This window comes from Ornithorhynchus anatinus, chromosome 12 (assembly GCF_004115215.2).
Source record: "Ornithorhynchus anatinus isolate Pmale09 chromosome 12, mOrnAna1.pri.v4, whole genome shotgun sequence".
NCBI lineage: Eukaryota > Metazoa > Chordata > Mammalia > Monotremata > Ornithorhynchidae > Ornithorhynchus > Ornithorhynchus anatinus.
Genome location: NC_041739.1, coordinates 32040135 through 32112223, shown reverse-complemented (window position 1 = coordinate 32112223; position 72089 = coordinate 32040135). Strand labels below are relative to the sequence as shown.

Here is a 72089-nt window from a genome sequence, read left to right as displayed (position 1 = left end):
AAATTCCCTGACCACAGCAAGCTTACAGTCTTTCCTCATATCCACTGAGATGCAATGGAAATGAATTGGATGACATCTGAAACTGAAATTTTAATAAATGAAATTGTGGTTACTAAGCATGGCTTCGGTTATGAAGCATATGCCGCGATCTATTCCCATGTCAGAATTAATACAAAAGAATCAAGTGATTAAGAGGGAGAGAATTGAATGGGCGTCATGCTCACCGGGGCATAAATCATTCCTGAAATTAGTTAGGTGATTCAAAGGCACATTAACTCTTTCAAGTCACTATTTAGTGCTTTGATTTGGTTTCTTTCCCTGGAATGAGCTCTTTAGTCTCAAACAATTTTACTCACTGATGACTCTCTCCAGAATTAGATCCAGGATCTTATGATGAATAGTGCTACCTCGAATCGCTACAGTACTTGGTTCAGACTCCTGATCAAAGACATTCATTCACCATTGAAAATGTATCCTTCTCTCAGATCTCTTGTAGGTTGTGTGACTCAGAGATCCTCCTCTTGACCACAGCTGCGTATGAAAAGAAAGAGGCTGGTTTTCAGTAATTAACACATTCTGATGTCTGAAGACTCATTGAATCTGTATCCTGATGACTTCTTCAGAAAAGTCATTTATAGCCGATTTTCAGGCAGCAATGTATCCATTATAGGAGTGGAACAGCACATTTTAAAATTCCTGAAACAAATGAAAAACTCTTAGAGAATTCCTTAATCAAAAAGTGAGAATGTTTGAATGAATTTTTATCACGGACCAATTGTAATTCCTGCATAGTTTGATGTTTCAGAGGAGTTTTGTAAATTTGGAAAATTATCTTTCTTATATTCTTCCAATTTTTGTTCCCTTTATTTCTCTCTACATTTTTCCACCCTGCTTTTCATTGAAAAATTATACCTCCATGCTATGGGAAATTACTTTTCTGTTTGACTTCAGGATTAAGTATAGAGGACTGATAGATGTATTAAAGTGCTCATTCCTTTATTAGAGAAGATATTTTTTGTTCAACTTTAAAACTGCAGATAATAGAGTTGCCAGTTCCAAACTTGGAGACAAAAGCTTAGAGGAGAAAGAGAATTAAGAATGGAAACCTGAAAAATGATTTTTTTGGGTAGTAAAATTAATTGTCAGCTGCCTCTATTTGAGCCCTCTATTGGGTAAGTAATAATGTTGGTATTTGTTAAGCGCTTACTATGTGCCGAGCACTGTTCTAAGCGCTGGGGTAGACATAGGGGAATCAGGTCCTCCCACGTGGGGCTCACAGTCTTAATCCCCATTTTACAGATGAGGGAACTGAGGCACAGAGAAGTTAAGTGACTTGCCCACAGTCACACAGCCGACAAGTGATACATGAACGATGTTGGTCAAGTTAAAATAAAATGCTATTCATTCATTCAGTAGTAATTTTGAGCACTTACCATGTGCAGAGCACTGTACTAAGCCCTTGGAAGGTACAATTCGGCAACATATAGAGACAATCCCTGCCCATTGATGGGCTTACAGTCTAATCAGGGGAGACAGACAAAAACAACAGCAATAAATAGAATCAAGGGGATGTACATCTCATTAACCAAATAAATAGGGTAATAAAAATATATACAAGTGAGAGGAGGAGCACAGTGCTGAGGGGAGGGGAAGGGAGGGGGGAGGAGCAGAAGGAAAGTGGGGGAAAAGGGGCTCAGCTGAGGGGAGGTGAAGGGGGAGGCAGAGAGGGAGCAGAGGGAAAAGGGGAAGCTCAGTCTGGGAAGGCCTCTTGGAGGAGGTGAGCTCTCAGTCGGGCTTTGAAGAGGGGAAGAGAGTTTGGCGGAGGTGAGGAGGGAGGGCATTCCGGGACAGCGGGAGGATGTGGGCCGGGGGTCCACGGCGGTATAGGTGAGAAGGGGGGACGGTGAGAAGGTGGGCGGCAGAGGAGCGGAGCGTGCGGGGTGGGCAGTGGAAAGAGAGAAGGGAGGAGAGGTAGGAGGGGGCAAGGGGATGGACAGCCTCGAAGCCTTGAGTGAGAAGTTTGTGTTTCGTGCGGAGCTTGATAGACAACCCCTGGAGAGTTTTTAAGGAGGGGAGTGACATGCCCAGAGCGTTTCTGCAGGAAGATGAGCCGGGCAGAGGAGTGAAGAATAGACCGGAATGGGGAGAGACGGGAGGAAGGGAGATCAGAGAGAAGGCTGACACGATACTGGTTGCTATCTTGGTGTGGTATAATTGTCTCTGGGCACAGCCATGCCCAGTGAAATGTAATGATAATAATCAATAATTGGGGTACATTTTTAAGCACTTACTATGTGCCAAGCACTGTTCTAACACTGGGTAGATACGCTATCTATCTGTTGTATTTATTGAGCGATTACTGTGTACAGAGCACTGTAGTAAGTTATTGAGCGATTACTGTGTACAGAGCACTGTAGTAAGTGCTTGGGAGAGTACAGTATAATAATAAAGAGACACATTTCCTGCCCACAGTGAACTTACAGTCAAGAGGGGGTGGCAGACATTAATACAAATAAATAAATTACAGATAATAATAATGATAATGGCATTTGTTAAGCACTTACTATGTGCAAAGCACTGTTCTAAGCGCTGGGGGATACAAGGTTGTCCCACATGGGGCTCACAGTCTTAACCCCCATTTTCCAGATGAGGTAACTGAGGCACGGAGAAGTGAAGTGACTTGCCCAGAAGTCACACAATTGACAAGCGGCGGAGCCGGCATCAGAACCCACGACCTCTGACTCCCAAGCCCGGGCTCTTTCCACTGAGCCATACAGGTATGTACGTTAAGTGCCGTGGGGCTGGGAGTGGGGCTGGGAGAGGGTAAATAAAGGGAGTAAATCAGATAGACACAGAAGGGAGTGGGAGAAGAGGAAAGGAGAGCTTGGGCAGGGAAGGCCTCTTGGAGGGGATGGGCTTTCAATAAGGCTCTGAAGTCAGGGAGAGTGATTATGACTGTCTGATAATCGTCGGAGTAATCATCTGATACGAAGAGGTTCCAGGACATAGGCAGATTGTGGGCGAGGGGTCGGCAACAAGATAGGCAAGATGGAGGTACCGTGAGAAGGTTGGTATTAGAGGAGCCATTACCCTATTTATTTTGTTAATGAGATGTACGTCACCTCGATTCTATTTATTTGCTATTGCTTTAATGAGATGCTCTTCCCCTTGATCCTATCTATTGCCGTCGTTCTTGCCTGTCTCCCCCGATTAGACTGTAAGCCCGTCGCTGGGCAGGGACCGTCTCTATCTGTTGCCGATTCGTACATTCCAAGCGCTTAGTACAGTGCTCTGCACGTTTTAAGCGCTCAATAAATACTATTGAGTGAACGAAGGAGCGAAGTGTGCGGGCTGGGTTGTAGTAGGAGACTAGCGAGGTGAGGTAGGAGCGGGCAAGGTGGTGGACTGCTTTAAAGCCAATGGTGAGGAGTTTCTGATGCTGAATTGTTCTCCATCAAATACGTAATACAGCGCTCGGCATATGGTCAGTTTTCGTCGTCATCAGTGGTATTCACTGTGTGCTTACTGAGTGCAGGGCACTGTGTTAAATTATTGGCAGAGGACAGTGCTCCGTAAATACCGTTGATTGATTGAGCCCATCCTTTGGAGCAGATGGGGTCCATTTAGGCCGGGACAGAGATTCTCAATCAATGAATCGATATATTCAGCATCTTCTGTCTACAGGACCTCTGGAGGGACAGGGTCCGTGTCTAATTCCTAATCCCTGTACTCTTTCCCGGCCCCTAGTACAGTGCTCTACGTACAGTAAGCAATTAATAAATGCTATGATCCCACTACTGTTCTGTATTCGAGCACCAGCAGCAGGGTGAGCCCATCGTCGGTTCCCTTAACATCAATCTCCTGGGGCCCAGAGAATATGGCAAAGACGCTTTCTCGCCTTCCACCCAACAACTGTCGGGCCCTGTTCCAACCCAGAAGCGAGGGTGAAGCATTCGCAGTTTTTAGAATGTTGAGAAAGGTGGAACTGTGGCTTTTTTTTTTACGGTATTTGTTAAGGACATATCGTGGGACCAAACACCGTTCTAAGCACGGAGACATGTACAAGTTCATTTGGTAAATTACAGTTCCTATCCCACCTGGGGCTCACAGTCTAAGAAGGAGTATAGCCCCATTTTATAGTTGAGAAAACTGAGGCACAGAGCGGTAAAGTGACTCACCCAAGGCACACAGCGAGTGATTGATGGAGCTGAGATTAGAACCCAGGTCATTCTGACCCTAGGGCCATGTTCTCTCTTTTGCACTAAGTTGCTCCTCTCCCCTAGGCACAAGACACTACTGCTCTTTTAATATTTAATATCACCCTTGTCTTTTGTAATTTGTCTTCAGCTTCCTTTACTGATTTCCTTTCCACCTTAGTCTTAAATTGTGAGTCCCTCGGCGGCCGGGGCAGTGTATAACTCTCATCTGCGCACTCTCTTCCCAGCTCTTAGTCCAGCGTTACCCACAGTAGGCTAGTGATAAATATGATTAATGATAATAATCATTATAATGATAGTATCTGTTAGGCACTTGCTACGTGCCGGGCGCGGTTCTAAGCGCCGGGGGAGATACAAGGTGAGCAGGTTGCCCCGCGTGGTGTTCACAGTCTTAAATCCCCCCGTTACAGATGAAGTAACCGAGGCACAGAGAAGTTACGTGGCTTGCCCGAAGTCACACAGCAGACAAGTGGCAGAGCCGGGATTAGAACCCGCGACCTCTGACTCCCAAGCCCGGGCTCTAGCCACTGAGCCACGCTGCTTCTCTAATTACTACATTAATTTCTACTAATATTCCTACTGCACCTAAGCACTTGGGAGATTTAAACAGAAGCAAAAGTCATCGTCCTAATCCTTATGATCTAATGGGGAGACAGGCAGACAAATTATTTAGAATAAATGGGAGTAAGAAAAAGATCAATACTATTACTACTGATAGCAGGGGTGTGACAGGATAAATCAGTAGCTAAGTGGAAATGAATGGGTCAAACTTCACGGTAATTCTCTAACCTGGGAGGCAGAGCTTTAATTGGGGATTATCTTCTAAAGGAAGTGAGATTTCAAGAAACAGTAAAGATGAAAGCTCTAATTTGGCAGATTTAAAGGAGACTGGGGAAGGAGGAAAGGAGTGAGCAAGGTCTAGCAAGCAGAAGAGTTGAGGTCAAGGCATGATTAGGGGGTCAACTTGGAAAGATAGAAGAGTCTGAACTGGGAAAACGCTGAATACGTAATTGAATATGTAAATTCTTTCAATAGTATTTATTGAGCGCTTACTCCGTGCAGAGCACTGTACTAAGCGCTTGGAATGGTTCTCGTCTGTCCGTCTCCCCCGATTAGACCGTAAGCCCGGCAAAGGGCAGGGACCGTCTCTATCTGTTACCGATTTGTACATTCCAAGCGCTTAGTACGGTGCTCTGCACATAGTAAGCGCTCAATAAATACTATTGAATGAATGAATGAATTTACAATTCGGTAACAGAGACAATCCCTGCCCAGTGACGGGCTCACGGTCTAATTGACTAATTACTAACAGACATTACTAATCTAATTGTAAATGAAGACGCATATATACTTTTTGAAGTTCTGAAGATGGCAACTACGTACTCAAGGGTTAAATATTAATTTTTTATTATTACTCTGGAAGGCATTCTGTTTACATTCTGCTCGGTATTAATTTATTATTACTCTAGAAGGCATCCTGTTTACATTCTGCTCGATATGCAGGGGAGAATTGGGCTCAGCTTTCTTCACTGTTGAAGTGGCTTGTTTTGGGGGGTTTTTTGGTTCTAAACAGAAGCCTAAGTGATTCTATAGTGTTAATTAAATATTTTTCAGTCAGATGAGATGGTTAGAATTCAACTCCGACTACCTAATAATCAGTCACTTTTTTCTAAAACAGATTTTTCTTATCCTAAATTCATATGCTCACGGCTTCCCACAGAGATAAACGGGGGGCCGTTCAAATTTAAACCTGATTGTGGTCGACGGTACTGGTTTATCCCTGAACTAGATCCAAATTGAACGGTGCAGATGGAACACATGGAGAAATGCATAGCATCCCAATTCAATTCTAAATTCATATTCTATTACTGCCATTCTGTTTTATGCTTAACGAGATTGAAATCTGAACTGGAAAGATAATATGCAGGGTGGGAGGGGAATGATAGTTTTTCCAAATTATGATTCTGTTTTCTCTATTCTAAAATAATAAGGCAAGTAGTGTATTTTTTCTTCCTTTGTAACATGAATGTTGTGTTTTGAAACCCCCCCCCAAATCTTTATTTTTAATATTTTCAGGGGGCAAGGATCAGGGCTGACCGGGTTAGGTAAATAGCGTTTTAACCAAGGAGTTAATCGATGCAAAAATTGACTGTCAGTAACGATGATCTATTTGTACCTCCATTCAAGGAAACCGGTACTTTCCTAAGGATGAAACGTGGCTTGATCTCAGGGCAGACCACCTGTAGTGTTAACGTGTGAAAAAAGATCAATCCCTTTCAAAAAAATAAAAAACCAAAAGATCATTTGATCTCAATGACAAGAGTTCAGCGTGTTTTGTCCAAGACATACATTTTAAACCTAGTTGATTGAGGATGAGCATTTATGGCCCCTGGGGAACCCACAATTTACCCACTCATCCCTCCTGGCCCGTGGGTTTGATCTGAGCTTCCAGTTAAACCACTGAAGCGGCTGTGTTTTCAGATTTGGTGTTTCTGCGGCCCCTCTGAGCCGGGAGGAGGGAGTCTACTCTCCTACTACAGCCCATCGTACACTCAATCACCTTGTCTTCTCCTAGCTGACGTTGCTGATATCGTACTAGGACCTACCCGCACACTCTGCTCCGCTAATGCCAACCTACTCACCGTACCTCGATCTCGTCTATCTCGCCGCCGTCGTCTCGCTCGTGTCGTGCCTCTGGCCTGGAATGGCCTCCCTCTCCGTATCTGACAGACAATTACTCTCCATACCTTCAAGATTTATTGAAGGCACATCTCCTCCAAAAGGTCTTTCCTGACTATGCCCTAATTTCCTTTTCTTCCACTCCTTTCTGCATCACCTGGACTTGCTCCCTTTACTCATCCCCTCTCCCAACCCCACAACACTTACGTACGTACTCATGATTTATTTATATTAATGTGTGCCTTTCCCTAGACTCTAAGCTTGGTGGATGCAGGGCGTGTGTCTGTTGTATTGTACTCTCTCAGGTGCACAGTCCGGTGTTCAGCAGTAAGCACTCAGTATACATGATCGATTGATTGATATAGATGATTCATAGGGGATCGATGCGTCCTACGGTCAGCTTAGTTATTTTGGCTTGCCATTTTTGCAGTAGGGATGCTGATGAGCACTGAGCCATAATAGTAATAATAATGTTGGTATTTGTTAAGCTCTTACTTTGCGCAGAGCACTGTTCTAAGCGCTGGGGGAGATACAGGGTCATCGGCTTGTCCCACGTGAGGCTCACAGTCTTAGTTGTCATTTTACAGATGAGGTAACTGAGGCCCAGAGAAGTGACTTGCCCACAGTCCCACAGCTGACAAATGGCAGAGGTGGGATTCAAACCCATGTCCTCTGACTCCCAAGCCCGGGCTCTTTCCGCTGAGACATGCTGCTTCTCCCTGCACCCTTCATCATATAATAACAATAATATCATTTGTTAAGCGCTTACTATGTTGCCAGGCACTCTACTAAGCACAGGGATGCACACAAGCAAATTGAGTAGGACACAGTCTCTGTTCCCGAGTAGGGCTCACAGTCTTAATCCCCACTTTACAGATGAGGTAAATGAGGCACAGAGAAGTGAAGTGACTTGCCCAGGGTCACACAGCAGACAGGTTGCAGAGTCAGGATTCGAACCCAGGTCCTCGCGACTCCCGGGCCCGTGCGACGCTGCTTCTTTTATCGTCTTCTAATATGATAGTCTAATATGCATATTCTACTGAGGATTTTCCTTCTAGGAGTTATTGTTATCTTAAGTATCGGGCACTTTTGTATTGTAAAATTAACCCTTTAAAGAGGTCACAGTTCCATTTGATGAACTCGGAGAAGCGTATGGAATTCTGAGGGGCTGGAAGAGTCAGTAGATTTTCAAAGATTATTAAACCTGGATTAAGAACCAAATTCAAATGTATTAGGCTGTAAGATCATCTCTAGACTCTAAGCTCGTGGTGCGCAAGGGATTGTTGTTAAATTTCACTCCCCCAGGTGCTTAGTACAGTGCTTTGCACACATTAAGCACTCAGTAAATATGAATGAATGAATGAATGAATGAATTAGGGCTGATTAATGATAACTGTGGGATCTGACCCAGCTGGAGCAGTGCGCTTAGCATATGCAGAAGTTGGGTTAGGGTGCCTGGTTCGTTCATTCATTCATTTAATTGTATTTATTGAGCGCTTACTGTGTGCAGAGCACTGTACGAAGTGCTCGGGAAGTCACATTTCCTGCCCACCATGGGCTTACAGTCTAGAATGGGAGAGACAGACATCCATACAAGCGAAAAAAAAAGAAAGATCTGTACATAAGTGCTATGGGGCTGGGAGGGGGGAAGAGCAAAAGGAGCAAGGCAGGGCTACGCGGAAGGGAGTGAGAAATGGGGAAAAGTGGGGCTCTGTCTGGGAAGCCCTCTTGCAGGAGATGTCCCTTCAATAAGGCTTTGAATGCCAGGAGGGTAATTGTCGGTCGTATTAGGATGTTTCGGGCCAGAGGGAGGATGTGGATTATGGGTTGGCAGCAAGACAGGAGAGATGGAGGCACAGTGAGAAGGTTAGCCCTAGAGGAGGAATGAAGTGTGGGGGCTGACAAGGAGAGAGGTGGAGGTGCTGGCTAGAGAAAGTTGGAAAAGGCTGGTTCAAAAGGGAAAAACATCACCTTGCCCCCAGGAGAGTATACGAATCCCAGTCAATCAACCATCCTAAATCGGGAGACCACTTGCCCGCTGTGTGGCTTGGGGAAAGTCACCTACCTTCTCTGGGCCTCATTTCCTCACTTGCAAACTGTGGATTAGGTACCCGCCCTCCTCTGGCCCGCTAGGCTTTGAGTCCCATGTGAGATGGGGTTCGTATCTGATCTGACTGCACTGTAGCATGGCCTAGTGGAAAGAAGATGGCCCTGGCAATCAGAGGACCTGTGTTCTAATCCCAGCTTTGCCAAATGCCTGCTATATAGCATTGGGCAAGTCACTTAACTCCCCTGGGCCTCAGTTTCCTCAAATGTGAAATGGGGATTCCATGCTCGTTCTCCCTCCTACAAAGGCTGTGAGACCCATGTGGGACAGGGACTGTGTTCAACCTGATTCATTTGTTTTTACTCCAGCATTTAGAAGAGAGCTTGACACGTCGTAAGTGGGGAAAGAAGAGAACGCTGTCGGTAAGAACAGTAGCCATAAGGGAAACCAGGTGCGAGAAGCAGAGATCAAGAGCTGAGGAAAGGAAGGAGATGCAGGAGGGTCAGCTGGTGAAAGACCCGACCTCTCGAGCCACCTTGTTCTCTCTAGATATATACACACGGTCCTGGAAGGGTGCCATTGGGCAAATATTGATTATTCAGAACCTGTTTGATGATGCATGTGCAAATTACCAGAAACTAAACAAATCCTTGCTGCGTTAATGGGAGGTGATCGTTTCAGAGAGCAGTTACCCATGTCAGGGCGCAAAAATGAAATACAGACAAGGAATTGAATTAAGGTGAATTGAAATATCATTTTGAAGAAGATGTACTGTACATCTTTATGTAGTTGAGGGTTATTTTTATCTGAGCCTATAACTGTTGAAGTGGGTAAGACTAGTGATTAGTAGTCTCTTATATCAGCATTGTGCTTGATTTTTACTTTGTACCAGCATAGACACATAGAAAGGAAAAGGAAAAGTCTCCCTTCACATCTTCCTTCCTCAAAGAAGGAAGATATAAGCAAAGCAAAATTCAAGTCAGATATAAAGAGGGAAATCAGGGACAAAGATAGATCATGTTTCCATAGACTCAGATATGCCGGTCTAAAGGAGACAATGAAGCATTCGGCCACCCTCCGAAAGAGTTGCGGCTGAAGTGGTTAGTCGTTCTCCCCAGTAGATTTTGGGGTCAGGGGACTCTCCCAGTTAACTCACCCCACCCTACATGGGGAGCAGGAAGCTGGAGGCAAATGTCTTCTGAAACCTTATTTGAACTCTTCCCTGGAAATTTTCATATTGAGCCCTCTTGAGCAGCTGCAGGACAGGACCATCCTCTGAGCCGTGTAGAGCCATTGAAAATAACAACTAGCTGTGTCTCTGGGTCCCCGACTACATTTTGGTCCTACTCACTCTCATTTTCCAGTGATTTTCACCACCTCTTTCCTCCCTGCAAGCTTTCTGTCCATACGCTCCGCGCTCTCATCGTAAAAGTTGGTTCCTTCTACTGTTTCTCGTATTGAACTTTTGTAATTGGATTGGAATATGTTATTTCCGGATACACCCTGTGCGAGGCTTATAGAGTTGGTCTCCACTAGCTACAGCTAATAGTAGGTAAAGCAAACTTGAATCATTTTAAGTCCTCGGAACCATTTTCCTTCTAGAAAACACCTTTTATATTTAAAAGGGGGTAACAAACATCAGTTACCCCCACTCTTCTTTTGAAAGCTGACAGTGATGCGTTCCTTTTAGAGGTGAGAGTTATTTCTAATGGTTATATGTGGCTCAGTTTTGAATAACAATTAGACAGTGTTTAATTAAATGCAAATTTGTTGTCCTTTTGTTACCTAGTGGCAGTTTACATCAATTAACAAGTAAATCTGCTAGGATCATAACGAAAAGCTCTTTGTACTTAGGGGGAAGAAAAGTCGATATGGTTCTCAGAAATACATATCTTCCTTTAATGTTGGAGGCAGCAGAGCTTAATTGAAATGGCATGTGACTGGAAGTCAGGAATCGTGGGATAATTATAATAATTGGTTAAGTACTTACTCTGTTCTATTTATTGCTATTGTTCTTGTCTGTCCGTCTCCCATGATTAGACCGTAAGCCCGTCAAAGGGCAGGGACCGTCTCTATCTGTTAGCGATTTGTACGTTCCAAGCGCTTAGTACAGTACTCCGCACCTGGTAAGCGCTCAATAAATACTATCGAATGAAAAATGAATGAATGTTCCAAGTACTGCACTAAGCACTGGGGTACATGCAAGATAATGGGGTTAGACGCAATCCCTATCTAACATGAGGCTCACAGGCTAAGTAGGAGAGATAACAGGCATTGAAAACACATTTCAGAGATGAGGACACTGAGGCACAGAGAATTGAAATGATGCCAAAGGTCACAGAACAGTCAAATGGATGAACCAGAATTAGAACTCAGATCCTCTGATTCCCAGCCCGGTGCTCTTTCCACTAGACCATGCTGTTTCTTGTCCCAGCTCTATGACTGAGCCGTTGCGTGATCTCTCTGCTTGGATTTTCTCATCTGTAAAATGGGGTTAAGATAACCACTCTATCTCTTATCTTGTGACCCTCGTGTAAGATTGGATCTCCAGTCAGATTATTCTATTCATATTATTTGTATGAAACCTAGTGTTTAAAACAGTGATGCATAGCACATAATTGAGCCCTTAGTAAATGCCGTTATAATTAAGAACATATTTTAATAAGGTAATACACCGCTCTCGCTACCAAATATATCAGTAGGCTATTGTCAAAATTGAGAGACTACAAATATTCAAGTGTTTTAAATAAGACTGTTAGGTTCCTGTGGGTGGGAAACGTGCCTGCCGGCTTTGTTATATTGTACTCTCTCAAGTGCTTAGTATAATGCTCTGCACACAGTAAGTACTCAGTAAATACGCTTGAACGACTGAATCCATCACTACTGGTGATCAAAGGGTAACGCAATCAAACGGCAGGATACGTCCATTTTATAAAATGAAAATTCATGTAAAAGCAATAATTTCAACAAAGTCTACTTTATGGAACAAAGAAGAAGTTGGACTGTATTTTCGGAAGACTGTCCCGAGGAATACCAGCAATATCGTAGAATTTAATCTGATATGGAGTAACGGTGGAGCACCGTAGATCGAATTGGTTATGATAATCCCTCACTTTTCTCAAATACCTTCATTGGAGGGATTGAAAATATCCTTATGGAAAATTCAGTTCAAAATATACACTTTGAGACCCAAAATAATTGGCTTTGTTCCCAGCATAGCCCATGTTGAATCCATGATATTCTCTAAATCGAGTGTAAAGGGCTAGATTAGAAATAACATTAAGAATCATCCATATACAACACTTATTTCATTCTTTGCCTCTTCAGGCAAAGATTGTTTCTGGACTCTTGAAACATTACCACGGATTTTCTATTTAGAAGCTCTGTAGAACGTTTCACTAACCCGCATAACGGCAAGTTGTTGCCGCACAAAGATATTCTTTGTGATAGTCATCTAACCACTTCTAAATACAGTGAAACATTGTCAATTCAAAATTCAGGGTACCAAAAAGGCAACTTCAAATTTAAAGAGGTTTGAATGATCCAATATCTCATTTTAACTGCAATAGAGCAGGGCACTTAGCAAGCTTGCTTCTTCACTTGAAGAACTCGCAAAATGATCCTGATTACTTGTCAACAGGGAAAAGAGGTCATGTAAAGGTCAGTGTGTTTACACCGTCACCCGGTCCCTCTTCTCCTCTTCAAAAATAATCAGAGTGGATTGCAAATTTTGTCTTGAGGCTGATTTCCCATTCTTCAAATTAAGAAACCAATTTAGGAAGACAAAATACTATCGCATTATCATTAAATATTTATTGAGCATCTAAAGTAGGTCAGCACTCCCCTGGGCACAGTGGGACTTGAAGAAGTCAGGAGGAAACTTGGCTTCCCAAAGTTGGCCGGCCAAAAGGCCAGAGAGAATGAACACACTGGGGCAGTCAGAGCCTTCGGACACGTGACAATCCTGGGTGGGCTCACCAGGTTCCGGTGACTGCTCAGACCTTTGCCAGTTGATCCAGGTCACGGAGGGGACAAACTGATGGACCCAAGCCCGATTATATGCCCAGTGGAGAAGGGAAATCTGTCTATCCAACGGGTGGTACTGCCTTACTCCAGAATTAGATGGTGCATTTTTGACCACCACCACCTTTGGGATCGTCCTCTTGAAGTTGTGAAAGATGGGCAGGGAAGGAGGGAAAGACTGGTGCTGCTGTACTAGACTGTAAGCCCGTCAATGGGCAGGCATTGTCTCTATCTGTTGCCGAATTGTACATTCCAAGCGCTTAGTACAGTGCTCTGCACATAGTAAGCGCTCAGTAAGTACTATTGAATGAAAGAGATCTGTACACCACGAGATCTGTAAGGTCCAGTAATAATTAGACCTTTTACAACACTTTTATTTTCCCAAATTTCTTTCATATTGGTTATCTCTTTTCATCTGCATATGAGCCCGGTTAGAGAGGAATTTGCAGGTTCTATTTTCTCCACTGTACGGATGTGGAAACCGTGTGTAAAGCACTGTACTAAGCGTTTGGATCGGGAATGTTTCTACTTGTTGCTGAATTGCACTTTCCAAGCGCTTAGTACAGTGGCTCTGCACACAATAAGCATTCAATAAATGCGATCGAGTGAATGAATGAATGCAATAAGACAGTAAACAGACAGATTCCCTGCCCACAAGGAATTTATAGTCTAGAGAGGAAGGCAGTTATCAATACGAATAAGTAAATAAATTACAGATGTGTGCATAAGTGTTGTGGGTCTGGATTGGGGAATGAATAAAGGGAGCAGGTCAGGATGACATAGAAGGGAAAAGGAGAAGAGGCAAGGAAGGTTTAGTGAGGGAAGGCCTGTCTGGCTCCTCTTGTAGACTCTAAGCTTGTTGTGAGCAGGGACCGTGTTAGCCGTCTCGGTTGTAGTACACTCTCCCAAGAACTTAGTACAGTGCTCTGCGCACAGTTCGCACCCAATATATACCCTTGATTGATTGAATGTGAATTACTCTTCTCCCCATTCCTTCCTTCCTTTCTCACGAGTCAGGGAAAACTCATCCGAAGAATCGTTGCAAATAGAAGATGAAGACGCCGTTTCTGGCTCGGGGAAACCTCACCGGAAAAGGTGGGAGGAAAGGCGAAGGAATCGATAAAACACTACGAAATGGAAATTATGCCCTTTGTCACTGACTTCAAACCATTGAATACTAGGGCTCTATTACTTAAATACCCCCTCGATGTGCAGAGAATGACCCTGGAGAACTGGGAAGGTTTCCGAGCAAAGAAAAGTGAAAAGACACAGTCCTTCAAAGGGCTATTTTTTTCCCATCTCTAAAGCTTTCCTAAAATCCTACCTCATCCCGGAAGCCTTCCTTAGTTTCATAACAACTCGGTCACACAGATCAACACCCAGACTCACGTAGCAATCACTTGTGTAGTTTAATCCTATCCTTAGCATTCATGTACATATTTTTAATTTATCTGTATATTCAATTATTTATTCAGGTGTTCCTGCGTGATGAGTTTGTATTGTTTCCAGGTTTATTACTTGATCTTTCTCTGGCTTTTATTAACTGTAAATAGTTCCATGCCTGCTCTCCCTCCTATTTATAGTATGAGCCCCATGTAGGTCAGGGACTGTGTCCATCCTGATTACTTGCATCTCGGTGTTCTTGGAACAGTGTTTGAAACATAATTAGTGCTTAACAAATACAATAATAATAATCATAATGATATTCCTCAGAGATGTGCCAATTTTTCTGCCCAAATGCTGAGGTAAATCAGGTTGAGGGAAATGAGCTTTGAAAACTTGGAGGTCTTTGATGGTGTTTGTAGGTGTCAATGACACTAAAAACCTTTGCTGTCCCAGAGGTCATCTTGGATCCAGCCAGGAAAACAGTAATAAGTCCTTAAATGGAAAAAAATTAGCATCTAAGTAAGAACAGAACTGGAGTTTTAATTTTGTTATAAAATGGTTAGATTATTGAAGGTGGTGGTCCCAGCAAAATTCTCAGAAACAACCACAGAAGACAACAGTCTCAAACAATTATTTGGAAATTAATCCCACAATTGAACCAGAAGTGTGCTTTTCAATCTAGAAGAAAGATTGGCTATTGGAGGAGAAAGGGATGAACAATTCTTTATTTCTCACTATGGTTGATAATTGTGGAATGGATGAGTGAACTTTGGGGAGTTGGCTTCCCACTGAATGAGTATGTGAACATCTCAAAATTATTTTTCCAATCAATCAGTTGTATTTATTGGGAGTTTACTATGTGCAGAGCACTCTATAAGTGTCTGGGAGAGTACGATATAACTGAGTTGGTAGAAACGTTTTACGCCAAGGAGCTTAGAGTCTAAATTAGAGGAGCAGTCCCTAAGGAATAGGCCTCGAGGGAAGGACTGAGGTAAATCAAATAGCAAAATGAGCCAGATTCCTACAAACGTGCACTCACTGTTGGCCTGGCGGGAATTATTTATTTTTTTTAAAGTATTCTTGCAACTCTGATTTGTCTAACTTGAAAGAAATATTTCCAGTATATTTTTATTCTCTTTATATCAGACAAATATAAGAAAATTCTTTGTTCTTTTGAATTGTTCATACTAGTTTAAATTAATATTTTTTCCGCTACCTTCATAATGATCTACTGGCAAAGATAAAGGGGGTAACAGCCTCATCACTTTGTTTTCTAATCATCTTTCAACTAAAAAGGGAGATAGATACAGCTTGAGGAACTCTTCATGCCTGCCAAAGATGGTGATAGCAGCTTATAGCTACTTATAAACCCCTTATAAACTCAAGGCCCAGGATATAGGCAGAAATAGCACTTTGTGGGAAGGATTTGGAAAATAGAATTCCAGGGACCTATTCCAACATTTTGGTTTTGGTGCATGTACCCTTTTAAATATAAAGAGAATGTATTCAATCAGTAATGCATAGGCAGAAGGACCCTGTATAGTGTGAGAGGGTAATTTTAATGGCATCTGTGATGGTTTAGATATGTGTTTCTTTGTTTTGAATTTTAAATGGTTTTCCAGGTCTCACTCTTCTACCATTTATTTTTTTATTTAAGCATGTCTTGAGACAACAACAATCACAAAATTTATATACACATATGTGACTCTGTATATGCATGAATGAATATGCAAAAAACTGTGTCTCCCTACACGATCAGACTGTGAGCCCGTCGATGGGAAGGGATTGTCTCTATCTGTTGCCGAATTGTACGTTCCAAGTGCTTCGTACAGTGCTCTGCACATAGTAAGTGCTCAATAAACGCGATTGAATGAATAACTAGACAGACCACGGGCATAGTGGAAAGATCATGGGCCTGGGCGTCAGAAGACCTAGATTCTAATCGTGGCTCTGCCCCTTGCCTGCTGTGTGACCTTAAGCAAATCGCTTAACTTCTCTGTGTCTCAATTAACTAATACGTAAAATGGGGAGTCAAAACCTGTTCGCCCTTCCAATTGGACTGTGAAGGCCATATGGGACAGGGACTGTGTCCGACCGAATTGACCTGCACCTACCCTAACAGAACTGTGTTTGACACATAGTAAGCCCTTAGAAGATAAAATATAATTTATAAATAAATTAATTGTGGTATTTGTTAAGTGCTTACTATGTGCAAAGCACTGTTCTAAGCGCTGGAGGGTACAAGCTGATCAGGCTATCCCACATGGGGCTCACAGTTTTAATCCCCATTTTACAGATGAGCTAACTGAGGCACAGAGAAGTTAAATGACTTGCCCAATTGATATCATATATATATATATATATGTATATTACACTTTATAAATTAGGCTGTGGGCAAGAACTGTGCAGATACCTGATTATCCTGTATCTACCCCAGCACTTAGAACAGTTCTTGGTACCTGGTAAATGCTTAATAAGTGGCACAATTATTGTTATCATTAAAGAATCTTTAGAGAATAAGGCCACAGCTGGAGTAGGATGCTTTGAAATCCCATCAGGATGGATCCACCTTACAGTTTAAATTGGGAGCACCTGGAGGGTGACTACTAAATAGTGAATTCTGAGAAGTATCTGAGAAACCTCTATGCCATAGAGTTAAATGTAACGTAGGGCTAATTGTTGGCAATTATATTATTCCTAGTTAGATTATTGGATAGTTGAAGAGTAAAGAGGAAAAACATCCAGAGACCTTGAGACCGGCTGCTGGATGCGTTTGCTATTAAATAATGCAATTGTGATAATGAATCTCTGTGAGCCGTGATTAGCTGTCTAATTACTCGCCCACAATTAGCTGATGCATTCACGTATGTAATGCACTAAACTGTATTTAAAAGCCATTTCCCAAAGGATCTGTTCTCAAATTCCTATAAACTGAGTGGCTGAACCATTAATATTGTCAGGAAAAGTCTCGTTTCTTCTAACCCAAAATAGAGAAAGGATTTGTTTCTTCCTTATTAGGCTCAAGTTTTCTTTGATCTCTGGAAATGGTAATCTTTAATTGCACTTTCACTGACAATCAAGAAGTTAACCACCCTAGGCAGATAGTTTAGTTGGAATAAAGATAACAGATTCTAAATGGTTAGGGATTATTCCAAGTGTTTGGATGATGCTTTCACTATCTCTTTGGTTGTTTTTTTTTAACCTGTTTCTGAGATTTCCCTTATCTCTCCTAATAATTTAGTAGAAAGCAGATTAGCTTTGAATAGATTGGCATTTCATGTTTGGGTAACGGCACGTACCCGTGATCCTTTCGGTGTACTTTAGGGTATTTTTGGCATGCCTGGCTGTGCAAACGTTCAGTTAATCAGAGGTATTCATTCAGTGCTTACTATGTGTATAACACTGTTCTAAATGCTTGAGTGAGTATAATACAAGAAAATTAGAGATGCTTTCCCGGCACATAATGAGGTTACAGTGTACAGGATGAGACAACAGGTAATGTGTCTGTTTTTTGTTATATTGTGCTCTCCCAAGCAGTTAGTACAGTGCTCCCCCAAGAAGCCTTCTCCCCTTCGAGCTGCCTTCCTTGTCTAAGCCCTCCTCTCCTCTTCTCCCACTCTCTTCTGCACGGCTTTTACTCGTTCGTTCCTTCACTCATCCTCCCTCCCATCCCCACAGCATATATGTATATTTCCGTATTCATCTGTAAGTTATTTATATATCCATTTATTTATTTATTTAGATTAATGTCTCTCTCCCTCTCTAGACTGTGAGCTCGTTGTGGGCAGGAATGGTTTGTTGTTATATTGTACTTTCCCAAGCACTTAGAACAGTGCTTTGTGCACAGTAAGCGCTCACTAAATGTAAATGAAGGGGAAGCGGCGTGGCTCGGTGGAAAGAGCCCGGGCTTTGGAGTCGGAGGTCATGGGTTCGACTCCCGGCTCTGCCACTTGTCAGCTGTGTGACTGTGGGCAAGTCACTTAACTTCTCTGTGTCTCAGTTACCTCCTCTGTAAAATGGGGATCAACTGTGAGCCTCACGTGGGACAACCTGATTACCCTGTATCTACCCCAGCGCTTAGAACAGTGCTCGGCACATAGTAAGCGCTTAACAAATACCAACATTACTATTATTATTATTATGAATGCTCTGCCCACACTAAGTGCTTCATAAACACGATTGACTGACTGACATGAATATGAAACTGACATTAATTAAAGGCCCTATTTGAAGGGAAAACTGAATTCCTGGGGCAGAGAAATGGGAAAATTCTTGCAGCACTTAATGCCTTAGAAATATTTACCAGAGAAAAAATAGCCTATATTTTCCAGAATCCTTTGGAAATGGGGCTCAATCCGAACAGCCTTGACTTTTAGAAGAAAGGCCTCTTGTTCTTTTCTGTCCAGTTTGCATGCCTTGTGGATTTCTTGACCCACGTGCTCCATGGATTTAGGAATATTTCCGCTCATGATGTGGTGCCCGAGGGGAATTGGGCTTCAGGCCTATCAAATGGTCTACCAAGTTGCAGGGTTATCCGCCCTTCCCTACAGCTGTGAGACTTTGCCCGGACACCACTGTCAACTTCTTGAGCAGTTCCACCTAGATCGGAAGCTTGCTGTCGTCACGGAACTGGTCTGTGATAGTGTCGTGTTGTATTCTCCCGAGTCCTTAGGACAGTGCCCTGCAAGCAGCAAGCCCTCAGTGAATGTGAGATTGATTGACTGATTTCAACAGCATCACTTAGGGGTTCTACTCAGCAGATGAAAAAAAATATTTTGCAAACAATATCTTTCCTCATTTTGTATCAATCATATTTATATTAATAATTATATTCATATTAATGTCTGTCTTCCCCTCTAGACTCACGGTGGGCAGGGAACATGTCTGCTTTAGTGTTACATAGTACTCTACCAAGTGCTTAGTACAGTGCTTTACACATCATAAACACTCAGTGAACACAATTGACAGAGAAAAAATATGATTTACTGACTGACTACACTAAGACGAGTCGGCAGATGCTTTCCCTGCACCCAGTGAGGTTACAGCCTAGAGATACGCTTACCTTAATAATAGAGTTATTATAGGTGAGACATGTGAGGAGAATGGGTTCCAGTAGGATCCCCAAATGACTGTTGTATGGTGTGCCAAAACTAGGAAGCCAGTTGCAAGGAAAACAGAGGATTCATTTGGAAAATCCAGTACGCTGTTGCATCTCGGCCGAAAACCGGAAATTAACTCATATATACAATGACATTGCAAACAATTAAATAACTGATTGTTTTAGGCAGAAGCTTTGAGAGACAAAGAAACAAAAATACGGTCAGCACCAGGCACTGTAAACAACAAACATGACAGAAAAATAAAGGGCAATCTTGGTGTCAGATCTGTGCAAATGAATTCACCAGTAAATCAATCCATCAAATCAGTAGTGTTGATAGAGTGCTCGAGCATTCTACTAAGGCTTGAGAGAGGATAATTGTATGGTAGGCTGAATCCGTGTCCGCCGAGCTCACAGTTGAGCAGGATTACACTCATGTTCAGAACTTTGGGAATCCGAGGATGTTTGCTTGTTGGCTTAATAATAGTAAAGATGTTGGTATTTGTTAAGTGCTTACTACGTGCAGAACACTGTTTTGCATTCGGGTAATCAGGTTGTCCCACTTGCGGCTCACAGTCTTAATCCTCACTTTACAGATGAGGTAACTGAGGCACAGAGACGTGAAGTGACTCGCCCACAGTCACACAGCTGACAGGGGGCAGAGACGGGATTCGAACCCATGACCTCCGACTCCCAAGCCTGTGCTCTTTCCACGGAGCCACGTTGCTTCTCTAATGGGTTTATGGTAGCTTGTGTGTTTTAAAGTCGGTATGTGTTGTGAGAGGTAAGCTTCCTCTAGACTGTAAGCTCGTCCCTCCAGGAAGCTCACTTGTGGCCAGGGAATATGCCTACCAACTTTCAGATTGCTATATCGTACTCTCCCAAGAACTTAATACAATGCTCCACACACAGTAAACACTAAGTAAACGTGATCGATTGATTGATTGAAAGATTTGGATCCAGATTTTTTCTGGTTCCCCTCCCCTCCCCGTCTAACACTGGTAGGCTAATGTTTCCTAAATGCCACAGGAATAGTAAATGCTCTCCTGTGGCTTGGAATATTCATCTAAGAAATTTTAAAGAATTTGGACTATAACAGGAAGAACAATACTCTTTTAAAAAAACTGTAGATGATTTTTGTTTTCCCACTTGATGCGCTCATGCGGTCTTGGAAGCCCTTTTGTTATCAGCTTGCCAGTAGTCAGCTTCGAGGGAAAGGATGAAGTTTAATAATAATAATAATAATGTTGGTATTTATTAAGCGCTTACTATGTGCCGAGCACTGTTCTAAGCGCTGGGGTAGACACAGGGGAATCGGGTTGTCCCACGTGGGGCTCCCAGTCTTAATCCCCATTTTACAGATGAGGGAAGTTTGTGCATCTGACATTGGGTTGGAGTTTTAAGTCTACTCTAGTGTAACCTGAGGGGGTGAGACAAGTCACAGTCCCTGAGTCTTATCAGTGTAGAAGGTTGTTTCATGGCCACCCTGGAATTCAAATCCCACCTCTGCTTCTTGCCTGCTGTGTGACCTTGGACACATCACTTAACCTCTCTGTGTCTGTTTCCTCATCTATTAAATGAGGATGATGATGCCCTGCACATAGTAAGTGCTGAATAAATACGGTTGATTGATACTTGTCAAGTGCTTACTGTACACTAAGCCCTAAGCATTGGAGTACAGACAAGATAGTAGGATTATTCATTCATTTGGAGTCAGGGCTCATGAGTTCGAATCCCAGCTCTGCCACTTGTCGGCTGTGTGACTGTGGGCGAGTCACTTAACTTCTCTGTGCCTCAGTTCCCTCATCTGTAAAATGGGGATTAAGACTGTGAGCCCCACGTGGGACAACCTGATTCCCCTATGTCTACCCCAGCGCTTAGAACAGTGCTCGGCACATAGTAAGCGCTTAACAAATACCAACATTATTATTATTATTATTCATTGAATCTATAGTTATTGAGCCCTTAATGTGTGCAGAGCACTGTACTAAGAGCTTGGAAAGTACAATTTGTCAACAAATAGAGGCATTCCCTACCCAAACAAAGGGTTTACGGTCCCTGTTCATCATGGGATTTTATGGTCTAAGGAGGATGAATCCAGCCTTTACAGATGAGGAAACTGAGGCTCAGAAAAGTTAAAGGGGTTTCGCCAAGGTCACACAGCAGAAAAGTGGCAGAACTGGGATTGGAACGCAAGTTTTTGAACTCCCAGGTTTGTGGCCTTTCCACTAGGCCCTGCCACTTAATCCAATATCTGTTCTCCTTACTTCAGTCGTGAACCCCATATGAGACAAGGGACTATTCATTCAATAGTATTTATTGAGCGCTTACTACGTGCAGAGCACTGGACTAAGCGCATGCAATGTACAATTCGGCAACGGATAGAGACAATCCCTGCCCATTGACGGGCTTACACCATGCAGGCAGAGTTTGTGTCTACCAACTCTATTGAATCTACTTACCCAACCACTTAGCATGGGGATAAATATGCATTGTTTGACTTTATCTACCTCAGCCCTTAATACAGTGCTTGGCACATATTACAATTCACAATAATTGCAATTACTGGGTAAACTGGGTACCTCACATCCCTCCTCTAGACCTGCAAGAACAGTGTAAGATTTACTACCCACAACTGTTCTCTCCAGAAGCAACACTGGCTTTACATTTTAAGGACTTTCAGCTTGGGATTTTACTTTAAATGATTTTTTTTTCTTTCCCAAAGGAATTTATGACTGTGCTTAGAACACTACAATTGAACTGGATTCTCAATTTGATTTATATCTTTTCTTGGACACACAGACAAATTACACCTTCTGTGGAAAACAATAGAGAGCCATTGGAGGAAAATAGAGTGTCTCCAATTGCAGTGGAATTACTTTTTCAATCAAGTAAATGATTTCTAGCTCTCTTTTCTTTTTCTTTCCAGAGGATTGCCTTAGTGAGCACAATTAGTGTTGCTATCATTTTTTTAAAAAAATATTTAGTACAACCAGATAAGTGGGAAACAGTTGGCCTAGACTTTTGGCAATAAAGTTAACAAGATTAGAGAAACACAAGTATCATTGTTACTTGAGCAGCTCTTATTAATGCTTTAAACATTGAAAACGTATATCTGATTTTTTATAATTGCAGTTTTCACAGAACACTGATATGCAGCCACATACGAAGTACTTAACGGATTTTAAAATAAGGTCAAAGAGCTGAAAGCCAGCACGGACTTCTTAGGGATTTCATAATTCCTTAAAATGACGGAGTTAAGCCAGTCTAGATGGTTAATGAGAAAAAAAGGGCTCTTTCAAAAAAAGAAACATAATGTATTCCTTTTGGACAAAACTGGTATTTTCTAGCAGTCACCTGAATGCACCTTTGGATTTGAAGTGGGAATGAAAACTGTGGTCAAATTCAGATCCAGCTAGTAGTGCTCGCTGTTATGTAAAGTTATGAGAAGCGGCGTGGCTTGGTGGAAATAATACAGGACTCGGAATCGGGACGCTTGGGTCCTGATGTCGGCTCCATCATTTTCTTGTGGTCTGGACAAATCACTTTACTTGGTGGTGCCTCGTCTTAAAATAGCTATCAAATACCTGTTCATCCTCCCCCTTAGATTGGGTCTGATATGATTGTATCTATCCCATTACTTAACACAGTGCTTGGCTTAAGGTAAGTACTCCAAAGATATGGTTATTATTATGGATAAAAATTATTAATCATGATTAATTATCATCCCTTCTAATGTGAGTCACATTTGGGACAGGGATTGGCTCCAACCTGATTAATTTGTATCTACCCCAGAACTTAGAATGATGCTTAACACATAATAAGTGATTAATAACTGTTATTATCATTATTACTATTATCATGTAAAATAACATGATCCTTTCCAGTTGGATGTGTTTGGAATCCATTTATTTCAAATACACTCAAATGTATTTCTTGAGAGCTTTCTGTGCGCAGCACACTATACATAGCATTTGGGAGAGTAGAGTATACCGATTTGCTAGAAATGTTTCCTGCCCACAAGGAGCTTTTAGTCTAGAGGGTCCTTAGGGTCTATAGTCTAGACCACCAATCCTGTAGTGTCCTGAATTCTTGGTTTTTAAAGTATGTTTAGTGATGCGGGCCATCATAAGGCAATTTCCCTAACAAGGGAACTTTAGGAGCTAAATAAACACTCAAAAAAACACACATACATGTATATATATACACACACACATTTATATATATATATATTTGATTTCCCCATACCTTTAGTAGTACATATTTAGACTTCATAGCCAAAAGTATTACATAGAAGTATTATATTTCAGAGACAGAGATGATGTGCAAGTAGTTTTTATTCTCTTGTCACATCACCCGCAGCTTTCTCTTCTAACTGCAGTCCGTGGTCTTTCATTCAATCGTATTTATTGAGTGCACTGTACTAAGAGTACTGGAAGTCTTGAGCACATAGAACACCTATGTGTTCTGCACATAGTAGGTGCTCAATAAATATGATTGATCCCATCAGAAAGCATTCATATTATGGTGAATAATTGTCTAATTAGTAATTCTGACCTTACAAGGTGAAACAATTTTTCTCAACACCCTCACGTATCCTTCTGTAAGATAAAATGATAAATAAATAGAGGGAAAGCACACTGAAAGCACTTTAGTATTCCGATTTTGCCCGGTTCAAACACTAGCCTTCCCTAATAATTTTCAATTTATTCTTGTTTCTTGAAATACAATTTCTTCCTCTCATTCCCATTTGAGGAGGACAGAATGTAACTGACAGATGAGAATGGTTCAGATGTTATCTGCCTAATTTACAGGTCTATGACAAAGTTCCCCCATTAGATTGCATGCTTCTCTAAGGCCGGCCCCGTGCCTTTTGCTTTTAGTCTAAACTCTTCCAAGTTCTAGGGACTGCTTCCCACACAGTAGATGCTCAGTAAATGCTATTGCATTTTTTGTTGCGTTTTGGTTGATAGACAGCGACTTCATACTTCTACCTTGTCATGAGGTTACCTTTAGCGAACACTTACCTGCTACAGTGATATAAGTACATCACTGTATGATATATATGTATATATACACACTTATCTGCTACAGTGATATTAAGTATATCACTGTATGATATATGTGTGTATATATATATATATACTTGTGTCACCTGATCAGGTCAGTTGTAACGTTTCCCCTAAAAACAAAACTGCACAAAGCACTCCGATAGGTTAGCATGCTCCCTAGGAGTTTAAATAGGATTTTTCTGCAGCTATTTCAAAAGATTTGCCTAAGGGGTTGTGAACTCAATCAATAAAATTAATCGAGTGCTTACTGTGAGCCAAATAGTAGGCTAAGCGGTTGGGACAGTTCAGTACAGCAGAGTAGGCAGACAGTCTGTCTGCCCAAAGGAGTTTATAGTTTAGAGGGCAATATATATTTTTTCATTCTCCTTGACTAAGCCCCACTTTTCCTCTTTTGCCTCTCCCATCTGTACCACCTTGATTTGCTCCCTCTGATCTTCCCCCTCTCCCCACCCCACAGCACTGATGTATATCTCTGTAATTCGGTTTCTTTGATGTCTGTTAACTTGTATTGATGTCTTTCTCCCCCCTATCTAGACTTTGAGCTGTTGTGGGTAGGGATTGTCCCTCTTTAGTGCTATATTGTATTTTCCCAAGGCTTAGTGCAGTGCTTTGCAAACAGACAGTACTTAACAGATAGGATTGAATGAATGAATTTTATGTGTCAGAATTCTTATCAGCTGAGCTGACCGGTTTTAAAGAGTCGCCTCACTGTTCTCCCACCCATTTATAATTTATACCAGAAGAATTATTTGTATAGGAGCAATTTTATTCTTTCCCCTTGAAAATTGCCATACACTATAAACCGTTTTCATTTGAGTTATTTATACTTATTTATCTCTTGCTGAGGTTTAACAGCTGTAAATGAATTCCTTGTTATTATTGGTCAACAAAGGTAACATTCGAATGGCTCAAAAACAAATGCAACAGAAGAATATGTGTATTACACTATTTAAGTAATCAAAGGGACCTTTAGGGTGGTGAATGTGCTCATGTTTGGTAATCCTTTCTACCAAAATTTACATTCTCTTGAGAACTTCTACAGATATTTCCATGTTCAGAGCATTTATATCAAGAAAAAACATTACCCCTAGATGATTTCTCTATTTTGCGCATTAGGAAATTGTGCCTAGTGCAATCTAAATAGCAGTCTGTTGATATGTCCTCTCTAAGATCCACGGGGGCGGGGAAAGTATCACCAACTCTGTTGTACTGTACTCTCCCAAATGCTTAGTACAGTGCTCTGCAAACAGTAAGTGCTCCATAAATGCAATTGATCGATTGGCTTGCGGAATCACTTCCCCAGCAGACCACCATAAAATTTTGAGACCAAAGTCGCTTGACCTCTCACAGACCTACCCCCTTCTAGCAGGTTTTGGGATTGAAGGTAGATTCCTAATATGATGATGGAATTCTTTTTCTGCCATTCACCTAAGCCTCGAGGTTTTCTCCCCTTTGTCTTCCCTCTGTTTCCAGGACCTCTGACTATTGCTGATGTGCAAAATTGCACCACTTCTCATTATTTCTCAGATTATTTTTCCCCAAAAGCCCAAATCTTTGTTATCCAACCCACAAGTCATAATTGCAATCCCACAATGTTTCAATATTCCCATTCCATAGTAATTCTAACACTGATGAGACTCCAATCCCTCTTGTTTACATCATGCTCCTTGCATTTATCTACAAGCATTTGAAGCAGGGATATGATGTGTTCTCTGTTTTCCTCTTAAATTTGTCACCTTCATTAAATCTTCACTTTAATCCCTATTCCATTCCCACAGATCAACAGAAGTTTTGCTTCCTCTGGAATAAGTAGATCCATCTCCCCAAATCCTCTTCATTAGACTGGTCAGTCTGCTCTTAAAGATTCTCATCCTAATTCGGGAGACTCTTTGTACCATGAACACACCAGTGATTAATCCCAGATTTAACAGTTGCTCTATGGCATGTGAAATAGTTCAGATGAGTCACAGCAAAAGCTGTTTCATAGACCCAGAGGTTTTTCCTGACAAATCCGAATATCAACTTCTTCCCTCATTTTGCCAAAACTATTTGAATCTTACCTTCTGGATGTACGTCAGTCAGTCAATTGTATTTATGGAGCACGTACTGTGCGCAGAGCACTGTACTAAGCACTTGGGAGAGTGCAATATAATACTATAGCACACTTCCCGGCCCGTAGTGTATCCGCAGAGGGCTTTAGCTGATCATGTCTACCAACTTAATTGTTTCGTAGTCTCTTAAGCGCCCAGTACAGTGCTCTGCAAACAGTAAGCACTCAATAAATATCCTGCATTAATCCTTCCATCCCCCAGGACTAAAACAGAAATGAAAAGTTGCTGTGAGTAAATCACAAGAAATACAATGGCCTATTTCAATTCCCAGAAAGGCTATTGCCTCACAATTCCTTCACGCTCCCAATAATGCCATCATTATGCGTGTCTTTGAAATATGGAGTTGAATGTGTGTGAAATTGCTCTTGACATTTGTGGACTAGGTGAGGCCTTGAAGGACCAAGATTGGGTAAGATTAAAAAAAGGAGGTGTTCAAAAAGACCAGCAAAGAGGATTTGAATATAGTTTTCTAAAACTCAAAATAATAATGTCCGGTCTCTGCCAGCTCTCCACTCAAACGGAGTTCATAAACCAAAGTTCATAATCTAAGCTTAATGGATTTCATCTCCTCCGGCAATGCAGTTATGGAAGTGTTTAAAATAGACTTTTCTGTTTGTAATCAATAAAACTTTCACAGAAAGATTGGTTCAATTCCAAGGATATCTTTAGCGATTTCTCCAGGACTCTCGAAAAAATAAATCTCTTTAGACTCCAGTCTTTATATTATCCCTTAACTATTCTAAACTAAGATTATATTAATGTGATGCCAAGGGCTTTATACAACGATCCCCAGTGGGGAAAAACAAAAACCTAAATACACTTATAGCTAAGATTACCTCTCTACCAGTGGAGTTTATTGAGTGCTTACTAAGTGCAGAGCACTGTACTAAGGGCTTGGTGGAGTAATATGCAACAGAGTTGGTATATATGTTCCCTGATCACAATGAATATACAGTCTGGAGAGCCATTTGATTCCCATTCCTTTCTAGTTCTAGATACGGAATTCCTTGCTCGGAGAGCAGTCTTGCCTAGTGGGAAGAGCACGGTCCTGGGAGTTAGAGGACTTGGTTCCTAATCCTGGATCCACCACTTACTTGCCCGCTAAGTGACCTTGAGGAAGTCACAACTTCTTTGTGCTTTTGCTTCCTCATCTGTAAAATGGAGATTCAGTGCCTCGTCTTCCTCCTGCTAAATTGTGAGCCCCGTGTGAGACGGGGACTGGTTCCGGCCTGCTCTGATATCATCATTAACCCCGGTGCTTAGACCCAGTCCCCGTCTCACATGGGGTTCACGATTTAAGCACCTGGATCTACTCTTGGCTCCACTGCAGGTCTGCTACGTGACCTTGGTGAAGTCACTTAACATCTCTGTGCCTCTGTTATCTCATCTGTAAGACTGTGAACCCCATGTGGGACAAGGACTGTGTCCAACCTATCTCCCTTATCTACCCCGGAGATCAGTACAGTGCCTGGTGCATAGTAAGGCCTGAACAAATAGCATTAAAAAGCAAACAATCAATAAGCAGACCTTGGTTGCAAAGCAATCAATCAATGGTATTTACTGAGTGCTTACAATATGCAAAACACTTTACTGAGCCCTTGGTACATTACAACGGAATTAGCAGACAAGTTCCCTGCTCTTAACCATTTGGCTGTCTAATAATGTTGGTATTTGTTAAGCGCTTACTATGTGCAGAGCACTGTTCTAAGCGCTGGGGTAGATACAGGGTCATCAGGTTGTCCCACGTGGGGCTCACAGTTTTCATCCCCATTTTACAGTTGAGGTAACTGAGGCACAGAGAAGTGAAGTGAGTCGCCCACAGTCACACAGCTGACAAAGGGCAGAGCTGGGATAGGCAGGGAGACAGCTGCTGCAGTGTCCCTAAAGTTCTAGAGTCTCTGGTGTCCTGGATTCCAGGCAGTTGGGTGATAGTGATTCAGGAATACAGGATTGTATCATGAATGGTTGTATTGTGAAGATGTTTCTCCCGCAGACTTTCATGTTATAGATTAGGAGTCTTTGCAGAACTTCTGGAAAGTAATTTAGAATTCCTTTAAATGCTATGTATTGCAGTGTTCTCAACATCATGGAACGATGGTTTAATCTCTATTAAAATGACTCCAAAAAACTGAAAAAAATCCAAGAATGACATCTCATTAGTAAGTAAATGAGGACTTTGTAAAATGACTTTGACCCTTTGAAGAAAGCTTTAATAATAATAATGTTGGTATTTGTTAAGCGCTTACTATGTGCAGAGCCCTGTTCTAGGCGCTGGGGTAGATACAGGGGAATCAGGTTGTCCCACGTGGGGCTCACAGTTTTCATCCCCATTTTACAGGTGAGGTAACTGAGGCACAGAGAAGTTAAGTGACTTGCTCACAGTCAAACAGCTGACAAGTGGCAGGGTCGGCATTCGAACCCATGACCTCTGACTCCCAAGCCCGGGCTCTTTCCACTGAGCCACACTGCTTCTTTAGAAGTATTAGCGGGTTCTGCTTTGTCAACTTTGGTGAAGAGCTTGTTCAGTTTAGGTTGAACCGAAGTATTTCTTTTCTTCTTAAAGAACTCTGCGTCTCGTGAATTCCTTCTGAACACTTTTGAACATTTATAACTCCCTCTCTACTAGGGTCTTCAATCATATTTGTAAATTAATTAACTTTCTTCAATATTAATGTACAATTTGTAAATTCCATGGTACTACCTAGTATGACTGTAACTTTTTCATCTGTTTCAGCATCTTTTTTTATTTTGTAGTATTTGATAAACATTAATTAGCTTGTAGAGAGATGGTCTTCATCCTACAGGGGGCTTAAAGTCTTAATCCCCATTTTACAGATGAGGTAACTGAAACACAGAGAAGTTAAGTGACTTGCCCAAGGTCGTACACAGAAGACAAGTGGTGGAGCGTGGTGGAGCCAAGAGTATTCATCCATTCATTCAGTAGTATTTATTGAGCGCTTACTATATGCAGAGCACTGTACTAAGCGCTTGGAATGTACAAATCGGTAACAGATAGAGACGGTCCCTGCCCTTTGACGGGCTTACGGTCTAATCGGGGGAGACGGACAGACAAGAACAGTGGCGATAAATAGAATCGAGGGGATGAACATCTCATTAAAACAATAGCAAATAAATAGAATCGGGGCGATGTACATACACCTCAATAACAAAATAAGTAGGGTAATGAAAATATATACAGTTGAGCGGATGAGCATAGTGCTGAGGAGAGGGAAAGGGAGAGGGGGAGGAGCAGAGGGAAAGGGGGGAAAAGAGGGCTTAGCTGAGGAGAGGTGAAGGGGGGCGGGTAGAGGGAGCAGAGGGAAAAGGATCCTTAAAGTATCCAAACACTGATCCTTACTATGTGTGCTTTTTAAATCTAATATTTTAAAAATGAGTTGGATTTTTGAAGTTTAGTGAGATTCTCCTCGAGCAAGAATTCTTCTAAAAGGTGCAGTGAACTACATCGATCTACATCTTCCATTTCTATACTAATTTGCCTGCCAATTTAAAAGTTCATTGGTTACCAACTTGGGTTTTTTTTCCAATACTTTGAAACCTTAGTGCTTCTTCCAACGTATTTTCATTGCTGACTGCTTAACCTAGCGTAGATCATTTCACTTCTCTGCCTCAGTTTCCTCAACTTCAAAATGGGGATTGAATACATGTTCTACCTCCTACTTAGACTGTGAGCTTCAAGTGGGATAGGGACTGTGTCTGATCTGATTTAATCATATCTACCCCACTGCTTAGAACAGTGCTTGATACATAGTAAGCACTTGATGAGCTGTTCTTCCCCTTGACTCGATTTATTGCCATTGTTCTCGTCTGCCCGTCTCCCCCGATTAGACCGTAAGCCCGTCAGACGGCAGGGACCGTCTCTATCTGTTGCCGACTTGTTCATTCCAAGCGCTTAGTACAGTGCTCTGCACATAGTAAGCGCTCAATAAATACTATTGAATGAATGAATGAATGAACCCACGTCCTCCAACTTCCTGTCCCTTTCTCTTTTCCTGTAGGCTGCGAGTTTGTAACTTCCTCTATATGTAAAAACTCACAATAGGTCTTGTATGTTCATCCTTAAATCTCAACTGAAATATAGTAATATTTGCCACGTTACTTCATATTTAGCAAGATGCAATCAGATGGTAATTCACAGATGGCTACTCAATTCTGTTATTTTAGGAGCTTAATAATAGGATCTTTCATTAGTAACATCTGAGTGCAATCAAATGTTCAAGTGTACCAAGTATTTTCATGGCCTGATACATTTATACTAAGCCACCTTAATGAGATTAACATTTAGGCTCTTCTAAAACTGGATTTTTTTTTATACTTGGACAATCATGTTTTAGCTTTGGATTTGGATAAGTGCTTAAATTATCTGATGAAAAGAAAATCCCAATTTAGTATCTAATAATTTTCCTTAGCTCAAGTGATTTGAATAATAACGTTTATTTATATAGTATCATTCTTTCTGTAGGTTCTATGCATATTTCTTTATCACCCCCAGGCGATCCACATCATTTGTCACAGTGTATTTTCTCAACATCCCTATAATGAAAGATAAATTTCCTTGCTCTCCATTTCATAAATGAGGAAACTTACTTGCCCAAGGTCATACAGCAGGGAAATCCAGGTCTCCTGACTCCCAATATGCATATGGAAAATGACATTAAGTGATAAAGAAAAATACAACTGTCTTAATGCCAGTATTGCAAATGCTGAAAATGGCATCTGGGACTTCTGGCAAATAAGGTGACTTTGGGGAGCTTAATCTTTCCCTGTCTACATTACAAATTCAATAATTAAATAACTATGAATGTGGCCTAGAGCACAGACCTGGGAGTCAAAGGACCTGGGTTCTAATCCCAGTTCTACCCTTTGCCTGCCGGGAGTCCTTGGGTGAGTCACTTAATTTCTCTGTGCCGTAGTTTCCTCATCTGTCAAATGGAGGCTAAATACCTGTTCTCTTTCCAACTCAGTCTGTGAACCCCCTGTGGGACGTGGGCTATGTCTGACTTGATTATCTTGTACCTACCCCAGTGCTTAAAACAGTATTTGTCAAGAGTAAGCGCTTAACAACTATTAGTATCATCAGTTATCATTATTATCATCGTTATTATTATAGAAGGATTCGTCATAAAGTATGTCACCTACTCATCCTATATAAACGCAGAGGATCTAGGTCCCTTATAAATCGTACGAATGCTTTATCTAGAGAGAAGAAATAAGAAGTGAACGGTGAACTCAAATCTATTCTTTGTGTCCAGTCAGTACTACCAACAAACTCTTTTATCATGAAAAGTGCTAAACTACCAGATTCTCCAACAGTGCTGGGATTAACTCTGGTTGCCAGGAAAATCCTTCGAACCCCTATCAGCCATATTTTTAAGCGATTCCAGATTAAGGATAGACCCTCCATCTTTCCCCATGTTTTCTCTGCTTAGAAATGTGAGCTGGGAAGGAGAGTAATAAAGCAAATGTGTTTGTGCAAATTTGCAATCCACTGTGTTTTGGGACTTCTAGTCCCTCTGCTATCGTGGGATCAATGTGAATGGATAGACAAAGGGCTAAAGAGGAAGAGTCAGCCTCATCATGATCCAACCAATTCTCATGCTAACCTGAGGGAATGAGCATGGAATGATCTGAGGTGGAAATTGGACTGGAATAGGATTGTGCCTTTAGTTTAAAAACAAGGACATCATTTTAACTTTCCTTTGAAGAGAATTATTGACAGATTCAATTTGAAGAATTCAATCTGCAGCTGGTTTGATTTTAAGCCTTCCTTCATCCTCCAGTATAGAAGATGCCCTGAATAATACTAATAATTCTACTACCGCTAATAGTGCTATTTGCTAAGCACTTTCTATGTGCCAAGCACCGTGCTAAGAACTGAGATAGATACAAGATAATCAGGTCAGACAGAATTCCACATGGATTCCACATGGGGCTAACCGTGTAAGAAGGAAGGAGAACAGGCATCGAAGCTTCATTTTACATAGGATGGAAATGACACACGAAGAAGTTAAATGAGATGCCCAAGGTCACCAAGCAGAAAAGTGGTAGAGCTGGGATTGGAACCAGGTTTCCTAACTCCCAGACCTGTGCTCTTTTCACGCTGCTTTCCTTGCCAGACGTGACTAGAGGCAAAATTCCAAAGGAGTTTTTATATTTGATAACGTTGTACACGCTCAGGAAATATATAATGTCTGAAGATGTTTACTGTAACTTTTCAAAGGTTATCCAGATGGCTAAAATGGATTATACAGCATAATCATGAACTGGTTTTCATTTGGGAGACATATCAATTTTTTCAGACCATTGGGATTTAAGACACTTAATATATTCCATTCCAGCTCAATACCTGACACCATGGTTAATCTGGATATTCAGGATAATTGAGCATATTGAAGGAAATGTGGAAAGGTCACAATGTGGCTCTGAAAAAAAAATTCAACACATCATCTTGAAATAATTGTTTCATTTTTTTAAAGTGTTAATTCGGTAAGGAGGGCTTCTGGTTCTTTTCAAAGTGCAGATAATCTAATTATCATTCCATTAAAATTGCATTCAATGCAGTACTGAGCATGCCAGCAGGATATTTTTCATGGATTCGCAACAAAACAAGTTTCATACTTTGTCATAATATCAGTTAATAAAATCACCAGTGGAGTGGTAATTAGAGTTCTTGCTTAAAATAGCCATTCTCTCTTATGTACCACCAAAAATCAGCGTTGAAAGATAGTAAAGTTTCCATTAATGTATAATCAGTGGGTATGTTCCTTGAGTGGGTGGGATTAACATTACATTAAAAGGAAGGAAAAGGGAATTATATTTTGATCTTTATTGTTCCCTTGGTAGATAGAAAAAATTGAACCAAAGAAATTATAATACAGAAAGAGATTCCGTCACTCCATCTTTGTGGCAAATATTGATCCCTTCATATAATTATTCCATTATCAGAGAAAGTAAGGCTATTAGGCTCATTCACCATTCAATTAAACTAATGTCTATTCTTTTTATTTATTGATGCAGGAAATGAAGTCAAGTCTAATCACTCAGGAATAGCCAAAGTAACCAGAGTGCTACAGAGAGTCAGATAATTTACAGTGGTTTTACACAAAAGGTTGACGACAAGTAATAATGACAGCAAGGTAGTTTTTTTTTTAACTGATAATGAATTAATAATAATGATGGTGTTTGTTAAGCACTTGCTACGTGCCAAGCACTGTTCTAAGTTCTGGGATAAAATCAAGGTTAGCAGGTAGTCCTACGTGGGGCTCACAGTCTTAATTCCCATTTTATAGATGAGGGAACTGAAGCACCGAGAAATCAAGTGGCTTGCCCGAGGTCACACAGCAGACAAGTGACAGAGCCGGGATTAGAACCCACGTCCTCTGAAATCCCCAGCCCATGTTCTTGCCACTAGACCATGCTGCTTCTCATTAACCATGTACAAGAGAAATTAGGAATATTTTTTGAGATATTTTAATCTTCTTGCCTTTATTTGTGATCCAAATGATTTATATTCTTCCTGATAGATTCCATCTATCAGTCAATCAATCAATGGTAATTATTGAACGCTTATTGTGTGCAAAACACTGCACTAAGTACTTGGGAGAGTACAATACAGCAATTTAACAGACACAGGCCCTGCCTACAACTCAAAACACATCTGTAGCCTGGAATGTCATGTGCACAAGTACAGAGTTTGCTCAATTATGTCCTCACAGGTAGAAGACTCTGATTACCACAGATAATCAATCAATCAATCAATTAATTGAATACTATGCTAACAATTATGATAATCATTGTGGTATCTGTTAACTGCTTACTATGTGCCAGGCTCTGAGCTAAACTCTGGGGTAGATATAAGCAGATTAGGTTGGACAGAGTCCCTGTCCCACCTGGGACTCACAGTCTTAATCCCCACTTTATAGACTGAGGTAAACGAGGCGCAGATAAGTTAAGTGATTTGCCCAATATCACACAGCAGACAAGTGGCAGAACCCGAATAAGAACCCAGGTCTTCTGACTCCTAGGCCCGTGTTCTCACCAAAATTGCTCTTTCTGCTTCTCTGAACAAAAGAGCAGTGTTGGTGGACAAACTCTCTGCCCACAGTGAGCTTACACTCTAGTGGGGAAAACAGACATTAAGGTAAATGAATAATTTATAGATATGTACATAAGCGTTGTGGGGTTGAGGGTGGGGAAATCCAGTTAGCCGGTGGTATAGAAAGGCACCACAACCCAGTCTGTGCATATAGGAAGACGAAAGGCTGGACACGACAAACGCTTACTTCCTCTGCTAAATATAAACGGCCCAACTGGCCGGCGAATTATTCACCTCCTAGGTATCCGGTGATCAGATTTACCGGGCAATCACTAAATATGAGCTTCAGTTTGTCCAAGGAGGCGTGGCCTTTTCTGCGAAGAATGTCAAGGAAGGAAACCACCTGGTGATTTTTCCACTAAGCTTGGGATTCCACGACAATCTTGCCGGTCGGTCAGGCCGGAAGTCAAAACGGACTCCGATCCAAGTGCGGACGGTGGGAATGGGTGGTGGAGCGTGTCGCGTGTTGGATGACTAGTTGCTGTGCATGTAGAGGTGAAAAGCACGGTATTTTAAACTGTGGCGGCAGGAGTTTTGAAATTCCAACTCTATGCCCACTTTGGACGAGCGGAGCACCGTCGATCCTAGTGGACGGCAATCGTATCTTCCACCTCTATTCTACTGTACTTCCCCAAGGGCTTACCACAGTGCTCTGCACACAGTAAGAGCTTTATCACTTTGCCTGTATCCATCCCAGTGCTTAGTACAGTGTCTGACAATAATAAGCGCTTAACAAATACCCCGATTGTTATCCCTAATAAATATCATCGATTTATTGATAGATACTTCATCCAGGCCGGAGGCCACATTCGGGCTGTCTGGCTTAGTTGGAGCAGGAGGGGTGATGGCTGGTATTAATAGTGCTGGTACTTGTTAAGCGCTTACTATGTGCAGAGCACTGTTCTAAGCGCTGGATAATAATAATTATGGTATTTGTTATGGGCTTACTATGTACAGAGCACTGTTCTAAGCGCTGGGGTAGATACAAGATAATCAGATTGTCCCACGTGGGGCTCATATTTTAAAATCCCCATTTTTGCAGATGAGGTAACTGAGGCACAGCGAAGTGAAGCGAGTTGCCCAAGGTCACAGAGCAGAGAAGTGGCGGCGCCAGGATTAGAACCCACGACCTCTGACTCCCAAACCCGGTCTCCTTCCACTGAGCCAAGCTGCTTCTCTTTCTGTCTCACCCCAGAGTAGCCTCACTCACTAGGCTCTAAGCTGGCTGTGGGCAGGGAACGAGTCTGTTAATCATACTGAACTCTCCCAAGCGCTTAGTATAGTGCTTTGCACGTAGTAAGAGCTCATTCAATACTCTTGATTGATTGATTGATGTCCTTTCTGCCCCACCCAGGGCCGGCAGTGCTGCTGCTAGTCTCTAGATTTCTTAACACTCCACAGTCAGACCCCCACGGCGGAGCCGGTGCCATCTGGGGGCAAAATTTCCCTTTGGCACCCCAACAGTGAGAGGCAACCTAATCCCTGCTCCTCCGCAAGGACATTTAGTAAAAGCATCTGCTCCCAAATAATTCAAGCTGAAGGAGATGCAGAAAAATTAATGCATTATTAGTGCCCTGTTCTCACTTACTTCCACCTGTGCCATCAATATCAGCTGATGGTTTTGGAGAACTTACATTAGCGCTAATAATACTTTTATTAATAATAATGATTATAGTATTTGTGAAGGGCCTACTATGTGCTAAATACTGGACTAAGCACCGAGGTCGTACCACGTAATCAGATCACAGTCCCTCTCTCACATGGGGTTCACAGTCTAAAATCTGTGAATTTTCTGGGTTATTTGTGATTTCGATCAATGATACGGATGTAGTCACGATCGGTAAAGAAAACATGCTGTATATAATTTGGGGGAGGGGAGAGCACTGCTATTATATAGCATTTCAGAGCTTCTGTTCTCACTGCTTAATGCCTCCTTCCCCACACCCTGCCCTTTCCCATCCCTAGATCATATTGAGCAAATGGTGGAGAAATTCACTCAGTCGTATTTATCAGAGCACCGTACTCGTACTGAGCGGTTGGGAAGTACAGTTCAGCAACAAATAGAGACGATCCCTGCCCACAACGGGCTCACAGTCCTAGAAGGGGATAATAATTGTGGTATTTGTTCAGAACTTAGGGTGTGCCGAGCACTGTACTAAATGATGGGGTAGATACAAGCAAATCGTGTTGGACACAGTCCCTGTCCCACATGGGGCTCACAGACTTAATCCCCATTTTACACATGAGGTAACTGAGGCCCAGAGAAGTGAAGTGACTTGTCCAAGGCCACACAGCAGACAAGTGGTGGACCTAGGATTAGAACCCTTGACCTTCTGACACTCAGGCCCGTGTCTATCCACGGTGCCATGCTGCTTCCCATATGTATTGTGTGCTCCATGTGCAGAATTGGCTCCTCTAGACTGGGGTCGGTAGATGCTGCTGAAAATGTATGCAAGATTGTAGCATGCTAAATATTAGTATTAGTGATCAGTGATGGAATGGAATATATTTTTGGTACTCTTTTTAGCAAACTGGGAAGTGGTCAATTTTCATGAGAATGATCTCCAAGTACACCACTCACTTGGTACCGTGACTCACTTTTCTTCTTTTTTTTTTGCCATATTGATTTCCCAATCTATAGAGAAGACATGGACTAAGGATGATCCTATTTGTTTTCCCAGGTTTGTATAAGAGGATCGCTATTAACATCACTTGCGAGGAAATTGAGGACAGAAAAAATAAAAGCCCCCAGTACTCCCTCCTGCATTACTAGGAATGATTAAGCTGGATGGGAGGGGAAAAGACTAAATACAAGATTGTGAGACCATCCTTAATGAAAGCATAAGCCCAAAATGAATACTGGAACTTAACCAGGGCATCGGTTAACGGCCTCTCCAGCGGAGGATTTTTGTGATACCGATACGCTCACAGAATTAATCTTATGTTTTTCCTATACGTATGAATTTCTTTGCATCTATTAAAATTGCATGAAAAAGCCCAGGTAGGTTAGTCCTCCGTGGAAGAATGATAAGAATGTTTTTAATAGACCCTTCCTTCTTCTCTGTCAGCCCCATCCCATTTTAAACCTCTTTAAGATGCTTTAAATCCTCACACCGCAGGGAGATAGCATTAATTAAGAAATATAAGTGTGATTGACCATAGGATAGTTTTTAGCATATCATTTGACATGTCAGAAACTCAGATCATTTGAATGCAGCCTTCTTATCACCTGTTTCCAACTATCCTTAGAAACTCTTTGTTCATTCAACTTCTCTAGAGATTTGAGATGATTACCCATTTCATCGTATGCAGTTTTGCATACATAATAAGCGTGTCTATTAAAATGGGGCTCGACTTAATGATCGGGTGCTTTCCATTCACTATTTGTGCTATGCAGGGATATCTTTAATCCCTCTCTGAAAATCAGTTTAGAATTTTCTTGTATTTTCCTATGACGTGAATGAATACCGTGGCCTCCTTCCCCTATTCTTTATCCCTCCCTATTCCTCTTCTCTCCCCTTCTTTCCTTTGTCTTCTGTTTCCTGTATCATTGCTCTTCTTTCTTTCCTCCCTTTCCTCCCCTCTCTACCCCCTCCTCTCTATTTCCCAATAATCTGTCCTTTTATGTTCCTCTCCTTTTGTACTTGCCCCGTTCAAACCACGCTGTTCACCTCAGACAGACGATTTTCTCTAGAAGCAGAAATGAAATGGGACATTTACAATATGTTTCCTAAAAATGTAATGATTATCAATGGAGAAGTAAAGCCAGAGCTGAAATACTCACTGATAAATATCATCTATAGAATGCCACCGTCAGCAAAGCACCATATTAAGTGTTTGGGAGACTACAATAGAATCAGGAAACGTGATCTCTGCCCTTGACGTGTTTATAATCCCCACTAAAATCACATATTTTAGCTCTTACTCTCTGTCTGGCGCTGAACTACCCACCGGGGTAGATGAAAGATGATCAGATTGGACACAGTCCATTGTCCCACATGGGGCTCACATCCCATTTTACAGATGGCGATACTGAGACAGAGAGTTTAGTGCCTTGCCCAAGGGCAAGTGGTGGAGTTGAAATTAATTAGACCCCAGCTCCTTCCGACTCCCACACCTGTCCGTCCACCTGTCTATTTCTCAGGCCACAGTGCTTATATAGCAGGAAGGAATAGAGAATAAAGATATGTGTATGAGGGCTTTGGTGGCTGTGTGAATGAATCCAAGTCTTTAGGTGGCTTAGAAGTGCTGGGAGAAGAGAAATTCCCTGCTGACCCACCTGGAGGAGATGTAAATGCAGATGTGCTCTGAAAGATCAGATAAGAAACTAGAAGGGATTCCAGGCAGTGAAGATTTGTAGATTATAAGAGAGTCTGTCTTCAGAATTCATCAGCTGTATCTTCTAGTGTATACATGGTATTACTCATGCGTGTAAAATAAAAATAGTTATTTTTAACGTGGGAAATCTGCAAACTTCAAATTATTCATGATTGGCCCTGTTGAAGTTTTAAGCTCGTGTAGAAACTTGAATTTCTTCAAAGACTTTTTTCCGGCATTTGATGTATTTTCTAGCATTTTTTTACCTTGTGTCCTTAATTCATCCACACTTACTCCTACCTCATTGGTAGCTCTTTTCTTCCTTTTTCTAAGAACTCAGAACACCCAAAAAACGTAGAAGGACTCACCCCTTTTGTATTTTTATTTTGACCCTTAATATTCATTGCTCTTCCTTTTCTCTTGTTCTCGTGACGTTCCTTTCTGATCTCTACATTGTCCTCCCTACTCCGACACAGTCACTTCCCTGCTCTCTTCATTCCATTAAGGCCCGGAGCAGCCTAAATATTCCCATAATCCACACTCAGGACAAAGAAGGGCATTAACCAAAGAGTTCACGTGAGCTTCACCTGGAGTCCCGCTAGCAGTGCGGTACATAAGTGTGTAGACTATAATAATATAAAATTAGATAGAAAACAAGAAAAGCAGTTGGGTTTGCTTATTTAAATAAGAACCCAACAAATAGGTAACAGGCTGAAATACTAAATAGCCTATTGTGCTCTTTAGTATTCTAATTTGTTTCAATTTAATTATTTAATGTGTGTAATTCTGTATGCCATTACTTAGAGACCTTCTATCCCTACCATTCACTGTAAGAGACAATTCAGCATTTAGATATTGGATATTCAGCATTGGAAAAGCAGCGTGGCTCAGTGGAAAGAGCACGGACTTTGGAGTCAGAGGTCATGGGTTCCACTCCCGGCTCTGCCACTTGTCAGCTGGGTGACTGTGGGCAAGTCACTTAACTTCTCTGTGCCTCAGTTCCCTCATCTGTAAAATGGGGATGAAGACTGTGAGCCCCACGTGGGACGACCTGATTCCCCTGTGTCTACCCCAGCGCTTAGAACAGTGCTCTGCACGTAGTAAGCGCTTAACAAATACCAACATCATTATTATTATTAGATATATTTTCGACACTAGGCAATTTAGATCAAAGTGGAGGATAGGCTATAGTTGTAATGTAAGCAGATATACAATATAATATATAATATAATCACATATTACGTGCTTATTGTGAAGTAATAAATACGGACAAGATGAGCTTTCTACGTCTTATTTATGTAGGAACCACCAGATGGTGCCATTGCAAAAATATTCATATTTCTGTTGCTATTATCGTGTCGATGAATTTGGGGAAAAGGCCTACGTGTGTGTATACCCGTGATAGGTATCACCTTAAATTGATGTTCAAAAAAGTCTATTCCCTATCTAAGTCATCCTAAATTGATCCCTCTCCCTACCTTCAAAATTCACATCTCTTCTTGAGAGACCTTCCCTGACTAAGTTTCATTTCCTATCTGCCGTCCCTTCTGTGTCGACTAAGTACTTGGCTCTGTACCCCTTGAGCACCTGATAGTACCCTCAGACCGAGAGCACTTAGATACATATCATAGTCTACACTTTGCCTACTTGTAATTTATTTTACTGTCTGCCTTCGCTGCTCTACCACCGAGGTTATATCGTTATAATTAGCACGGTGCATATTACGAGCTTATTATGTGCCAAGGACTGTACTGAGCACCGGGGTAGATTAGAACCTAGGTCCCACGACCCCCAGGATCATGCTCTTTTCACTAGGCTATGACGCATCTTATACTTTCCCATGCACTGAGTACAATTCACCGCGCACAGTAAGCACTCGATAAATACTGCTGACTGTTTGATAGTGACTGCTTTTCGAGACTGACAGAGATTCACATTTCACCGTACATACTAAAGTCAGAATATTGTCATGAAGCAGATCAGGTTGTGCTGACGAGTGGCTGTGAAGCATTTTCAAGATCTACAGTAGTAAATTCCTGATTTTCAATTTTGCGTCACAACTCGAGGCATCAATGAAAAGGCATAACTGAATGAAAGGTGATGAAGTTTTAAAATGGTATATAGAGAGGTGTAAAGCGATCGATCAGATTTATTGAATGAGCACCGTACTAAGTCCTTGGGAGATTACAATATGACGGTCGGTAGACATATTCCCTGCTCACGCGACCGTGATAAGAAACAAGCCGTCATAACGAACAGCAGCCCATCAGGGGTTATATTTGGATGTAGAATGGAGGTGGCTCAAAATGTAATATTCAAAGAAAGCCCTTTTGCTTGCTCCAAGTGTCTTAATTTAGGTTCCTTGTCCAGTTTCACTACATTTTAGTCTTTAAACTGCCAAGTTATCTTTCAATCTTTTTTTTTTTTTAACTTTTAGCTACGTGCGGCACTTGGAAGAGTTCGATAGAGTTGATGCAATTATCGCTCTGGTCAAATGTGAACTTTAAATATGATTTTGATCTACTATCACATAAATGAAGTATCCTTTGCTATTACTAAACCTGGGATCGCGCTGAGTCACGATGGTGAGATAGTAACCATAGAGTTCTATTCTATAATAGAAAAGTACCAGACACAGAGACAAAAATGATTTGGAACCGATACAAGCACCACTGAAGTCAACTCTTTCATGAATTTCGACTAGGACTTTAACTACCACTAACTTTACTGGAAGAGATATTTTTCTAATATTCCAGATGAGTAGGAGTAATAACATTCCTAAATTTTTCATTCATTCAATCGTATTTATTGAGCGCTTACTATGTGCAGAGCACTGTACTAAGCGCTTGGAGTGGACAATTCGGCAACAGATAGAGACAATCCCTGCCCAGTGACGGGCTCACGGTCTAATCGGGGGGAGACAGAACCGGTGCTATACAAGTACGCCGGGATCTGATCCACGATCTAATATGTGCACGTGTGTATCTGTGTATGCATTAGATAACAATCATAATAATAATGTCGGTATTTGTTAAGCGCTTACTATGTGCCAAGCACTGTTCTAAGCACTGATCTTGGTGTACGTACATATAACACTTTATACATTTGTTCATGCAGTTCGGTATCTCTCTTCCCCTCTAGACTGTAAGTTCCCTGTGAGCAGGAATCGTTTCTACCGCACTGGGCTGGAAGGGCAATCAAATCAGTCTCCCTGAGGAAACTTGGTGGGCAGATACACTTCCTCCCCCTCTCCATTTTACAATCCTTTCTCCCTGGTCTTTCCCCTCCCACCCCCCAGGGTTATAGAGGTGGCCAATGAGAATGCTCAGGTCTTCCCATGATAGCCACCCTATTTCTAGACTGTGAGTCCGTTGTTGGGTAGGGATTGTCTCTCTCTTGCCGAATTGTACTTTCCAAGTGCTCAGTACAGTGCTCTGCACACAGGAAGCACTCAATAAATACAAACGAATGAATGAAAATGAATGAAGATAAGGCTTGGGGAGGAACCATGGCTGTGGGTCCCGAGATCCGAGTTCCAATCCTGGCTTCGCCACCAGTCTGCTGTTCGACCTTGAGCAAGCTCAGCTGTAAAATGGGGATGAAATCTTGGCTCTCCCTCCCCCTTGGGCTGCGAGACCTGTGGTTGGGCGGGTACGGTGACTGATCTGATTGCCAGGGAGCATGTCTAGTTATTTATTCACGTTAACGTTTGCCTCGCGACCTAGACCGTAACCTTGTTGGGGGCAGGGAATGTGTCTACCCATTCTGCCGTATTAGACTTTCCCAAGTACTTAATACTTAATAATGTTGGTATTTGTTAAGCGCTTACTATGTGCCAAGCACTGTTCTAAGTGCTAGGGTAGATACAGGGTAATCAGGTCCCACGAGGGGCTCACAGTCTTAATCCCCATTTTCCAGATGAGGTAACTGAGGCACAGAGAAGTTAAGCGACCTGCCCAAAGTCACACAGCTGACAAGCGGTGGAACCGGGATTAAAACCCATGACCTCTGACTCCTAAGCCCATGCACTTTCCACAGAGCCACGCTGCTTAATAGTGTTCTGCACCTAGTAGCCACTTAAGAAATACAGTTGTTTGAGTGATGATGGTGGGGTTGTTATAGACATGCTTATTCAAACATTATTGTATAAAATAGACTTGTCCATTAATTTAAATATTTAGAAATGACATGTGATTCTACTGTCCACCAAACATGAGAATGCCATGCTTGGATCCTTAAAGTGGTTCATTCAGTCCAATACTCTTCATCGGAGGCACCAAAAATGCTGGAATAAAAAAAAATAAAGGTATCAAAGTGACTGTCACTCTTTTTCAAGAGATGATTGAGTCAGCTGTCAGCCGGCTAAAGGAATGGAGCGTTCATAAGACTTTTGAGCTGAAGCTGGGCACTTCATTGACTGTTTTTTCTCCCACTCTGTGACAGTTTCATATCAGGACCTCAGCAGATCTTTTTTATGGATGTTTTAAAGAACTTCATATCTTTAACTGTCATTCTCCAGTCATTCCAGTTGGGCAGATTATTAAGCAAATCTGTAGGTTGTAGCAAGAGAAGATGGTACCCCCTTGGCCTTTACCTTCTGTAAACACCACACTCCCTGTCAGGCACAGCTAAGCTATTCCTCAGGCACACCATCTTTCCCTCCCAATTGGTCAGTAGCGGTACGGCTCCTACTTCCATTCATTCATTCAGTAGTATTTATTGAACGCTTCCTATGTGCAGAGCACCGTACTAAGCGCTTGGAATGGACAGTTCGGCAACAGATAGAGACCATCCCTGCCCACTGACGGGCTTACAGTCTAATCGGGGGAGACGGACGGACAAAAGCAATAGCAGTGAATACAATCAGTAAATACTCTGTGCAGAGCATGATTCGAAGCACCCAATAAAGGCCGTCTAAATCAAGAATACATTCTTCTGCCCTCGGGGGGATTCCCATTTATGGCAGAAAGAACCAGAAAAAATACCAACACATAGTGGAAGCAGGAGAAAGAAAAAAAAATTAGAGCGGGTGCTATACAAGTATGCCAGGATCTAATACATGATCTAATATGTGCACATTTGTGTCTGTGTATGCACTGGATAACAATCATAATAATAATGTTGTTAAGCGCTTACTATCTGCCAAGCACTGTTCTAAGCACTGATCTTGGTGTACGTATATTTAGCACTTTATACATTCGTTAACGACAGCTATGGGAATAAAATACGTAAGTGCTAAGGATGACTGTTAACCTGACTTGCAAGTTTTGAATTAATTGGAAAGGGGTTCCTGAAGGAGAAGGGCTTTTAGGAGAGTGTATCAAGCTTGGGGGAATTATGGACTGGTGAGGTAGGGGGTGGGAACTCTAGGCCAGGGGAACAATAGTAGAAAGGGGTTGGTGGTGGGGGACAAAAGGGAGAGTTAAAGTGTTTTTTGAGGGGGGAACTGGACAATAGTGAGTGAAGAGAGCGATGCGTGAGATGGGGAGAGTTGTTGGAGAGTCTTGTGGGCAGGGATCACGTCTTCCAACTGTTATATTGTATTCTAGCAAGCACTTAGTAGAGTGGTCTGCACACAGTAAGTGCCCAATATATACAACTGATTGATTGAATGATTCATAATAGTAAAGAGATTTCTCTTGGTGCCGAGAAAAAGCCGGTCAGTCACTGTAGAAGTAAAACGTTACCGGAATATTTTGATAATAGAAGAGGTTTGTGACAAGAAAAACAACCTTTCATGTCGTTTCAGATTCTGCTCATCGCTTTTTTCCAATCACTTAAAAATGTAAGGTCAAATATCACCTGCAACTGTTTACCAAAAAAAAAAAAAATCTCAAAAGCAGTCCAATTGTCTTAAGCCATTTTTGATAGTCGAATACAAGTAAATGGAATGAATGAAGTCGCTGAACTGTGTTATTGTTTTCTGATTATGGAAATGACCTTTTGAAACGCTTTAAAAATAATCTCTTCATCAAGAGCTTGACATTTAAATGATTAACTATAAATCCTTTTCCTATTGATGTTTTTCACACCAAAATCTGATAGGAATGCGTCTTGCACTTCTGTTTCATCTCCCGAGCATCGCAACGGTGCTTAGCACTCAAAAGGTGCTCATCCAGTCGAGCGTTTTGAACGCTTACTGTGCCGAGCACTGTACTGAGTGCTTGAACAATAAATACCCTTGCTTCTTACGTCTTCTGGATCCAGTCCTTCCTCTCTACCGAAACTGCTGCCACCTGATACAAGTTCTGGTCTTTCCACAGCTCGATTATTTGCATTAATGTCCTAACCCGTTTCTACTCCGGTCTGTGGTACACGCTGGTCCGTGGATCCTCTGCCCAAAGCATCACTTGGCCCACATCTCTTTTCTCCTCAAAATCCTCCCCTGGTACCCTCTATCTTCTCACACCCAAAGAAAAGTCCTTACAACCTGCTTCAAGATTCTCCACCATCTGGCTTCACCTTGCCTAGTTGCTCTCTTCCCCTGTTATAATAATAATGTTGTTATTTGTTGAGCGCATACTATGTGCAGAGCCCTGTTCTAAGTAATGGGCTAGATACAGGATCATCAGGTTGTCCCACGTGAGGCTCACGGTCTTAATCCCCATTTTACAGATGAGGTAACTGAGGCCCAGAGAAGTGAAGTGACTTGCCCACAGTCACACAGCTGCCGACTCACTGGCTTTGTTCCTCCCAAGCCCACCGTACACACCCTTTTCTCTATTCTCCTGCCTCGGTTTTTCCTCACTCACACTTTCTCCCCGGGTGGAGCCCCCATCCTCTCCAAATCAGACAGACCACAGTTTTCATTCATTGGAAAGAGCACGGGCTTAGGAGTCAGAGGTCATGGGTGCTAATCCCAGCTCTGTCACCTGTCAGCTGTATGACTTTGGGCAAGTCACTTAACTTCTCGGTGCCTCAGTTACCTCATCTGCAAAATGAGGATTAAGACTGTGAACCTGTATCTACCCCAGCACTTAGAACAGTGCTCAGCACATAGTAAGCGCTTAACAAATACCAACATTATTATTATTATTATTCACTGCCCTTCTAAAATCCACCTCATTCAGCAAGCTTTCCCTGATTAATTTCCCATTTCCTTGAGCCATATCATCTATTCCTCCAATTATAGCATTTAGGAATTCATTTACACCCTCTCTTGTGTAAATATGTATGTGCATGTGTATATTTGCTTTTACTATTCAACATGTAAATATTTTCGTTTGTCTCCCTTCTTAGAGTTTAAGCTTCTGTACTTTTATTTATTCTTTTATTCTGTACTTCCCAGTTCGGCACCAAGTGGGCATTCCATAAATACGCCTCTATCACCTTCTTCCTCTCCTCCACCCTCTCTTCTTTCTTCTCCCCTTTTCCCTTTCTCATCTTCTTAAAAATGAGTTTGTCTTGCCTCAGCTGGTCAGTCCTCAGTTATTCTTACTCTGATTGAATGTTGGCTCCAAATCAGGGCAGGAGAATGTGCAGTTGAAATCTCAACTAACTACAGAGATTTGTAGTTCAGCTGCTCCAAAATGCTGAAAAAAATGCCAACCCACACTATCCGTACCCATTCAGTCGTAATCATCGAGAATTTATGGTGTGCAGAGCACTGTACTAAGCGCTTGGGGGAATACAATATAACAATAAACAGAAAATGTAACGATAAACAGACATATTCCTTGTCCACGGTAGCTTACTTTCTAGAGGGGGAGGCAGACATTATTATATATGAATAAATTACAGAAATGTACAAAAGTGCTGTGGGCCTGGGAGGGGGGATGAGTAAAGGCAGCAAGTTGGGGTGACCCGAAAGGAGTGGGAGAAAAGGGAAGGAGGGCTTAGTCAGGGAAGACCTCTTGGAGAAGATATGCCTTTAATAGGGCTTTGAAACGGGGGGAGAGTAATTGTCCGTCAGATTTGAAGAGGGAGGGTGTTCCGGGCCGGAGGCAGGATGTGGGTAAGGGATCATTACATTCTCTGCTTTCACAGTCCCAAACAGAGAAGGTTCTCAAGCTTGAGATAGTATCCCAATGCCTTTGTTTACCTAGGCACTCTACCCAAAACTCTGAAAAATTGATTTTTTTTTCTTCAATCTACAAATTTTTTTACTGTTTTCTATATTGTCAGTTCATTTTAAACTTCACACTTAAGCTTTCGTCATACATATTTGCTTTTAATATTGCATGATACATGTAGCCCAGAAAGTCAGTGTCAGGTTAGCTCGCAGTTCTCTATGTTATGCTGTACACTATTTCAGGGATTGAGATTGGAAGGCAATTTCCATCCTTGTGGGATTTCCAACTTGGACCCAACAGGGACAACCTGGTATGAATGCCAAAGGTATACAGCTAGAACAGTGATTTACAGGGAAAGTTGTCTATTTGCTAGAAGATGATGTGAATGACAGTGGCCAATCAGACACTTTAAAGGCCACGTCGAGAATCCCCACTCTGTGGAAGTCTCTGTCGTCCCCCAGAGTCCTCCTGATTGCTTCTCAAAGTCTCTCTCCCAGTCCACCCTACCCACCTGTCCATCCAACCAGACTCCATTTGAATTCCCCACCTGGTGCTAGCTTGGCTTCCGGAAACATATTAATAATAATGATGTTATTTTGTTAAGCGCTTACTATTCATTCGTTCATTCATTCAGTAGTATTTATTGAGCGCTTACTATGTGCAGAACACTGTACTCAGCGCTTGGAATGTACAAATCGGTAACAGAGACAGTCCCTGCCCTTTGACGGGCTTACGGTCTTATCGGGGGAGACGGACAGACAAGAACAATGGCAGTAAATAGAATCAAGGGGACGAGCATCTCATTAAAACAATAATGTGCAGAGCACTGTTGTAAACGCTGGGGTAGATACAGGGTAATCACGTTATCCTGCGTGAGGCTCACAGTCTTCATCCCCATTTTACAGATGAGGTCACTGAGGCACGGAGAAGTGAAGTGACTTGCCCACAGTCACACAGCTGACAAGTGGCAGAACTGGGAGTCGAACCCATGACCTCTGACTCCCACTCCCGGGCTCTTGCCACTGAGCTACGCTGGAAAACGAACAAGGAAAAAGAAAAAGTACACAGTTAGGTTTGTCATAATGTGTGCTTTTCGACACATTTTAGATAGAATGTTGTGGGGGAAAGTAAAGAACGTTCTTCTGAGAACAGCTGTCCGCCTGGTTAGAATGTGATATGACATCGGAAAAAAAGGATGTTGTTCATGCGTTCAGTGTTTGGGTCAAGGTTTGTGAAGAGGTTTACTTCTGCATTATTAGAGATTTGAGTATACGATTTAGTTGGAAAACATTGGACTATGGTTTATTTTGTCATTACGGCAATTTTCATGTTACTTCGTATTTTTAAAATGCTTAGTACAGAACTTTGATACTTGCTTTTGGACTAATGAAAAAAATATGTTCTTCACTTTACTTGGGGACCTTGTAGCCTTAGAACTTTTTGGGGAATGCCCTGTTAAAATAGTTTCATATTTCCTAAATGAAGAGCATCGTATTTTAACATGTTAGCATTAGCAGTTGCGAGCGCATCCAATTCTAGTTCATCAGCTCTGGGCAGTTGTTTCCTAGTTCAGATTCGTTGACTGTTCACCCGGAACCACACTGATTCCCTGAAGTAGCCAGATAATTTTACCAATTTACCCAAAGAAGTTCTAGACATGATGCCTTCACTCTAAGGAAATGGTGTGGCCTCGTGGAAAGAACAAGGGCCTGAGTGTCAGAGGACCTGAGTTCTAACCCGGGCTCCTCCACTTACCTGCTGTGTGACCGGGGACAAGCCGTATAACTTCTCTGTGACTCAGTTTCCTCGACTGTGCAATGAGGATTCGATATCTGCTCTCCCTCCTACTTAGACAGAAAGCCTCCATATGGGACAGAGATTGTGCCTGACCCGTTAACTTGTATCTATCCTAGCTTTTAGAACAGTGCTTGACACATGATAAGCACTTAAAAAAAGACTTCAGGTAGGCGACTGGCTTTCGGATACCCACTTGTGATAGGAAGCAAAACCATTTCAAAGAGTGTCAAAGCCGTTCTAAATTTGTGGTCTGTGTTCCCAACCCTCCTATAATGTAGAGAATAGTCATGTGTTCAGAAATGAGATTTTGCAGTCACCTTCAGATGTACTGAGGGTGAGTGCTGCAGAGTTAAAAACCACAAGCAATGCTAAATAAATAATGAAAAGTGCACAGTCTAGTTCCTTACTCAAAAAGATTTCCTGTAAAAGAATCTTAGAACAGTGTTTGACCTCTAATTTGGCCTCTAAGGAATGAAGATTATTTTCTCACACCGATTCAAATAATGTAAAAATCAAACTAAATATTGTCTTTTCGTCAGGCTGAGATAATACCTTAGTTCAAATATGCCTGCTCTGTGTGAAGAATTCTAAATCTTGAGGATGAGAAGTTTCAACCGTATTTTACTCGACTATGTATTCCCATTAGGCTTAAGTATTTCACAGATTCCGCCTTTTATTAATTTTCTCCTTCAGAAAAATATATGAAAATAATTTGTTACCTCAATATACATTAAATAGATTTTGCACGAAGAAGTAGTGTTGAATACCGAGAAGAATGCCATAAGGTAAAATACAGAGAGAGAAAATAATCCCCAATAAAAAAGTTTCCTTTTTAAAGTTTTTCCCTCCTTTAAGATATTCTGAAAAGCGACTGGGATAAGCACTTTTATAAGCACAAAGAAAAAACAAAATAATGTTGACGTTCTGTAGGTTTGAGGGTCCCACTGTATAAATGGCAACAAAAAGAGAATTCATCTTAAAAATGTTTTCTTCATTATTTAAAGCTCCAGAGTTAGGATTTCTGGACCTGCCAAGGATGCCTTACTTCTACAAATATACAGTATTGTCTAAGGATTCCTCCACTTGGTGTGGTAGAGTTAAAATTACTATTTGCTCATTTTTCTCAGTCTGTCTTGCCGTGAAAATTTGAAATATATCTATCTATCTATATCTATATATTTGTGGACTTCATTATAACGTATTCTTCAGTTACAAGTCAAGTGAAAGCATGCAGCATGGCTTAGCGGAAAGGGCACAGGTCGAAATCAGGAGACCTGTATTCTAATCCCTACTCCACCCCTCGTCTGCTGTGTTACCTTTGGCGAATCACTTAGCTTCTCTGTGCTTCAGTTACCTCACCTGTAAAATGGGGCTCAAAATGTGAGCCCAATGTGGGACATGGACTGTGTCTATTGTTAACTTGTTTCTACCCCAGTGCTTAGTACTACACCAGCCCCACAGTAAGCGCTTAACAAATGCCATAAAGTAAGCAAAAAAACAAACAAACTGGCCCTGACACTTGCCAGTGGGATGACTTTGAGAAAGCCACTGAACCTCTCTGTGACTCAGTTTCCTCATTTGAAAGTAGGGATTTACTACCTCTTCTGCCCCATCCCTTGTCTTGCCCTATGCTGTCGAGTTGTCTCTGACCTGTAGCGACTCCATGGACACATTCATTTAGTCATTCGATCACTCATCTAATCGTATTTCTTGAGCGCTTGCTGTGTGCACTGTACTAAGCTCTTGGAAAGCACAATTAAGCAACAAATAGAGACAATCCCCACGCATCAACGGGCCTCTCACATCTCTAGCAGAAACCCCCGCATCCATCTGCAGTAGTTCTGGTAGTGTAGCCATAGGATTTTCTTGGTAAAAATACAGAAGTGGTTTCCCATGGCCTTCCATGCAGTAAACAAGTCTCCACCCTCGATTCTCTCCCATGCCGCTGCTGCGCGCAGGTGAGTTTCGACTTGTAGCAGTTGGTTTCCACTTGCTAGCCACTGCCCAAGGTAGGAATGGAATGGTTATGCCTCTGCTTGATTCTCCCTGCTGGAGTCGAGACTGGTAGAGCGTTGGAAACTCTCCAGGTGAAACCCTGAACAGGTCCTCACCCCTTAGCCTTCCCAAAACACTTCCCTCTTGCAGTTAGTTTTCATTTGCCCTAACGACAGGGCAGAATGCATATTTAATAGAGGCAGTAATAATCATCAAGAATTAGATTTCTGTGTTCGAGGCTCCCTCGCTGTGAGTCGAGCACAGAGTGAGGAAACTCATGGTTTAGCCACTGGCTCATGCTATTTCTCGACTCGAAGGTATCAACACAATCGAATAATGTAGTTCAAATCACATGGGTGAGTTTTTCATGTATACCTTTGAAAATGTCAATATAGTACCACTGGATTAGGTTAAACAGGCTTTGGGCCAGTGAGAATCGTTATGCTTCCAACTCCCTTGAATACACAGTAATAATAATAATGTTGGTATTTGTTAAGCGCTTACCATGTGCAGAGCACCGTTCTAAGCGCTGGGGGAGATACAGGGTAATCAAGTTGTCCCACGTGAGGCTCACAGTTAATCTCCATTTTACAGATGATGTAACTGAGGCCCAGAGAAGTGAAGTGACTTGCCCACAGTCACACAGCTGACAAGTGGCAGAGCCGGGATTCGAACCCATGAGCTCTACTCCCAAGCCCGGCCTCTTTCCACTGAGACACACTGCCCCTGTGTCCTTAGAATGGTCTCGGGTCCAAAATGAACGGTTAGGCGACTCAAGGTGATAACTGTCACCGGTGGAGATCATTCAGGTTGAGACATACAAAGCAATTCAGATGGTTAACCAAGAGCAAGGAGAGTAGGCAGCAAGAACAGAGGCAGAGGAAAAAGGAGATAAAAGCCAAAGTCCAAGCTCTTAGTTTTCCCACTAACAGTTGGTGGGTCTGGCTAATGGTAAAGATTTCCTGAATTTTTTCCTTGGCTTCAGAGGTGTTTAAGGTTGCCGGAAGAATCATTACCCCCAACGGATGAACCATAAAACACTGTCCACATGTGAAGAGAGAAAATGAGGTAGTGACTGCCCTCCCTGCGGCCCTACCTTACGCACACTTTCCGAGGTTTAATATATCAGAGAGGAGGCTAGGTACCTGAGGTGGTTGAGGGGCTTCCAGGAAAATCACCCCATTGTCCACTGGGACCTGGGCCCGCACCCCAAGTTCTTGCAAGACGGCTAAAAATGTCTGGTGGAGAGCACGAGACGGGTGATGATTTCTTAGCCCGTCATACACAAAGTCTCCAGCTTTTTGAGTGATTGTTTGAGCTGCTTTCAAGGGAAAATTTATACTTTAATTTTAGGATTGAATCCAAATTTCTCAAAGTGATACACCTAAGGGAAAGTACACCTAAGAATCAGCAAAATATAGTGCTCTTTGTAAAAAATAAAGGGCCCTACGGTCATCTCCTGATTTTCTGAAGGTGTCTTGATAAACTGTCAAGAAGGATCCTGGTTATTAAATATACTCCCAGTTCCATAACTCAGGGGCTATTTTCCTACAAACCTCGTGTCAAAGGAAACCGGCTTCGAAGTATTCCCAGGTTCTTTTGTAGCTGACATGGACACATCCGCACAGGCACAAAGTGTTCTCTGACACGATGTCCTGCTGCATCCAAACAGGCTCATGTTGCTGGGTGAATTTCCCCTAATTCTCTCACTGTATCATAATTTAAACATGTGGGGATTAAACAGATTATGGCAGTAGGTTCAATAGTCAAACTGTCCAAAATATCCAACAATCTCACTTATTAAAAGAATAATCCACAGCTTTTTATAAAGAACAAATGGAAAATAGGAAAAAGCAAAACAGTAATTGAAGCAGTGCTTTATAATTATGGCTTTCCACTTATCCTTTTCACATTGGAATTTATATTTTTTGTGTCCTCATCAATTGAATGTCTTTAAAACATCCTCTGGGAGTCATTTTTCCTTAAGTTTCTAATTTTTTAAATCTCAAATTCTTAGACAATATTGTATATATTTTACTTGATTCTCTACAGATTGAAGAGGAGAATTTGCATCACATTTTATATAATCACCCTCCTTTACACCGTACATATTGTGACACAATCGATGATCAGATTCTTTATGAATGCAGACTGAAGAGATCTCTGTAATGATGATTCACAGTTCATTAGAGTGGATAACTTCCATATAACAAACAATCAGTCTCTAAAATTCATTTCCAGCTTGGTACAAAATGAAAAACATTTCAAAAACGGAAAAAGGGAAATGATGTCAGATTGTCTTGTATTTCTGTTAAAGAATGCTATATATACAGCACATTTTTTATTATGGTGTAGTTAAAGATTGAGGTTGGAAGAGTTAATTAGCTAGATTACCAAAAACATTTTGAAAACTAGTAGTAGGGTTTAATGCTAGAATTAGGATTTAGGTCCAGAAGCTGAAATAGAAGAGGATGCCAATGAGTATTTGGAAGTGGTGCATTTTCATTTTCAGATAGGAAAGTTGAATAGTCACTAAGCAATGTTATTAATATATGAATTATAAATTTAAGAATTAGCAATTAAATTATGTTTTTCATAGACTGGGAGAATGTGACAGGGTGTCAAAGAGGAAAAAAATCAAGATAAAACAAGACCATTAATAAGCAGGATTTACAGAGAAAGCATTTCAGGAAAGAATATTCTGTAGACCACCTTAGAGATTTAAAAATCTTGACAGTTGAAAGAGAATAACCACCTAAATTCCCATGTTCTGTAAAATATAAGTTTGAAGGTAGAATTGTAGTAGGAAGTGGAAGAGCAAGAGCTAAGAGCTTGGCTTCAGAACGTTCTGATTTCTTTGACAAAATTTGAGTAGTTATTTGGTACCCAGAAGAGAAACTCAAGGAATGATAACCTGTCACAGCCCTAAAGATTTATTATATTCAGCTGTAACTCAATAAACTAATATAATTAACTAATTGCCAGTCACTAGAAATCACTCCCCTTCAATAAAATAAATGTCTGTCCATTTCAGTTTAATGCGATGTCGTTTTAATTTAATACTCCCAAATCAATCAATTAAATAATATCAAATTTTCCAAACCACAATCAACAACACCACAAATGAATTTTGACCCCGTCACAGCAGAATTCACTTTCCAAAATTGACTGTACTGTATTATTGGTGCTGTACTTCACGGTTATTTGAATATGTTTAGGTCCAGCCAGAGACTCACTTTAGATTTCACAAGGCTCCCAAAGTGTATCCACAAGATAATGAATCTGGGGTTCACTAATTTCAAAAGATATGTAAATACGACTCTGTGGGAAGATAGAAGGAAATTGTTACCCTATTACGTTGGCAACAGATCCAAGTTCCTGCTATGGTATTTCTACAGTATTGTGCACCATTTGGGAACTCATTAAGGTTTTTCTAGCTAACCTTTACCCCCCCCACCCCCCGCACAATCCGTGAGCCTGATTGCCAGCACTGTGCATAAAATGGAGGCTCCCCGGGTTAAAGTTGGAATTAGCTATTAATCATGTTTTTTTTGGAAGCAACAAATGAACGCACCACTTCCCTAAAGACACAGAGGGGATTCAACTTGCTGGAATGTCAGTGAGCAGTAGATATGCTTTAGGAACTTTTCTCCAGTTGTGGGAGAGCCCTGAAGCCTGTGGCCAGAAGTTTTTGTTTTGTCTGAGGAGGAACGAAAAGGCATTAGCGATTTTTAAGAAGGTAGTTAGTGCCAGAACTATGAAAGGGAGGCAGAAGAGGCGGCGGCTGAAGGCGGGAAGGCCTGTAATAAGTTGCAGTGATTCATTTCAGTGACAACATGGTACTTGTCCAGTGCTTACTATGTGCCAAGCACTGCTGTAAGGGCTGAGGCAGATACCAGATGAGACTGAGTTCCTGTCCCACATGGAGATCACAGTGTAGGTAGGAGGGAGTAGGATTTAATACCCCGTTTGCCGGTGAGGAGACGTAGGCCCAGAGAAGTGAAGTCACTTGCTCAAAATCAAACAACAGAAGTTATGATAGGGGATTCATTATAACTGTAGTCGATCCATGTACACCGAAGAGAATGTCACAAAAAACGAGGTATAAAGGAGGAATAATACCATAACGGAATCCTTCTGGCTTGAGGGAGCCCTAGGTTCTCCTTCATTCAATTCATTCTGTTGTGTTTACTGAGCACCTACACTATGCAGAACACTGTACTAAGCACTTGGAAAAGTACCGTATAACAACGAACAGCCACATTCCCCGCCCGCTACGAGTTTAGGGTCTAGCAAGCGGACCTTCTGCTCTCAAGCTGTTTCTGGTTGCCTGCCGTCAGCTCTAGCATTTCTGGACCCCAGGCTGAGGCTCGACTTTCTAGATCTTTGTGCCGTTGGTCTCATGTACCATTTGTCTGTCTAGCGTACTTGTGCAGCTGGGCCTCCAAGACTTATGGGTCCGCTACCTCAAGGCACATCTTATCGATCGATTAAACATCTCTTCCCGCTCTGGGCCCCTTCCCTCGTCTGCAGGACAGCTTAGTGCCTTTCTGTTAGGCCACATATCGAAGTTTTATGGAAACACCGTGTGTGGACCCAGGATGTGTAGACAGCTCTCAGGCGCAAAGTCCACATTCCTCTGGTTAACCCTATGTTTTCTTCCTCGAGTACAATATTCTCGCGCTAGGCCGACGCCTTCATACATCAATAGATACCCCTGATCGGTTAGAAGAGAATGCCGGGTCCCAGAAAGACCCCTTATGAGGTCACAGTGTCCCCAAGGATAACCGCTCATGGCCCTGCTTCTCGCTTTTCACGGTCCTTCATGGACCGACTGCCTTCCTGTGGCCGATTTCCTTCCCCGGCACCCGGGAGGATTTAGGGAGTGGACAAAGAAAACCTGGTCTCCTTGTAAAACCGTTATGTCAGTATTGCCCTCCCAATAAATGACGCTATTATGAATGGTGAATGGGAACGACAGTTTCCCCAAATCAGCAACTCCGGTGAGCACACCATCGTAAAATGGTTGGCTGATCGTGATCAATTTTCAGGACAGCCCGATCTACCTAAGTGCCGCTCCCGGCTGTCATGGGGAACCATGGCTAACGCCGGCGTCAGGTCAGCGAGCACCACCTTGAGAAAAGATTCGCATCTGCCATTTTTCTTGGCTTCTCCTGTAGTGGATACAGTGACTCCAGCCCCAAGGCTAGATTTGAGGTCACCCTGACTTTCCACATATCTACGATAAGAGCCCCGTGCCTAGCACTTTGGAGAATTAAAATGCTGGTGTCTCCCTTGATAAAGGACACACAAGCCTCGGCCCAGATTCGGAGATTTTGAGAAGAAGCAGTGGGTTGAAGGGATTCACGGTAATGCTAATTGCTTGTGCTGCAACTCACATTCGCATCACTACCAGTCGTGGTGCCGGTATTGGACACAACACCACACTGTGCAGCACACTATTAAGCGCATGCAAAAATTCTACCTACAAAATCTGTTTATATCCAATGAGATAATACTAATTGTGGTAATCATTAATGATAAGAATAATTATGGTATTTAAATGCTTACTCTGTGCCAAGCACTGTGCTAAGCGCCAGGGTAGGTACAAGGTAATCAGGCTGTCCCATGTGGGGCTCACAGTGGGGCTCATGGTTTGGGTGACCTCGTGAAGGGGCGAATTTAGGAAGAAGTCAGATGTGCTGCTATTCGTTTTGCCCACGCTTGTTCAAGTGCCACTCTGGTCCAAGATCTTCTCTTGGTAGCTTGGATTTCTGGGACTTCTCATTCGGTTCCCTTCCCTTAATAGGCACCTACGTTTTATTGCAGGTTTATGGCCGACGTATCGAAAATGTCAGCGGGAACGTCAGCGGGACCGGCTCCTCACTACTCATCCTTTGTCGGTGGCCTTGTGAACGTGGGTTTTGGATGGAGAAATGGGATTGTTTCCTAATTGAAAACTGAGCACATTATTCTGCCTTTCTGATTGCAGTTCTAAATGCGTAATTTAGCACATTGTTAAAGTGCTCTTGCAGATGTCTCAAAAGGGCTTTTCAGTCACTTGAGTGACTTTGTTCATCTTCAGTCCTCAAATAAGCATTGCATCATTGGCTCTTGGGTCCTTAACAACTTGAAGCCCGGAAAAGTAGCACTTCTCATTTCCTAATCAGGAAAGTAAAGTTCGGTTATTTTGTCACCCCACCGTTTGTCTTTCCATGACTCAAAGCTTGCCTGGCCATACCTGTTTGCTGATATTTTGGGGAGGTGATTCTTTTAGGTGATGAATTTTTGTAAATGGGCCACGCTCTATGCTATTTGTGCATGGATGCCTGCAGGTGTATTTTATTCACAATATTTTCATCAAACCAGTCCTGATGTTTACATTCATTGCAGCCTTGAGACTTGTCACATGGTTCCTATAATAGGTAATGATAATAATTATGGTATTTTTTAAGCGCTTACTACGTGCCAAGCACTGTTTTAAGCGCTGGGGTAGATACAAGGTAATCAGGTTGTCGCACGTGGGGCTCACAGTCTTAATCCCCATTTTACAGATAAGGTAACTGAGGCACAGAGAAGTTAAATCACTTGCCCAAGGTCACACAGCAGACAAGTGGAGGAGGAGGAATTAGAACCCACGACCTCTGACTCTCAAACCCGTCTCGTGTTTCTCTCAGATTCTTGTTCCTCAGCCTTAAGGCCACCGATTAATCTCCTCATAGATTCCATAGCATTGCCAATTCTATTCGCTAAATAATTGAAATTTTACAAACATATAGCCCGGAACATGTGATTTTCTAGGTGCATCCCTGAAATAGAGCCTCCGAATCATTGAGTTCAGTTGGTTGGACATCTTCCCACCTCTCCCACTTCAGAGATCCATTCGATGCACTCAGTTCTGGATAGAATAAGGGGACGACCTTTCCGACAGCACGAGCTCGTTCAGGTTCGGCGCGCTGCATCGTCAAAGAGATCGTTTATGCACATGAACGGTCGATGGATGTCAAAACATGTTAGTGATGCAGAGCAAGTTATCCTTAATATGCCCATGCATAAGAATGCAACCCTCATGGTTTAAAAAAAACGGGACGTATTTAATAATTAGGGTATTTGTTAAGCGCTTACTATGTGCAGAGCACTGTTTTCTAAGCCCTGGGGTAGATTACAGGGTAATCGTCCCGCGTGGGGCTCACGTCTTTTAATCCCCATTTTTACAGATGAGGTAACTGAGGCACAGAGAAGTGAAGTGACTTGCCCAAGGTCACACGGCAGACAAGTCGGCGGAGCCGGGATTAGAACCCACGACCTCTGACTCTCAAGCCCGGGGCTCTTTCCACTGAGCCACGCGCTGCTGTATTTAGTGTATGGATTTCTCGATGTCTTGAAGATAATTCGAAGTCAATGAGGTGGCTGCGTTTTGAGCTTGAGGACACTCCTGTGGTCCTCTTTTTACTGTTTGTTGCAAGATGGCACACCTAATTTTGCCAGAACAAGTAGTGACACTATCTGTTCTGGCTTAGAACACTGTTCACTATTTCGAGCCCACGCCTATATAATATGAGACTGTTTAGATATAAGACGCTGCAGTGTCAGAAGAATTAGTCTGTGCACGCTGGGACTTTGCCACGTGTTTTTCTGAAAGCAAGGATTTGTGAGAACACGAGCCACGGATTTTAAAAGTACTAGGTGGAGAGGTCTACTAGGTGGTCTGTCATTATCCTCGACTCGTCTCTCGCGTCGACCTCAGATATTCGATCCGCAACCAAATCCCGTCAGTATTACTTTCATATCTACTAAAACGCTCCCTTTCCTTTCCATCCAAAGCGCTACTATTATCAATACAAGCACTGATCGTATCCCGCTTCGCCTCCGGCCCAGCCTCCTTGATGACCTTCCCGCCTCCTCTGTCCCCTCCCCAATCCGTATTTCTCTCTGCTGCCTGGGTCATTTTTCTAAAAAACATTCATCCCACATCTACCAACTCCTCTAGAACCTAAAATTGTTGCTTCCACCTCTGCATCAAACAGAAACTCCGTACTGTCGGTTTTAGAGCACTCAATCAACTCGACCCTCCTATCTAGAGAAGCAGCGTGGCTCAGTGGGAAAGAGCCCGGGCTTGGGAGTCAGAGGACGCGGGGTCTAGTCTCGAAACGCCACTAGCCAGCTGTGTGATCTTGGGCAAGCCACTTAACTTCTCTGTGCCTCAGTTACCTCATCTGGAAAATGGGGATTAAGTGTGAGCCCCACGTGGGACAACCTGGTTACCTCGTATCAACCCCTGTGCTTAGAACGGTGCTTGGCACATAGTAAGCGCTTACCAAATACCACAATTATCATTATTATTATTATTATTATTAACTTACCTCGCTGATTTTCTACTACACCTCAAACTGCACACTTCATTCATCCAACGTCATCTTCCTCACTGTACCTCAATCTTGTCTATGACGCCGATCACACCGTGCTCATATCTTCCCTCTGGCCTGGAACTCCCTCCCACCCTCAAAAATCAAGAAGCTTTTACTATTAGCCGTCTTTTTTAACGCTAATTAAAAAAGCACTGAAGTAGGTACAGGATAATAATAACAATAACGATAACTGTGGCATTTTTACGTGCTAAGCACTGTTCTCAGCACTGGGTAGATATGAGATAATTAGGTTAGACACAGCCCCTGGCCCACATAGGGCTCACAGCCTTAACCCCCATTTTACAGATGGGGTAAGGGATGCCCAGTGGAGTTAAGTGACTTGTCCAAGGTCACAGAGCGAAAAAGTGGTGGAGTCAGGACTAGGACCCAGGTTTTCTGATCCCATTCCTGGGCACTTTCCCCCGGGCTATGCTGTTTCTGTCGTTTCCCTTACTCCCTCTACTCTTTGAGCCTCCTATGCACTCGGATCTGTGTCCTTTTATGTACTTCATATTCGACCTCACCTTCAGCTCCACAGCACTTACGTACATATTCCTCCTCCTCCGCCTCATCTGTAAAATGGGGATTGACTGTGAGCCTCACGTGGGACAACCTGACTACCCTGTATCTGCCCCAGCGCTTGGAACGGTGCTCTGCACATAGTAAGCGCTTCACAAATACCAACATTATTACATATGCGTAATTCGGGTATTTCCGCGTGGCTCAGTGGAAAGAGCCCGGGCTTGGGAGTCAGAGGTCATGGGTTCGTATCCCGGCTCTGCCACTTGTCAGCCGTGTGACTTTGGGCAAGTCACTTCACTTCTCTGGGCCTCAGTTCCCTCCTCTGTAAAATGGGGATTAACTGTGAGCCTCACGTGGGACAACCTGATGACCCTGTATCTCCGCCAGCGCTTAGAACAGTGCTCGGCACATAGTAAGCGCTTAACAAATACCAACATCATCATTACGGTGTTCTGCACACAGTAAGCGCTCGATAAACATCACCGACGGATCGATCTGTAATACGGAAAAGTGACGTCACACAACAGATGTCTTTCCCAACTTCTTGGTTCAAGGCTGCCCGCAGCGAAGTCTCAATTCCGCCTTGAGGACAATTGCCTCTGAGGGACTCATATTATTCGGCCCCAACTAGAGCTGTTTGGTGCTTTCTAAAGAATCTGTCACCGTGAGTCACTCCTGGCCAACGCCCTGGCCAAGCTCTCGCAGGGCACTCAGGGAACCACATTCCTTGCGGGCAAGGGACGGGCTTCGAATCCCTAAAGATCAGGGCTTCAGGGGCCACCTTACAACCTCACCTTGAAACTAGTGCTTCCCCTGTGGCCTGGTGGATATGCCACGTGCCTGGGAGTCAGAAGGACCGGGGTTCTAATCTTGCTCCTCCGCTTCTCTGCTGAATAAGGATAATAATATTGGTATTTGTTAAGCGCTTACTCCGTGCACAGCACTCTTCTAAGTGCTGGGGTAGATACAGGGTTCCTCAGTGGCTAGAGCCCGGGCTTGGGAGTCAGAGGTCATGGGTTCGAATCCTGGCTCGGCCACTTGTCGGCTGTGTGACCGCGGGCAAGTCGTTTAACTTCTCTGTGCCTCAGTTACCTCATCTGTAAAATGGGAATTAAGACTGTGAGCCTCGTGTGGGACGATCTGATTACCCTGTACACCCCAGTGCTTAGAACAGTGCTCTGTACGTCATAATGTTGGTATTTGTTAAGCGCTTACTATGTGCAGAGCACCGTTCTAAGCGCTGGGAGAGATAGAGGGTCATCAGCTTGTCCCACGTGAGGCTCACAGTCTTCATCCCCATTTTCCAGATGAGGTCACTGAGGCCCAGAGAAGTGAAGTGACTCGCCCACAGTCACGCAGCTGACAAGTGGCAGAGCCGGTATTCGAACGCATGACCTCTGACTCCCAAGCCCGGCTTCTTTCCACTGAGCCACGCTGAATGACCTCGGGCGAGTCACTTCACTTTTCTGGGCCTCGGTAGCCTCGTTTGTAAAACGGGAATTAAGAATAGAAGCCCTCTGAGGGACATGGACTGCATCTACCCCATCAACTTGTATCTACCAAGTGCCTGGCACAGAGTAAGTGCTTAACAAATACCCTTAAAACCATAAATGCTCCATTCCTACTTGCACAATACTGGATAGGCTGCGGTAGTTTGAGAAAAAAGGATGATCTACCAGAAGCGGTGGGGTATCCGTAGACTCCCACCTCCAAACACTATTCATTTACATCTCCGGATGTTTTTTTCCGGGTTTGCGGCTGAATGTTGTCTGCAGTCCACTCTTCTCATGTCTTTATCTTTCTACTTCCAGCTAACTCACGAGCCCAGTGCTGTATGGGAACTGTGACTGATCTGTTATATTTGACTCTACCCCAGTGTTTACCTCAGTGCTTGCACACAGTACACAATCCGATAATTAATCTCAAAAGTGACATGATAGTTCCGCTAACAGCTTTTCATTTTAATTGAGTCGTTATGGAAAATGATTTAGAGTCAACCAGAAATATCGGTTGCTCCATTCGGAAGGAATTGTCTCTGCTTCCCTGGCTCTATTGCCGTGCTTCGAAGTAACGGTTGCGCGAGATGAAAAAGTATCCAGATCAAAATTGGCAGAGCCTCTTTTTAACTTGGCCTAGCTAAGAACGAATGGATGAATACAGGGCTCCATCAAATGTTTGTTTCACTTTTGTGTTCTTAATGTCAAAATAATCACAATGAGATAGAAAATAATCTGGAAATTATTCTTTAAATAATAAAACCATACCTTAAAATATTGAAAATAAATATTGAATTTGGCTAAAGTATTAAGAAGATTCGGAAGCTACGTATTTCCAAAGAAATCTGAGTTACAGAAGTCCAAATTTGCAGTATGCAAATCATATGATATTCACAGCATTAAATTATATCCCCAAATTCGATTTCATTAAAATGTTATGAATATTAACATTAAGCCTCCATCTCTCCAAATTAGTAGTTTTAATTTTTGTATTAGATTATTTGATATTTCCACGGCTAGATGAATTCTAAAACAATTGCTTTCCAGACATAAAAATAAAACAATCGATGACAATCATATTTTCCATAAACCCATTTTGGCCAAAGCGTCACTTTCCTCTTCAAACGAAAATAGCTTAGCAGGTCGTCAAAAGCTTCATTTGACTTCCCACACATCCATACTTCCGTAGCGGACGAGCTGATAATAGAGTCGAATGGCCACGACATGCACAGCAGATTCAATCAATCACATTTACGGAGGACTGTGTTAAGCGCTTGGGAGAGTACAGTATAACAGGGTGGATAAATTTGTTTTCTGCCCAGAATCACTCCAGATGCATGCATTCATTCATTCAGTCATATTTGTTAAGCGCTTATTATGTGCACTATGTAGTGCACTACTGTGTGCGCTACAGAGCGCTATGTACTAAGCGCTTGGAAAGTACAGTTTGGCAACAAGTAGGGACAATCCCCGCCCAACAACGGGCTCACCGTCAAGGTAATCCCAGATAATCCCGAATCTGCCCATTCGGTCAATAGATGAACAAGAATGATTTTATTAGCTACTTGATGGCCACATCTGAAATGTTTAACGAGGGAAGTATTTTTTGTTATGTTTGTCAGCAAGGAAGCCCGAAGAATTCACTCTGTTGAATTCCTTGGAGCCGAACTGTGTCAGGAATTAGAAGAGAATAATGTGAATACAAGTAGAAGAAACATCCCCAGTTGCTCTCCGGGACGCGGTCTAACTATCCCACTTTATGGCTTGATAACCCCTCCATTCTGGAATTTCTTAATGAATTTATTTCATAGCTCCTGAGGGTGCTATCCTGGTATTTGACCTTTATTCCCTGTTGCTGAATCTTGCAATTGATAGTCACCAGTAGCATAAGAGCCTTTCCTCAACATGGGCAATAATTCTTAAAGGGCTAAAAAAACAACAAACCTAGTCTCTCATTACTCCATAAAAGTACACTGTATCTGATTTGAACTCTCTTTCCTCTCTGTAAATCTTCTATATTCTAGTACAAGCTTGGCCCAACCGGGGCTGGAGAACCAATCGATCCATCAGTCATACTTATTGAGCATTTAATAATAATAATAATAATAATAATGTTGGTATTTGGTAAGTGCTTACTATGTGCCAAGCACTGTTCCAAGCACTGGGGTAGATACAGGGTCATCAGTCGTCCCACGTGGGGCTCACAGTCTTCATCCCCATTTTACAGATGAGGTAACTGAGGCACAGAGAAGTGAAGTGACTTGCCCACGGTCACCCAGCTGACAAGCGGTGGAGCCGGGATTCGAACCCATGACCTCTGACTCCCAAACCCGGGCTCTTTCCAAGCGGCAAAGCACAAGTTCACTAGAGAACCCCAAGTGGCTCGTCGTCACTTGTCAGGAGACTCCCAGGGTATTATTCAGAAATTGGTCACAACGGAGGGACTTGAGTGAGCTGTTCTTCCAACCCTACTGGGGGTGCCTGATGCCCCCACCATTTTGGGCCCCGCCTGGTTAGGGGGAGAGGTGCCCCGCCTAACCGTAGCCTCTGTCCCGGTTGTCCATCTCCGGGCCTCTCGCCTACTCGTAGTCACAGACCGGGAATCCTTTGGGGAATGGGGGTCCGCGTCCAATTCCCACCTGTGGACTCTTCTGCGGTGCTTAATACATTATTCTGCACATAATAAGTGCTTAATAAATACGATTATGATTACTGCCGCTTCTGCCTCTCCATCACTGCCACGTCTGAACTCCCTCGCCAAGGGCGCCTACGGTCTTGCCACTCTCTGCTGCCTCGCCACCCCCAAGAGACGCGTCTCTTCCAGAAAACCTTCCCAGACTGAGCCCCCCGCCCCCTTTCCTCTTCTCCCACTCCCTTCTGTGTAACGCTGACTTGCTGTCTTTGCTCTTCCCTCCTCTCAGCCCCACAGCACTCGTCTGTACGTAGCCGCGATTTCTTTATTTGTAGCGATGTCCGTCCCCACCGTCTAGACTGGAAGCTCATTCCGGTCAGGGAATATGGCAGTTTATTTTTGTATTGGACTCTCCCGAGTGCTTACTACAGAGCTCCGCACGCGGTAAGCGCTCAATAGATACAACCGAATGAGTGAACTAATGCAAAGCTCGCTCGCTCTTCACATTGTTTGATCTGTGGCTCTTGGTCAAATTAATAATAATGATGATAATGTTAGTATTTGTTAAGCGCTTACTATGTGCCGAGCACTGTTCTAAGCGCTGGGGTAGATGCAGGGTCATCCGGTTGTCCCGCGTGAGGCTCACAGTTAATCCCCACTTTACAGGTGAGGTAACCGAGGCACAGAGAAGTGAAGTGACTCGCCCACGGTCACACAGCTGACAAGTGGCAGAGCCGGGATTCGAACTCGTGACCTCCGACTCCCAAGCCCGGGCTCTTTCCACTGAGCCACGCTGCTTCTCTAATTTTGGCTTATGGCTCCTCAGTTCTCGGGGCTCGACCACCCCTGTTCTAAATGATTCTCGGTCATTCGCTATTATCGCCATTCTGTACGCTACTGTGCAAATTAACTGACGGGCTCGCGTTTTCACCGTTGCTGTGATTGATTTGAAAATTAAATTTAATCTCCTCTATGAGAAGAAAACACGACGGTAGAATTCAAATTTGCAGGTTCGCTCAGGCACACAGAAAATGATTAAGATGATTAGGTAACGGGTTTGCAGAACCATTTGTTTCATACCTGTGGTGCACAACATAATTTGCATAATAAATCCCAAGCGTAAACCTTTGGACTCGAGTTTTTGGTCTTAGGGAGGTTTCCTTATTTATTCATTCTAACCCGATCTACGTACGTTTAGTTTAATGCTGTGGGGGTTATTGTGTCTTATTAAAATGAAAATATGAGGAATAGCTATTAACCATCATTAGAGAAACAGCAAAGCCTGGCAGAGAGCCTGGGTTCTAATCTCAGATCTGCTGCTTGTCTGCTGTGTGACCTTGGGTAAGTCACTTAACTCCTCTGGGCCTCAAATTGCCTCCTCTGTAAAATGGGGATTAAATCCCATTCCCTCCTTCTAGGACAGCGAACGCCTTATGTGACAGGGACTGTATAAATTCATAACCTTATTTCTATCTCAGTGGTTAGAACAGTCCTTGGCACATAGTAAACACTTTTCAAAGACTAAAGAAGAAAATAAAGATTAAGTGATTGGCATCATTTGTTCCGAACCTCTGAGAAGAGAGGACAAATGGACTTTTTGATCCAAACCAACAGCAGTCGGTAGTATTTATCCAACTCTCGCCCTGGGAGGTATGTGAGGCGATAAATGATTAATTATTATAAATTATTGTTCATAGCTGTCTGTCTCCCCCTCTAGTCTATAAGCTCATTAAGGGCAGGAAACATTTATCTGCTAATTCTATCGTACTGTACTCCCCAAGCACTCAACAGTGCTCTGCACATAGTGATTGCTCGATAAATACTATTGATTGACTGATCGATTGAGAGTGGCTCCTTTGTCAGTAGTGAGAAACGCCAGTGTTGGGACCACATTCTCATCGGGGAGCCTTCGAGTTTGGAAAGTGAAAAAAGCAGCTTCCGTGCTGTGCCGTGGGCTTCTGATCAGCTCCTAGTTGACACTGCAACGGAACAGTTTCTTCGGCTAATCCATTTCTGTCTGTTTAAACTAGGTTAAAAGAAGAGCTAAGAAGAGCCAATTTGGAATCCGTTTTAGTCTAAACCCTTTCCAGCCACTTTCCCCAAGGAAAGCCTTAAGGGGCCCTTGCAGTCAAGCACATCCCTCTGCTCCTCCTCCCTCCCTCCCCCTCCCCTCAGCACTGTGCTCATCCGCCCATTTCTCTATATTTTTATCACCCTATTTATTTTGTCAATGAGATGTACATCCCCTCGATTCTATGTATGGCTACTGTTTTTGTCTGTTTCCCCCGATTAGAGCGTGAGCCCGTCAGTGGGCAGGGATGGTCTCTGTCTGTTGCCGAATTGTCCATCCCAAGCGCTTAGTCCAGTGCTCTGCACATAGTAAGCGCTCAATAAATATCATCGAATTGAATGAACGAATGAATGGTAACCGGTGCCGGGTCTATGGTAGCACTCTCAGTGGTATTTCTTAAGAGCTGCCCGTGAGCAGGATAAGGTGTCCCAGTGAGCTGTAGATAATGATCACCCATATTATATCGCGTTTCACCAAATTTCTTCTCCATCCAGCTAAACAAAGAACTCTGAATCCCTCAGTTAAGAACATTCCCACCCCATTGAGCTTTCTCTAGTGACTGTGATTACCTGGCAAACGGTAAATCCCTATAATGAGAATTTGCATGGTCTCAGTACCACTGGCAGATAACTTAACATAGCCTCAGGCCCTCAGGCCCAGCGTTTGCAGTTTGGTTCATGCCACCCTCCCTTTCACTTTCCTAGAAGCAGCATGGCTCAGTGGAAAGAGCACGGGCTTTGGAGTCAGAGGTCATGAGTTCGAATCCCGGGTCTGCCACTTGTCAGCTGTGTGACTGTGGGTGAGTCACTTAACTTCTCTGTGCCTCAGTTCCCTCATCTGTAAAATGGGGATGAAGACTGTGAGCCCCACGTGGGACAGCCTGATTCCCCTGTGTCTACCCCAGCGTTTAGAACAGTGCTCTGCACATAGTGAGCGCTTAACAAATACCAACATTATTATTATTATTATTATTCCTTCCAGTGCCCTTCTCCTTAATGTAATGATAATAATAACAATGTTGGTATTTGTTAAGCGCTTACTACGTGCAGAGCACTGTGGTATACAGGGTAATCAGATTGTCCCACATGAGGCTCACAGTCTTAATCCCCATTTTCCAGATGAGGTAACTGAGGCACAGAGAAGTTAAATGACTTGCTCACAGTCACACAGCTGACGAGTGGCGGAGCCGGGATTCTAACTCATTCATTCATTCCATAGTATTTATTGAGCGCTTACTATGTGCAGAGCACTGTACTAAGTGCTTGGAATGAACAAGTCGGCAACAGATAGAGACAGTCCCTGCCGTTTGACGGGCTTACGGTCTAATCGGGGGATAGATTAGAATACATAGATACATAGAATCGATACAATACATAGAATCGAGGGGATGTACATCTCATTGACAAAATAAATAGGGTAATAAAAATATATAATCATGACCTCTGACTCCCAAGCCCGGGCTCTTTCCACTGAGCCATGCTGCTTCTCCACTGTAGGGAGAGAGCTCTAGTCACTGCGCGTCTCATTCCTCAGTCAATCAATCAGTCATATTTATTGAGCGCTTACCGAGTGCAGAACACTCTACTTGGGAGAGTTCAATAATAACAGAGTCGGTAGGCACGTTCCCTGTCCCTATGTGTTTGACGGTACTTGTTAACTGCTTACTATGTGTCATACATTGTTCCGAGCACTGGGGTAGGTCTACATCAACTAGGTCAGACACAGTCTCCGTCCCATGTGAAACTCAGTCTTGGGAGGGACAACAGATATTGAATCCCTCTTTTACAGCTGAGGAAACTGAGGCACAGAGAAGTTAAGTCATTTGCCCGAGGTCACACAGCTGGAGATTAGCAGATCTGGGATGCGAACCCAGGTCTTCTGACTCCCGGGCTCCTGCCCTTTCCACTACGTCATGCTACTTAGAGTGTAGAGTCTGCGAATGCTCCCGTCACCTGACTTGAATATTCAACTCGCGTTTTCAAAACAGTGCTTGCCCTGAAAAGTTCAAGATGATACCGATCGAATCGGGGTGATTAGTAAAGTTCCAAGTGGATGGCTTGTGCCTCTTTGCTGATCTGCTTTCTAGTCTCATCTCCTGGAAACCTCTGCTTAAGGAAACCGATCACTTCCCAATTCTCTGCTTATTTATCCCGGTCGTCTCTTAACCGCTAAGCCGCATTGCTTGAAAATCGGCTTCACTGGACTGGTTGTTCCCGTTGGGTGGAAGAGGAGATGGATGATAACAGGATGCTAAAGTAGCTGCTATATGATAATTTGGTATCCCCAATGGGAGGGCAGGATCTATCTACGAAAAACAAAAAAACTGAAGCTCACCATAATGGACACATGGTTGAAGTGAGGTCAAGATAATGTAGGTTTTGTTTCTCCGGCTGATACGGCTCACGGAGAACAAGTATCCCACCAATTGGGTCATTCGCTTTAGTCCATGTGGCCAAATTATGAATGAAGAAACAGCAAAATTCAGGGGGTGGGATTTAAATTTGTTTGCTCCTTCTCCCAAGGCTCAGCTCTGTTAAGGGGCACTGAAAATGAATAATGAGAGAAGGCAACAGCTTCTGGCTCAAATTTTCAAAGATCTCAGAACATTCGGGAATTAAAACAAAAGCTTATCGAAACAACGGACCCCCGGGCCCTGTTTTCTCCTTCAAGCTAGGTAGGCTTGGAAGGATTTCTGCATCTGTCCGCTCCTCGTTTTCTCTTCAAAGAACACTGATGACTTATTGCACAAAAAATGCACTAACCAAAAGAACAAAGGAAAAAAAATAAGCTTTTATTTGAGCGAAACATAAGACAGAGATTTTGAAATTTCTGAAATGGCCAGAATTCCATCGTCATCACAGTATAGATTATTACGCACAGATAGAAATGATCAGTTAAGGAAAACAAAGCACAGGCTTGCAAAAGCATTGACTTTTGTTCCATGGAGCCTCTGTGTACCTTTCACCCGGTTAGGGCCATCGAGCATAACTGTACTGAACTGTCGTTTCAGTATAATGAGGAGCAAACGGATATTCAATTATAAATCATGCGCAATATAATTCAGCCTTACACATGAGTTCAAAAGTATTCACGAAGGCATTCCTAAATTTACCAGTGTCAAAGAGATGGTTAAGCTGAAGGTGGTAGCCTAAAGAAATTCAGCACTATTACTGTGGTTTCAATTTTTATTAAAACTGGTCAGACTGTTGCTTTTAGAACTAGGAAAATGCTCTGCAAACTCAGAACCTGGAATAATTTGCATGTTGGGTCGAACTAAATTCCATCAATTCTGTCATAATGTGGAGTCCTTTTTAAAACCTCGAAATGTTTACTGAGATGTTCAGTTTTGGTTGAGAATGTCTTTTCTAAAGAATCCCTCCAAATCATTTTTTATCTCTAAACGCCTCAAAAGTGCATTTCAACATATTTATACGTGGCACAGTAGAAAGAGCCCGGGCTTGGGAGTCAGAGTTCATGGGTTCGAATCCCGGCTCCGCCGCTTGCCGGCTTTGTGACTTTGGGCAAGTCACTTCACTTCTCTGTGCCTCAGTTACCTCATCTGTAAAATGGGGATTAAAACCGTGAGCCCCACGTGGGACAACCTGATCACCTTGTATCCCCCAGCGCTTAGAACAGTGCTTTGCACATAGTAAGCGCTTAACAGATACCACCATTTTTTATACATCACCTCTGGTTATAATGATCGATGATATGTTTAAAAACATATTCTCGCTCAGGCTTCAACACGGATTCTCCAGTTAATAACAGATATAGGGAATATCACAAATCTACTCCTCACTGATTCCTCTTTTTCTCCTCAAAAAATGATTTACAAGTATTGAAAGTGATAGTTCAAGAATTGATTTGTTTTACTCAGATGCCTCCTAGGTTGCCTTTCTGATGTCTTAGAAAATGTTGGGGCCAAAAATGTATTACTTTCTTCCTACATTTTACGTCCCCAAATTGTGTTAGCTATTCAGACCCCCGGAATTTACGATGTGACACTTGAATTTGGTAAAATGTATTCTGCTCTCTTCCCATGAGGGTATATCTGTGCTGTTTTAGCAGAGTGTGGCCTAGTGGAAAGAGTTAGAGCCTGGGAATCATTCATTCATTCATTCAATAGTATTTATTGAGTGCTTACTATGTGCAAGAGCACTATACTAAGCGCTTGGAATGTACAGTTTGGCAGCAGAGAGGGACAATCCCTGCCCATTGACGGGCTTACAGTCTAATCAGCGGAGACGGACAAAAACAATAGCAATAAATAGAATGAAGATGTACATCTCATTAACAAAATAAAGAATCGGACTAACTAGGCTCTAATTCTGGCTCTCTGCCACTTGCCACTTGTTCCTTCATTCATTCGATAGTATTTATTGAGCGCTTACTATGTGCAGAGCACTGTACTAAGCGCTTGGGACGAACAAGTCGGCAACAGATAGAGACGGTCCCTGCCCTTTGACGGGCTCACGGTCTAATCGGGGGAGACGGACAGACGAGAACGATGGCGACAGATAGAGTCGAGGGGAAGAACATCTCGTAAAGACAATGGCGACTAAATAGAATCGAGGCGATGTACATTTCATTAACAAAATAAATAGGGTAATAAATATATACAGTTGAGCAGACGAGTACGGTGCTGAGGGGATGGGAAGGGAGAGGGGGAGGAGCGGAGGGAGATGGGGGGAAAAGAGGGTTGAGCTGCGGAGAGGTGAAGGGGGGGCGGTAGAGGGAGTAGAGGGAGAAGGGGAGCTCAGTCTGGGAAGGCCTCTCGGAGGAGGTGAGTTTGAAGTAGGGTTTCGAAGAGGGGAAGAGAATCAGTTTGGCGGAGGTGAGGAGGGAGGGCGTTCCGGGACCGCGGGAGGACGTGGCCCAGGGGTCGACGGCGGGATGGGCGAGACCGAGGGACGGTGAGGAGGTGGGCGGCGGAGGAGCGGAGCAGGGTGACCTCGGGCAAGCCACTTGAATTCTCTGTGCCTCAGTTATCTCATTGTAAAATGGAGATTAAGACTGTGAGCCTCAGGTGGGACATGGACTGAGTCCAACCTGATTAGCCTGTGTCTTCCCCAGAGTTTAGTACAGTGCCAGGGACATAGTAAGTGCTAAAAGTTCATGCCCCTCCCCCCACTCAGGGACTGTGATCAACCTGATTATTAATTAATTAATGTTGGTATTTGTTAAGCGCTTACTATGTGCCGAGCACTGTTCTAAGCACTGGGGGAGACACAGGGGAATCAGGATGTCCCATGTGGGGCTCACAGTCTTAATTCCCATTTTACAGATGAGGTGACTGAGGCACAGAGAAGTTAAGTGACTTGCCCACAGTCACACAGCTGACAGGTGGCAGATCTGGGATTCGAACTCATGACCCCCAACTCCAAAGCCCGTGCTCTTTCCACTGAGCCACGCTGCTTCTCTATCCTGAATGTTCCCGGCTCTTAGCACGGTGCTTGGCGTATAATAAAAACTTGTGTCGAGTAAAAAAAAAAAATAGTCAAAAAGGGTTAAAAGTAAATAGGAATTTCTATTTTGAAAAATAGCTAAGCTTCCCCCACACTCCTTTTAATACATTATTATAGAACCCTGAATTTATAAGAAGAGGAAGAAATAGACCATGAATCTGCCTGGTAGTAAATATGTTGAAAAAAATTCTGTGAAGTAAATCTGATATTCTTTTTATCCCTTCAAGATTTCTCATGTAGAGCAGAGACAAAACTATAATTCAAGAAGGAGTGATCAGAAGCATGAACTTCCAAATGCATGCATGATGAACACGGGGATTATAAAACTGAAATAGAATTCTTAGAAATGACACTGAGCTGTAGAATATGTGTTCAGGGTCGGGTAAATTGTCACCCTCCGGCACTGAAACGCTAATAGAATTATTTTCTTGGAATGTTTTTCCTAACGCGTAGTGATTTCAGTTGGGGTAGCCCACTTGAAACGGTATCTAAGAAAAGCGTCGACCACTGCGCCATCAACAGAACCAGCAGACGTCGCGATTGCCTCAATTCCTTCCTGATTTGATATGATTCAGAAAACCCTCTTTTTAAGCAGAATTCGATGGGACAGTCAGAAGTCTTGTCCAGT

General features: G+C 42.6%; 2 long non-coding RNA genes across 3 annotated transcripts; both read left to right on the top strand.

The window, feature by feature from the left end:
* Positions 1–28639: 28639 nt before the first annotated feature.
* LOC114815620 lies at positions 28640–43568 on the top strand. Of its 2 annotated transcripts, XR_005660639.1 has the most exons (5): positions 28640–28792; positions 33669–33787; positions 37388–37427; positions 41501–41602; positions 43317–43568. It is a non-coding gene; the product is annotated as an uncharacterized LOC114815620 (long non-coding RNA). The 2 variants fall into 2 exon arrangements; XR_003763418.2 differs by lacking the exon at positions 37388–37427.
* Positions 43569–55689: 12121 nt separating this feature from the next.
* LOC114815621 lies at positions 55690–57068 on the top strand. The gene is made up of 2 exons (XR_003763421.2): positions 55690–55870; positions 56697–57068. It is a non-coding gene; the product is annotated as an uncharacterized LOC114815621 (long non-coding RNA).
* Positions 57069–72089: the final 15021 nt, after the last annotated feature.